Below are 72089 nucleotides of genomic sequence, written 5' to 3'. Positions count from 1 at the left end.
ATTTGACTTAGTTATTTCTGATATTGATATTCACATTACAATAGTTTCTTGATAGGTGCATCACCTCTGAAGTACAGTCATGTATCACTTAACAACAGGGATATGTTCTGAGAAATGCAATGTGTGTGATTTTTGTCATTGTGCAAATATCATAGTGTACTTACACAAGCCTAGATGGGATAACCTACTACACATCTAGGCTATATGATTTAGCTTATTGCTCTTAGGCTACAAACCTGTACGGCATGTTAGTATACTGAACACTACAGGCAATTGTAACACAATGATTGTATATTTGTGTATCTAAACATATCTAAATATAGAAAAGATACAGTCAAAAGACAGTATCATAATCTTATAGGACCACCATCATATATGTGGTTCATCACTGACCAAAACATGATTATGTAACACATGACTGTACTTGCTTAAGCAAAGGAAACCAAACCTAATCTATCTCAAAAGAGAAGCTGTATGTTGGATCAAAGTTGGCACAATCTGGTGTAATCTGGATTACCACATAGCATGCCAATATCAGGAAAGGTAAAATTAACACGATATAATGTTATAAAATAAAGTCTGCTTTTGAAGTTAATGCCTGAAAGCGCTATTTCTGAAGTTCAAAGGAGAAGCTCTGCAGGTGGTCATTGCAAATAGTTTAATCCTCTGGCTGCAGCTATATGCGTCTCTTCTCATCAATCCTCCTTCGGGATCTTTTTGGATTTAAAATATTATTTGGATGAAATTATGTCCTAAACGCTGATTGACCCTCAGTAACTGCATAAGCTAGAAGGGCTGTCATGAAGAGATTGCCTCTCCTGGTGGGCCGGGCTGACCCTGCAGTCGCTGGAACCACCATCAGTCTGGGTTTGATATTGGCTGAGGAAGGCTGACATTATCTTGTGGTTTTGATTCAAGCAAATGTCCTTGGTAGAGTCTAAACACTGTCTGAGAGTGTTATTTGAGAAGATATGAATACTACCACCTCAGGAATTAGCAAACAAATAGAATCACAGTTTTTAGAACTTAACCAGTCCTCAAGGAATAATGTGGTGATGTCCTGACCACAGATTCATTCATTCTTTCCGTCAGTTATCCAATTGTTATGAATCACCTACTCAGTGTTTAGGCACTGTGCTAGTCCAATCGAGTGGAGAGAAAATGACTGCCATAAAAACAATATAATCAGTTTAAGAGAGGCATACAATCTTATAAAGATGCCAAGAGAGAGATTCTTTTTGATTGAAGAATTATGAAAAGTCTTCATAGAGATGGACACTGAATGAGGAGAGAGTGTGAGAAGTCTATGCTAGCATGTCCAATAAGGAAGAATGTATGGTGTTTGTCCAAGGATTAGCAAACACATCTATTGGACTGATGTATATAACACAAATTGGAAGAGGAAATATGGCTATAAATTTAGGTTGGAATATAATACAGAATGTCATATTGAAGATTTTGGGGAAATACACAGTATTTGTGAAAAGGGGAGTAATTGCAACCAAAGGATACCCAGGTTCTTACATCAAAGAGCACCTAAAAATGGGGTTAAAATTGATGGTAGCATGGAGAGTAAGTGCATAAAATGGACATAACTTTTTTTAATAAATAGTATTCTTTTTTATTGCCTTCTCACTGGATCGCTCAGTCTGTCCACTGATGTGAACATCACATGTGGAACCTACTGACCATTGCTTTCACAAAACTTCCTTTAAAGCAGGGTTTCTCAACATTTTAAAATGCATACAAATCACCTGACATTCTTGCTAAATTTGAGATTCTGACTCAGTAGTCTGGGGTGGGGCCTTAGATTCTACATTTCTGAAAAGCTTTGAGGTGCTGCTGCTGCTGTTCCATGGGAGGGCATTTTGGTTAGCCAGACTTTAAAGTCTTAAGCTTTCACAACCATTTCATCAAAAGACACAGCTTTTGGAGACTGTGCTCCTGGGGCACATAACCATTTCTACTGTACCCACAACTGCTTCCTGTCCCCACTCCTAGCCCAGGATCACCATTATTTAAGGCCCATATCAGGGAAATGAATTGGGTTTTGATAGAGTAGGGAGAGCCTGACATTGGGGGCTGCAGTCTAGGTGAGATGGCAAAGGCCTCTTGATGAAGAGAAACATATATAATGTGGGGTGCTTGGAAGAAGTCAGATTCTCCTGACTTATGGTATGATCCATCTGAGATTTATAACAATTTTTAAAATTAGATTAGCAAGCCCACACGAACTGCTAAGCTAATGAGCCCTCACCACCTGCCTGTTCCACCTCTGGTTGCAGGTAGCCTGTGAACAGGCTTGGATCAATTAGTCAATATAATTGAAGCCAAATGTAATTAATTATATAATTTCTGGCTGTCCAAGTTTAATTCACTAAATCACATTATGAAACTAGGGCATTATGAAGGATTAGTGAGAAAAAGGAAACAGGCTTGAGTAAAGCTCTCACAGGAGCTATAATGCATGTATTATTTCTTGACCTGCTATCCTTAGGAGTGAAGCAGAGACTCTAAACTCCCACTGTTATTGATAAAAAATCCATGTGTCTTGTACACTCATGAGTTTGTGATCCAGTGTCACTAGTGTAAAAGCATAAAAAGTCTGTTATACCTGATGGGAGGGGTCACTGGGTAGGAGAAAGTTCAGGAGAAAGAGTCAGAAAGGCTGCTCACATTTTGATATTTACAAAGAAAGCACTAACAGAAACATAGAAGGGAGGCAAAGAAGTTGATGTGGGAGTGAAGAGCATAAACCACGTTTTCTTAATTGCTTTCTTTACGTAATTACACACTGTCCCTCCCATATACTGAAGTCCTCATTCCCAGAACCTGTGAGTTCGATCATACTTGGAAATAGGATCTTTGCAGATGATCGAGTTAAGATGAGGTTATTGTGATGGGTGCCAGTCCAGTATAACTGTGTCCTTATAGAAATGGGAAGTTTGGATACAGAGACAGACACACAACAAGGGAAGAGGACGGGAAGATACCAGGAGAACACCATGTACAAGCAAATGATTCCTATGGCTGCTTGCAGCTAAGAGAGAGGCATGGAATGGAGTGTCTCTTATAGTCCCAAGAAGGAACCAACCCTGACAACACCCTGATTTCAGATTTCTAGCCTTCGAAAATGTGAGGCAATAAATTTCTGTTGCTTAAGCCACACAGTTTGTGGTACTTTCTTACAGCAGCCCCAGGAAACTCATACAAAAAATATATGATTGTTATTTAAAAATCCAATACTAGAGAAGTATAAAGTACAGAAATAAAGGGGGAAATTTTGTCCTTATCTGATAGCATTAGGGGGTTGATATGTTTCTTTCCAGGTCTTTTATCTATTAATATGTATATAAAGAATGTAGGCTGGGTGCGGTGGCTCACACCTGTAATCCTGGCATTTTGGGAGGCTGAGGTGGGCAGATCACTTGAGGTCAGGAGTTCCAGACTAGCCTGATCAACATGGCTAAACGCCCTCTCCACCAAAAATACAAGAATTAGCTGGGCATGATGGTGTGCACCTGTAATCCCACTTACTCGGGAGGCTAAGGCAGGAGAATCAGTTGAACCCAGGAGGTAGAGATTGCAGTGTGTGGAGATCATGCCACTGAACTCCAGCCTGGGCAGCAGAGCAAGACTCTGTCTCAAAAAACATTTTTGTTATAAAAATGTGATTACACCATAGATATTACTAGGTAACATTACTATAGTAATATTGTTACAATGGATACCACTCTGAAGCTTGCTTTTTTTCATTTAATAAATATATTGTGGACATACTCCCATATCAGTCCATACGGATCTATTCTTTCATTAAAATGGCTACATAGATTTTATTTTATAGATTTATCAGATGATTCATGATATATATTTGGGGAAAGAAAAATTACTATTACAAGCAATGTTGTCACAAACATATTTATTCAAATTTCCTTATGCTTTTCTGAGAGTGTTGCTCTAAGATTATAGAAGTGGAATTACTAAGTCAAGTGTACTTGTGCTTGACGTCTTGAAAAAAATTGTCAAATTGTTCTTTAAAATGTAGCAATTACCTATTTATTTATTTATTTGTTGCAAGAAATAGAGTCTTGCTATGTTGCCCAGGATAACCTTGAACTTCTGGGTTAAGCGATCCTCCCATCTTAGGCTCCCGAGTAGCTATGACTACAGGCACATGCTACCACACCCAGTTGCAACTATCTTTTCAACATCATACTGGAAGTTCTAGATAATGCAACGAGACAAGAAAAGGAAATAAAAGATATACAGATGGGAAAGAAAAAATAAAACTGTCTTTATTCACAGACGACATGATTGTCTCTGTAGAAAATCCTAAGTAATGACCAAAAAAAACTCCATAATAAGTGATTATAGCAAAGTTGTAGGATGTGAGGTTAATATACAAAAGTCAGTCACTTTCCTATATACCAGCAATGAACAAGTAAAATTTGAAATTAGAAACACGATACCATTTATGTTAGCACCTCCAAAAATGGAGCTCTTAGGTATAAATCTAACAAAATATATACAAGATTTATATGAGAAAAACTACAAAACTCTGATGAAGGAAATAAAAAAGATTGTCTAAATAAATGAAGAGATATACCATGTTCATAGGTAGGAAAACTCAATTATTGTCAAGATATCAGTTTTTCTCACCTGATCCATACCTTCAATATAATCTCAATCAAAATCACAGCAAGTTATTTTGTGGATGTTGACAAACTGTAAAATTTATATGGAAACGCAAAAAGACCCAGGATACACAACACTTTATTGAAGGAGAGCAAATATTACCAACCTCAAGACATATTATCAAGCTGAAGTAATCAAGACACTATGGTATTGGTGAAAGAGTATGAAGAGATCAATGGAACAGAACAGAGAGCCCAGAAAGAGCCCCACATAAATATAATCAACTGATATTTGGCAAAGGAGTAATGTCAATACAATGGAGAAAATACAGTCTTTCAACAAATGGTGCCAGAACTGGATATACACATGCAAAACGGATATCCACATGGGCAAAGGATATGAACAGACACTTCTCAAAAGAAGACATTTATGCAGCCAATAGACATATGAAAAAAAGGTCATCATCACTGGTCATCAGAGAAATGCAAATCAAAACCACAATGAGATACCATGTCATGCCAATTAGAATGACAATCATTAAAAAGTCAGGAAACAACAGATGCTGGAGGGGATGTGGAGAAATAGGAACGCTTTTACATGGTTGGTGGGAGTGTAAATTAGTTCAACCATTGTGGAAGACAGTGTGGCGATTCCTCAAGGATCTAGAACTAGAAATACCATTTGACCCAGCGATCCCATTACTGGGTATATACCCAAAGGATTATAAATCATGCTACTATAAAGACACATGCACACATATGTTTATTGTGGCACTATTCACAATAGCAAAGACTTGGAACCAACCCAAATGTCCATCAATGACAGATTGGATTAAGAAAATGTGGCACATATACACCATGGAATACTATGCAGCCATAAAGAATGAGTTCCTGTCCTTTACAGGGACATGGATGCAGCTGGAAACCATCATTCTCAGCAAGCTATCACAAGGACAGAAAACCAAACACTGCACGTTCTCACTCATAAGTGGGAGCTGAACAATGAGAACATAGGGACACAGGGAGGGGAACATCACACACTGGGGCCTGTTGCGGGGTCAGGGACTGGGGGAGGGATAGCATTAGGACAAATACCTAATGTAAATGACAAGTTGATGGGTGCAGCAAACCAGCATGGCACACGTATACCTATGTAACAAAACTGCACGTTGTGCACACATACCCTAGAACTTAAAGTACAATAATACAAAAATCTTTTTTTTAAAAACAAACAAAAAAAGAAACTAAAGACCTTATATACGTCACAAAATTTCCTCAAAATGGATTTATACACCTAAGTGTAAAGTGCAAAAGTATAAAACTCCTAGAAGGTACCATAGGAAAAAAATCTAGATAACCAATGATTTTAGAGATATGACACCAAAAACGTGATCCAACAAAGAAATAATTGATAAGTTGAACTTCATCCAAACTAAAAATTTCTCCTCTGCAAGACAGTCTCACAGATGAAACGACAAGCCACAGGCCACGAGAAAATATGTTTTCAAGAGCTATATCTCATAAAAGAGTGTTATCAAAAATAGACAAATAATTCTTAAACCCATTAGTAGGAAAACAACCTAATTAAAAAAAATGGGCCAGAGACCTAAACAGACACCTCAGTAAAGAGGATATTCAGATAGCAGATAAGCATATGAACAGATTCTCCACCTCATATATTACCAGGGAAGTGTAAATTAAAACAGCAGTAGGACACTACTACACACCTATTAGAATGACTAAAATCCAGAACACTGACAACAGCAGATGCTGGTGAGAGTGTGGAGAATCAGGAACTCTCATTCATTGATGATGGAACTATAAAATGATACAGCCACTTTGGAAGACAGTTTAATGCTTTCTTACAAAACTAAATATACTCTTACCATAGGATCCAGTAATCACACTCTGGTATTTATCTAAAGGAGTCGAAAACTTATATCTACGCAAGAACATGTACATACATGTTTATAGCAGCTTTATTCATAATTGCCAAAATGTGGAAGGAACCAAGATGTCCTTCAGTAAGTGAATGAATAAGTAAACTGTGTTATGTAAAGACAATGGAATATTATTCAGTACTAAAAAGAAATGAGATATCCAGCCATGAAAAGATGTGGAAGAAACATAAATGCATATTTCCAGTGAAAGAAGCCAATCTGAAAAGCCTACATATTGTATAACTCCAACTATATATGACATTCTTGAAAAGGTAAAACCATGGAGACAATAAAAAGATCAGTGGTTTGTAGGGGCTCTGGGAGGAAGAGATAAACAGGTGGAGCAAGAAGAACTTTTAGGGCAGCGAAAATACTCTTCCATGATGCTGTAATGGTGGATGTATATCATAATACATTTGTCCAAAAGCATAGAATGTTCACCCAGAGTGAACCTTAATGTAAACTATGGACTTTGAGTGATAAAGTGTCAGAGTAGGTTCATCAATTGTAACAAATGTACCACTCTGATGGGAGGATATTGATAAAAGGAGATGCTATGCCTGTTGGAGGACAGAGGGTAAATGACAAATCTCTGTACCTTCCTCTTAATTTTGATGCAAAGGTAAAACTGCTCTAAAAGAAAACTTTAAAAAATGTTGCTATTATACTCTAGACATGGAGTTTGAGATTGTCCCTTTCTCTACATTCTTTTCAACATATGTATAGTTGAACTCTTAAAAGTAATGAAATTATTTTTAAGGTTAGATATGTGTTAAAAATTTTAGCACATATGTCTATAATCACTAGCGAGATGGGGAAACTTTTCATAGTTCTGGACATTTGAAATTCTTATTTTGAGACTTGCCTATTTACATACTGTGCTGTTCCCTGATAGCTGTTTTTTTTTAAATTAACGTAAACATTTGTATGCTTGGGATAGTAACAAGTAGTCATGGTGAATATTTCCTCCCATATGTGTTAAGTTTGGTCTGTTAAATATGTGGCAAATACATTCTCCAAATACGTTATATGTTTAGTTAACGTTTATTATGTTAAGATAATAAGACTACTGTTTTTCAGTCTCTAGTATATTTGACAGTAGTCAAATCTGCTAGTCTTTTCATTTGTGATGCTTCCCTTTCATGTCTCACTTAGGTTATGCACAGGTATATATGTAGATGCAGAGGCATACTTGCATTCATTTTAAAACATGTAAGAATTTTTACTGTACTTAAGAGACAGAAGGCATTAGGCCAGATGGTACAAGGACAATTATTATATAGGATGGCATTAGAAATTAGAGAACATGCAGTATAGGCTAGTGCCAGAATGGTGAATTCTGTGGTTGAGGCAAATCACGGTTTACCTAATCTATATAGATCATAGTAGTAATCCATTCTCTAATGCCATTGGCAATGGCATTGGATGCATGTATTGAAGATACAGTGTTGGGGGAAAGTCACCCCATATTATTCTTACTCAAATTGGGGGCTGGAGTGGAAAGGGTCTGCCATTATTGCCACTAAGCAACAGACATAAAATATAATCAGCCTACACAATAAACTGAAAACTTATAAACTGAAATTTTAATATGTAAAGTCCATGCACATGTTAAAATAAGAATGAGTGAAAGATTGATGAGTATAACAAAAGCATAATGTTATCATTAAGTCAAGAACAAGAGTTAAGGCTGACAGCCTCTGCCACTGTGTCTGTGGCATGTGTAGGCTGAGGGTACTATGACCACTGATGCGACCATTTGGTCCACTGTCCATATCTCTAATTACTGGAGTTGGGATATCACTGCTGCCAGTTAGTCACTACCAATTTCCTTTTCTCTGAATTTATATTCATCATGCAACCCTTCAGTTCATAATTTAGTTTCCCAAGCAGACTGCGTTACCGAGAAGGCAATGCTTAAGTGAACCAGTGTCATTATTCTGATTAGCATGGCAGGTATGTATCTCTTTGTGAATTATTTAGTTCTTTAGTAAATGAGATGATGTTTTATATCATCCCCCCACTCCATCATTCCCCTAACAACTGGTTCATATGGTAGGGGAAAGTTTACAAACTAATACTGTACATGCAATGGCCTGCATGGCCTAGTATGTGCTGCCATTATCCAAATACCTCCATCACAAATGATTCTGTCCTTATGCTCGCAAACATTGAATAACTTTTCTTTTCCTTACTTTTACCTAGTGATATCTACTGACCTATATACAACATTCCATGTAACACACATGTGCTGGCAATTATTGTGACAGAAAGTAGAGAGCAGGGAGAAGGGTCACAAAGGATGGAGGGGGTGAAGCATTTCACATTTTTGTCAAGATATGAAAACTGGCACCTAGATTTTTATGCACTGGAAATAATTATTGGTCTCATGTAACTGGGTGTGAAGAAACTAGAGATTGGCAGAGAGGAATGGGAACAATCTTTTTTTTTTTTTTTTTTTAATTTATTTATTATTATTAAACTTCAAGTTGTAGGGTACATGTGCACAACGTGCAGGTTTGCTACATATGTATACTTGTGCCATGTTGGTGTGCTGCACCCATCAACTCGTCATTTACATCAGGTATAACTCCCAATGCAATCCCTCCCCCCTCCCCCCTCCCCATGATAGGCCCCGGTGTGTGATGTTCGGAATGGGAACAATCTTGAAGGCTGAAGAAGGGAGGTAATATTTACAGAGGACAGAAATTTCAATGATTCAACAAAACTGTTTTTATTTTGAGCACTTTCTATCTGCCAGTCATTGCTTTAGGCATTTAGGATACATCAGTGAACAATAAAAACCCAATTTCCTCTACTCTTAGGACTTAATTCTAGAAAGAAGAGTCAGACCAATAAAACAGCAGACAGACCAGATGAGTAAATTACCAGTATTTTAGGAGGGGATACATGCTATGGAATAAGAAAGGGTAGATCAAGGTAAGTGGGACTGGGGATGTGAAGTGGGAGTGGATGGGTTGAGATTTTTTAAATATGTTGGTGATGGGGAAGAGGGATCACTGAGGAATGAAGTTGGAGTGAAGACTCGAAGGAGGTGAGGGAACAAGCCACGTTAGTATCTGGAGACAGAACACTCCAGGCAGAGGGAGCCATCAGGATGAGGCCCTCCACGTAGCTGAGATTTTGAAAGTTTCCTGTGTTTAAGACAAAATGAAAAGAAACAAAAACCAGTGTTCTGAAAAGATCTCAAAGCCTTCCTGTGCTAGCCAAAAAGCTAAAGGTGTGTATAGGTACACACTTATCCACCCAGGTAAGGGTGTTATTCCGAGAGTTTTAGATCACATGCAGAGACCAGAAAGAGCAAACTTATTTGGTGACGGAGTGAGAAGGACCACCTAACTGTCATGTACTTGCAAGAAAAGAAGACGAGGGGAAAGAAAGGGCCTCTTGATAGACTTCTTCATTAGCAATTCAGCTCCTATCTCATGGAAAGTGAAACCCACTTTAGTCCAAAATGGTCCACCAAGAAGATCCTGCTGGAAAATATTTTGATGGATTGCAAGGGGGGAAGCTTGAGGCAGCCACAAGAAAGATGTTATAATCATCCCAGTTGAGATGACCGCAGCTGAACTAGGATCATACATACATACATACAGACGAAGGCATAATGTCAGAGTATGCCAAGGGTCACTCATCATACTGTGTTATTTTGCAATAAGATAAGACTTTGGCAGGAAACTGTGTAGAATGACAAAATTCCTAGACCACGCTTGCTCTGCCACGTATTTCTGTGATTTGTGGCTACAAAATCAGCTGGGGACTCAGTTTTTTCATCTGTAGAATTGGAGAATAACACCTGCTTGACCTAGTTCGTAGAACTTTTGTGAGAATCAAATGACAAAACAGCAGAAACTGTTGGGTAGGTAATTAAATGCTATACAAACAGGAAACATTGTCAAAGTTTTTACTCTCACCAAATAGCTGATATAACACTTGACTTCTTTCAGTTCACACCTGAAAATAATCTGCATTTTCAAGACCAAAGCAACTTCAATCCTGGTGGGTTACTCTCTAGTCTCTTCCTCCTCCTCCTTGGTCCTCCACTAAGGCTGGAATGGCCAACAGGTAGGGAGAAGTTTCAGAAGAAAATCTAGCACCATGGTATAGGTTAAGAGGCAGCATAGGAAGAATATCCATCTTCTACCTCTTTTTCTTTTGGAACAGAAATAAAAGGGTGTGGCATCTATGTTCCAGCATCTACTCTCAGGTTTTGATTTTTCTGTGACTCAGGAGAAGACAGAGGCTAGTAGGCTGGCCCCCGTGTTGCCCAGGCTCTCTCCTTCTGGGTTCTTATCAGATGAGAGTTTGGCCGGCTGATCCCAGCCACAGACTTGCTTTTCTCCTCCATGGCTGATTGTCCTTAGAGCCCCGTAATTCTCAAGGTCAGACCTTCCCATGCAATGCCGGAGCTGACAAATCTAATCTCTCAGGCAAACAGGTTATTTCACTGCAAAACCTCACAAAAAAAGGGAGGGACATTCCCCTTGGCTTGAAATTTTAAGCTACTTTGAGTCCAAGCTCACAAAGCATTTCTATGATTTTCTTCGAGGGGGCCTGAGGGCAAAAAAGGAGGGCTTGCTGTCTCTTATTGAATATCCCCATTTCCAGCCTCAGCCAGACCACTCAGAACACACTCCCTCCAGCTTTTATCAGCTTAAACCCGGAGCAGACATGTGGCGTGTGAAAGGATGTAGGTTATTATTCAGTGCCTCTGGCATATCGTGTTAAGATGAAAAACACAAGTTTGCTACTTAAAGGGGAACTGTCAGTCCAAGGTCATCATTCCTCAGCAGGCCATGGTACAAGCCACACCACAAATACCCATTCTGGGTGTGGGACAAGAGTCTGGTTAGTTTCTCCATTTGAGAGAAGCACAGAGAACAGCATTTCCTCCAAATACCAGATCAATCATTTAGGGGCAATTCATCTTTTACTAAAATGATCTCAAGTTCACGACTAATAAGACCACAGCTGCCTTTTTTATGGCTGAGTTACCCACACACAACTCGGCACCGTATTTTCGGTCAGGTCACAACTGCGTAATGGGGCCTCAAACTTGGCAGTTTCATGTTCTTCTGTCTTTTCCTTGCCCAACCCACACTGAATTACACGCTGACCAAAGCTCCCCTGGAGTCACATGGAATGAGAATTTGGCTCCAAATATCCAAATTTGCAGCCCAAAATGGAGGCCTCCCTGGGCCGACTAAGTTTTTCCATTTCACTGCCTGGGGTTTGCCATTCTCTGTGCAGAATTCAGGCTGCATTTTCCTGTTGATGGTCCAGGTTACACAAATGTAGATAGGAGAGTCACAACAAATGTGTCCAGATGGCCCCTACACTATAGAGTTACCCCAAATTCAAGAACAAAATGAGACACAATTATTTACAGAATGAACTTGAACTGTAAGGAGTACAGAGGGAAACAGATCTTAGAGAAAGAGAAGAAAAAAGTAAATACAATATTTTCTTTGTTTCCCCTCTTTTCAAAATCAATTTTGCCAAATTGTTAATTACCCTTGAAAGGATATTAAGGGCAGTCAGGAGGAAGTCAATGTTAGTATTTTGGATATCCTGGCAAACGTTACTTGTAGTCCCTGGGACATCCAAGATGACACAGACTGACATGTTGCTCCAGGCACATGCTCTATGTTACCATTATATTTGGGTAACTGATCCATTTCTGGCATATAAAGCCCTGACCTCTGGGTGCTGAGGGATTAAAATATCAGTCACGGGGCTCAAACTGTTGTCCTTATGTAGATGAATGTTAGCTTCTCCTATTTGGCTGCTTGTGTCCTAAACTTTTAGTTTGCTGTAACAATGATTGCCCAAGTCAACTAGTAGGCACTGTTCTGAGGACCAGGTCATTGAGATTTACTGCTTTGCATTTTTGCCTTCATAGTTCTACACTGCATGATTAGCATTCTACCATGGGACTATTGCCACAGCCAGGTCCACATGCAGAGCTCAGCACAGTGCTTTGTGCAAAAACAAAGATGTTGTTGGGGTCAGACGTGGTGGCTCACGCCTGTAATCCCAGCACTTTGGGAGGCCAAGGCGGGCAGATCACCTGAGGTTGGGAGTTCGAGACCAGTCTGACCAACATGGAGAAACCCCTTCTCTACTAAAAATACGAAAAAAAAAAAAAAAAAAAAAAAAATAGCCGGATATGGTGGCGCATGCTTGTAAACCAATCTACTCCAGAAACTGAGGTGGGAGAATTGCTTGAACCCGGGAGGCGGAGGTTGCAGTGAGCCGAGATCACACCATTGCACTCCAGCCTGGGCAACAAGAGCGAGACTTCATCTCAGAAAAAAAAAGATGTTGTTGAAATGATACTGAGGTGCTGATACCATTCTTCTTGGGTCCCATTTTATCATGCATCCATCCTGCATGCTGCCACTAGGCTGCTTCTGCTTAACACTCTGGGAAGATGAACTGTGGCTCAGTTTTGTGTTATTTGCCTAAGGATGTCTTCATTCAAATCTTTGACAAAATGATGAACAAGAAGACACAGCGGGCAGAGCTATGTGATGTTTCACTACAGATGTTCTTCTAATTTTCACCTAAACTTATAGAACCAGCCTCTCTATATACATTTTTGCTTACAAGAATCTCAGTCAAACTTAGTTTGACATAAACTTATTGAGATCTAGAAACTGGAATAATGAGGAAAGCATTGTTCCAATTTTCAAAGGACTTCCAGTCTGACCAGAGTATATATGGTGTATCAGATGGAAGCAGTGGCTGGGGATCAGGGAAATTGGTAGGGAAGATGAATAAGAGGCAGGGCTTAGATGACTGTATAAATAATCACAGTACAAAGCATAAAAAGTTTTACCTGAGGAGTGCCAACTGCCCCAGGGTTCAAAATAGGGAAATATTACATTTTACTAAGGAAGTTCAGGGCAATGTTGTAAATCAGCATATTTCTTGCTTCCCCACATCACTCTGATCATCGTTCTCCTCTCTTTACAGCTTTTGTTGGGGTTCAGACCATTAGCTTATTCAACATTTCCCTTTTCTGACCACAGCCACCCACTAACTCCTGGATACTCTTCCACCTTCAGCACCTGCCCAGTCTTCTCCCTATCGTTTCTACCAGCTATCATCCTCAAAAACTGTAACTATCATGTTGTTGACATTCGAATATGCTGGATCCTTCATTATCAACTCCAAACTCAGCTACCCTCTGATGTAGTCAAAACTTAGCCTCCATCATCCCTTGAAATGGTTCCACCCCCCATGACACAAACTTAACAATTTCTCCTATTATTTCTCTTATCAGATGATGCATCTCACCCCTCTTTCATTTCTCACTTACATTTAACAAACTTAGTTTTGTTTGTTGTTTTCATTGTGGTCTTCATTTTTTTCCTTGGACCTTCACAGTATGCTTCACCTCCATCCCCTTTTGGGTTTGTTGTCCTCTTCTTCCCTAACCTGGAGTTTCTGGTTAGCCTATTAAGCAGGGCACTTCTTATGTAGACTTTTTGGACATGCTGCCATGCTGTCTCTCTCTCAACCTCCAACTGCCTCACTTTTGCAAGGGCTTTATAGCTACACTTCCAATCCGTCTACTCATCTCTTGTAGATGCCCTGAAGCATTTCTGCATCCACCATTTCATACCTTTATTTCTCTCCTCCAAATTCTCAACATCACCCTTAGGACAGGACCTCTTCTCTTAATTCATTGAAAAGATATAGACCAAAGCTCCTCAATAGAACTCCTGTGATGATGTCAGTGTTTTATATTTGCATTATCCAATATGGTAGCCAGTAGGCATGCACAGCTATTGCATACTTAAAATGTAGCTAGTAAGACTGAGGTACTGGATGTTTTATTTTATTTTATGTAACTTAAATTTAAATAGCAACATATAGCTAATGGCTACTCTATTCCATGCCACAGGTATAAATCAGTGCTGTCCAATAAAAATATAATTATTTCATATGTCATTTTAAATTTTCTAGTAAGTACATTGAAAAAGTAAAAATGAACAGGAATTATTTTATATGATTAATAACATTACTTTTATTTAATTAATATATTTAACCTCTTATATTAAAAATTATTATTTCATCATGTAGTCAACATAAAAATTATTGATGAGATGTTTTACATTCTTATTTCATGCTAGGTTTTCAACATCTTGAATATATTTTATGCTTCTAGAACATCTATCTCAATTCAGATGCTAGATTTTCATGGGAATTATTTGATCTGTATTTAAATATCATAAAAGTTGCAGCTGAAAACACAGATTTATACCAAGTTGTTCAAAGCATACTTAAAATTTTTCATTAACTGAATAAAATATCAGTTTTCCCATACCCATTTCAATTAATTAAACTTAATTAAATTAAAAATATATGTCCTCAATCAGATTAGCCACATTTCAGTTGCTCAACAGTCACATACTGGTGGCTGATTCTTCTCCAGCCTCAGGTCTCTCAGTGTCTTGATGCCGGCCCTTCCTTTGCAAGTTTGTCTAAGGAAGACACATCTTCAGGAAGACACATCTTCCTTAACCATCCTCATCCCCACTGCTCCTTTAAACCTTCTCTGCCTGCCAATCTCAGGCTCTTATATAAACAATTATCCCTCCCTTTTCTTATTCTCATCATTGATTCATTGATCTTGTCTAGTCCTGACTACTTTTTTTTTTTTTTTTTGGTTAGAAATGTAATTCTGGGCCCTGCAGCAGACCTAAAGAATCGGAAACTCTGTGGGTGGGACCCAGCTGTCTGTGTTTTAACAAACCCTCTAGGTGATCCTGAGGCATTTGTGAGTGCACGTGCAGATTCACAAAAACTAATAAAAGTGGTTACTTCTGTAAAGAATGGAGGCCAGGTACAACTCAGATGGAGAGAAGACTGGAAGTGAGTTATTTTACATTGTTGTGATTTTTAACCATCTGAATGTTCAACTCAGATTTTTAAGAAGGAGGATATTTAGCATATATTGATGGCCTCTTCTCACCTCTTTTTCATTTGATCTTTGGTAGGGCTTGGAACTCAGTAAAATTAGAAAGGTCTCCAAGTGATCCTATAAAGCAGGGGTCTCCACCCCTGGGCCACAGGCTGGAATTGGGCTGCATAGCAGGAGGTGAGCAGCAGGCAAGCCAGAATTACTGCCTGAGCTCTACCTCCTGTCAGATCAGAGGGGCGTTAGCTTCTCATAGGAGCACCAACCCTGTTGTGAACTGCACATGCAAGGGATCTAGGTTGTGCGCTCCTATGAGAATCTAACTAATGCCTGATGATCCGAGGTGGAACAGTTTCATCCCGAAACCATCCCCCAGTCCATGGAAACATGGTGTTCCACAAAACTGGTCCCTGGTGCCAAAAATGTTGGGGACCACTGCTGTAAAGTGCATAATTCGATGTATTCTAGTATATTCACAGGGTTGCACAACCGTGACCTCAATTTATTTTAAAATCTGTTTGTCACCCCCAAAGAAACCTCCTACCCATTAGCAGTTATTCCCATGACCTCAAATCAACCGCTGTCAACCTTTATTGTTTTTTAAACGGTATTTCTTGACTAGCAATGCAGAAAATAATATCACCCACCTTTATTGTTTTTTAAACGGTATTTCTTGACTAGCAATGCAGAAAATAATATCACCCACCATTATATACTTAGGTGAAGTTTATTTTTCAGACATTGATATGACTTTTGACAGTGATAAAACAGTTCTCTGGGCACAGGTACCTCCTTAGGCCTAAAACATTTATTGTTATTATTTTAATTTTCAAAACCATAGAGCATGCAAAGTTTCTGCAAACAATAGACAAAGTTGCTTTGGACTTGGAGGTGAAATGAATCCTCAATATAAAGAGAAAAGGGCCTCTTCTTATTCCCAGTGACCAGTAAAAGATTCTCAATTTACATGGGGAGGGGGAGGCATGGAAACAAGTCAGGAAGCACTCAATGAAGACCACCACCACCCAAACTAAACCAGAAAGAAAAAGAAGGTTCCTGGAAGTTTCCTTTGACTCAGACCAGGCTGAGTATCCTAGGAAAAGGCAGGGAAAGCCACCAGGACAAACAAAAGACTTCCTTGGAGGCAGCTTTCCAAACAGTGCCTTCCTTGATCTCTTGGGGCCAGAGGATGAGAAAATGGTTTGTGGGCTCTGGCTGGTGCCACAGTGATGAGAAGCTGCACATGACTCCCCCAGGCCCTCCCCTCTCCTTTCTCCTTTCAGAGGGTGGCTTTGTTCTTCCCAGCCCCTGGGGCTTGTGTTCTGTGGGAGGTTAGGACAGTTTGTTATCGAGTAGACATATTAGTTTCAATGACAGTCATCCTCCTCCTCCTTAAAAAAAAAAAAAAAAAGTTATTGCCCATGATTTGTCCCTTGCTCTAAAAATGTAAGCTTTAAAAGGAAAGGAAGAAGACGTGGGTGAAAGAAAGATAAGAATATACCAACAGGGAAGTAAAATGATGACCCATGAACCATCCCTCAACCAGCACCACAGAGTTCTCTTCCAAAACTCTGTGAACATAAAGAAATTTATTTCCTCTTAGTGTGCACCAAGAAAGTTAACTCAGGTTGGTATATAAAGAGCCCTGAGATGAAAGACATATAATGCCTATCTGGAACGGGAAGAGAGGGAAGGGAAACATGCAATGAAGTGAAATGAGAAAGGAGGATGGTGGAGGGAAAGGGAAAAAAATCCCTAGCTAATAACGTGTTCTTGCTTTCCTTCCTAACACAATGACACGTGACTTAATGAAGCCAGTGAGTTCCGAGACTGATGTAAAAGTTCCAGAAAAAATATTCTGTGGCAAAGGCCCCTGGGTAAACGGTGTCACTTCTAATTTCTCTGGTTCCCATGATTTAGAGCAGACCCAGGATCTGAAATTCACACCAGCTTTTTGTGTACCAGGGTGCGGGTAACGAGGGCCCAGGCTTGGGGAGCAGGGACGCGGGCTTCCTATGTGATTTTACCACTGCAGCCCTGCTTTGTCTCACATTTAAAATAATTTGCCAGGTAAAAATAAACTTCTCAGAATCACAGAGTGAAAAATGTACTTAACAATTCAATCCCTGTAAGTTTGGGATTGACAGAGAAAGTGCAGCCAAGGCTAATTAAATTACCCAATGTATATTTGAATGGTGGTTTCACTAGCAAGTTTATTAATTCACATCGTTATCATTGTTATTATTGCCACAACTGGTAAATTATGCTTTTCATGAGATAACAAAATGTGCAGACGGTTAGCTCTCGGTTATACCCTGCTTAGCTGTTGGTTTCTCTCCTGAGTGTCATTCTTAGAACGCAAACCTCATTTGTTCTAAATTCCATATCCCCAGATGGCATGTTCTGAGTTCTTTTTTGTTGTTGTTGTTACTCTTTGGAAATAACTAAAATCTACAAGGGGTTTTCGTTTACCTTCCGCTTTTGCCAGTAATTCTCGCAATAGGAATATGTATGGTGCATGATATCAGCTCCTTGCAGGATGATGTTTCTGTATTTTGCTGATTTGCAAAACTCATACTCCTGGGTTCAAATCCAGTGGAATCAGAACTGCCTTTTAATCTCTTAGGGACAATTTATGGTATATGTGTAGGAGTTTTGTGCAGTCAGATTGGCTCATGTTATTAAACCTCAATTGCCAATTGTAGGTATGTTCATTTGCCCAATAAGTTTGTGGGGTTGTTTTGTTTTGAGACAGGGTCTCACTCTGTCACCCAGGCTGGAGTACAGTGGCATGATCTCAGCTCACTTCAACCTTTGCCTCCAAGGCTCAAGCGATCCTCCTACATCAGCTTCCCAAGTATCTGGGACTACAGGCATGCCACCACACCTGACTGATTTTTGTAATTTTACTAGAGACTGGGTTTCACCATGTTGCCCAGGCTGGCCTTGAATTCCTGGAGTCAAGCAATCTGCCCGCCTCAGCCTCTGAAAGTGCTGGGATTACAGGCATTAGCCACCATGTCCGACCCTGCTCAATAATTCTGGACAAATTTGAGAAGACTGAAATGAGCAAAACTTAGTTGTAAGATACGTCAGACAGGCGTGACATCTTGATTCAAAAACAACCTACAAAATTTGTGCAAGACACTTTCTAAATCTGGGATAAAACAATTTTGACATCTAGGCTTGCTACTTTAGGTGTGGTCCCTAGACTAGCAGCATTCATATCACCTGGGAGCTTGTGAGAAACGCAGAATTTCAGACCCATCCCAGACCTACTGAGTCCAAATCTGTAGTCATCAAGATCTCCATGTGATGCACACACACATTAAAGTAGCTAGAGTATGGAGGAGAGAGATGTCTTCTCATCCTATACCTGCCAGCAGCATCCTACCACCATGGCTTTCTGCACTAAACATCGAAATATATACCATTTGATAACCTTAGATGTTGTATTCTAAAATATATTCCCATACTGAATAAATTTAACGCAATTTACCCAAAATATATTTCAAAAACTTAAGCAACACAAATGAAACATCTATTGCCAATGCGGTCTATCCTACAACTCATTTTGGTTTGGAAGAAAGAATGAAATGTATTGGATGGTGATTAGGTAACTGACCTCATCCCTTATGATACAAAATCACCTTTTTACTCCATGTCCCAGAGTTTGGCTAACGTTGCATAATGAGAAAAGTTTTTAGGATATAGCAGCTTATAGACATTCCTTCCCTCCTCCCAATCATTTTAGAAGACAAAAGAAAAAATAAAGGGTAAAAGATTGTATAACCTAATTTTTTAAGTTAAAAATGTTAATTTGTAAAGTAAACAAAATGCCAATTTGAAATCCACTTTTTTCCCTACCATGAAGGCTTCATTGAATTTCATACCATATCAAAAGTAGCTTATTTAGGAACTACTTCCACTATTAACACCATTGTGTATTTATTTGCTGGATCACAATTACAAAGTACATTTGCATATTGTAATAACATTTCTCTTAATTTTCATCTCAAACTAAAAATCAGTTATCTCTTCCTCATAAAAATATTCATGTAAAATAATTTGGTATTTCAATTATAAGTATGGCAAAAATTTTTGCATTAGGAATAAAATGTATATGACTCATACTACTGCAGCTCTTGATTAAAAAAAAAAGAGAGATTGTAGTTCTTGAAGATGGGTTCTCACTTAGAATTATTTGGAGTACAGAAAAGTCGCATTTCTAAAAAGGACCATCACTTTACAGAAATAGTTTTCCAAGTGTTTTACACTCACTTCAGCAATCTTTGGGGAGAAACAAATAAAATGTTTTTCATGTATAGTAACTGTGATCCTCTTCTAAAAACAAATACACACTTTGGGTTTAAAAATTCTTTTGGTGATATATAAAGGAAGAGCTTTCACTGTGGTACTAATGCATTCTGAATTACAGTAGAGGAGCTCTGGGAATCCCTGGGTCCTAGCATAAAAATAGTTGTACAGCTTCCTTCCTGAAACACTGTGCAGAAGATGCTACTTAACTAGTGGAAAAACTCTCAACCAGCATTCATGGATATCTGAGAATGGCACAATTTGATTTGTTTTAGACTTGATTCTAGGTGGTGGTTGTTAGTGGCTCAAGCTGGTGTTACCAGTGTAACATGACAATGAGGAAAGGCTGAGATTTCTAGCCCCTGGTGCCGAGGAAAGGCAAGATTGCTAGGAAAGGTGATAGCTTATCTGGACTGGGTGGGTGAGAGTTGGCAGCTGGTGGTGGCAGGCAAGCAGTAGAGAGGGAATCAGCAGGAACTTAAGGGGATATGGTGAAAGAGTAGCTGCTGGTGGTGGAGGTCAAGGTGTGCTACAGCATAAAACAATGCCTGGAAGTAGCAGAGCTTGGCCACATCCACCACAGGTGAGGGCCCCATGGAGGTCTCATCTAGGAAACCTGGGAAATGAAACCAGGTCCAGGAAAGCAGAGTGAGTGCTATGATCCCAGGAGGTGGTTGTAAGAGGTCTGCCAGAGAACATGAGAAGCATGTTCCTAGTTTGGGACCTGGTGGGAACAAAAAGAAGCATAAGCTGCAGGAATTTGCCCGGAAGTCATAGTAAACATCCCTCAGGTATCAGGGGCATCAGGGTCCTCATGAGGGATAAAATGTCCCAGCGATGCCTCATTCCCAGTGATTTCTTTTCTCTAGTGGCCAAAGACCAGAAAACAATTCAGTGTAGCATTCCTAAGCAGGATTCCACCAGAATTTCTGATGGAGCTGAAAAAATATTGATCCATTATAGTGCCTATAAGTTGCCTAGGAGTGGATTCAAAACATCTGAGTACGATAGGGAGTAGGCAAAGCATACATGAGAAGAGCTGACACTGCGTAAAATTAAGAAAACAATCCATGTGGGTTGGGGTGGGGGAAAAGGGATTCTTCGTTCTGCTAAGTTGAGCTGGGTCTTAAAGAACATGATCATCATGAGAGGAAGAGAAAAGGAACATTTATTTAACACACAGTTGGTCAGGGGTCATGCCCAAAACAATCAAAACTGTTGCCATAATCTGGATCTGGATCACAGAATTTAGCTATAGGGGAAGGGAGAAAGACTTTCTTCTAGAGATTTTAGTTCCTAAGAGCCAAAAGACATGTTGTTGGAGATATTATGGATGAAGTAAGTCATAAGGGATAGAAAGATGACCATATAAACATGAAGGCACTCTGAAAATTATAAATATGGGATGCACATATGAAAATTTATGCTTAATAGGAAAAATATAAATGAAGATTCTTTGAGTGAGATCTAGGCTAATGGCTTTACTTTGAAAATGCACAACAGGCTAGGTACAGTGGCTCACGCCTGTAATCCCAGCATTTTTGGAAGTTGAGGCAGGAGGATGGCTTAAGACCAGGAGTTTAAGACCAGCCTGGGCAACATGGTGAGATATTGTCTCTACAAAAAATTTAAAAAAAAAAAAAAAAAAAAAAAAAAACTAGTCAGGCAGGGTGGTGTGCACTTGTAGTCCCTCCCAGCTACTCAGAAGGCTGATGTGGGAGGAGTGCTTGGTCCCAGGAGGTCCAGACTGCAGTGAATCATCATGGTGCCACTGCACTCCAGCCTGGGTGACAGTGAGACTGTGTGGGGGGGGGGGGGGGAAAGGAAATGCACAATAATTATTCATATGTCTATCAATCTTTGAAAGAAAACTTCCTAAGAGTTAAAATAAGAATACATGACAAGGATCAGAACATGTAGATGCTCAGTGTTAAAGAAATTTTAACATTTACCCTATTATTACTGGTAGTTAATATGGCAAGAATCTAGACATTTCAGAATTTCTATGTGCATTTCTAGAAAATATTATGAATGGCAATACTAAACATCTTCTCTATAAGAATCAAGGTACTATTTAGTTCCCAATATTTTTATCACTTTCATTTTTATCCCTATTAAGTATTTGTACAGATCTAATTGAAATGTCTTTGTCTGCTCTGTGAAGACTTCCTCAATTCTTCTAGAAAGTTAGTCTTCCTTTTCTTGGGATCCTGTGACCTCTGCTCAGTCCTCCCTGGGATATTGGAAGTGATCTACCCTCTGTTTGCCTCACCCATTAGGTTCTGAGCCCCTTGATACAGGGGCTATATTAATACATCTTTAAGGTCTGGCAGTATGTGGCAGAATACAGGCTTTCATTTTCCTAAATCCAAACAAGCTAAAACATGTTTTTTAAAAAAATCATTAGTATTAAAAAAATCTTTTCTGGGATGAGCCCAAAGTTCTGTTTTCACTCACTTTTCCCAAATTAATTTTTTACATTGCCAAGGCAATATAAAAAGACACAGAAAAGTTTGAAAAAAATAAAACCCCTCTGATTCCACCTCATAGTCACTGATAATATTTTGGTAAGAGTATGAAGCATTCAGTGTTGTCTTGGATACCAAATGACACTTGAGGTTGTCTTCATAGAGCATTACAAAATAAACAATATTTACTATGAGAATTTGAGTGCTGCTGCTCAGCTTTTCTTTCATAATCCCTCAGATATATTTTTTAACCTTCTTCATTGGGGAACATTTAAAAATGGTGCATGTTCATTGTTGCCAACATTCCTGACTGGTAAATTGATAAATAGATCTTCCTGTTGTAGTTCTTGCACCTGCACGAGGCTGTCTTCCATAACATGCTTAGCCAGGGTGTAGTGGATGCATCTGCTTTATGAGTTAACTGACAGAATTTGTTTATAAACCCACTGAAGAGCTAAATGAAGAAAAATGCATTATCGTACTTGCTAATTACATTTCATTTCAGCTGAAAGCTTATTACAGATACAGTCTGAAAACCCGACTTTTAAATTTTGTTTACAGCCACTTCTGCTTTGACTTCAAACCCTAGAAGATGTTTTTCTCCATAAAATTCAGGAGGATCAAAGCTGGCTGGAGGACTCTGTGGTATCGGTTAATATCTCCTGAACTGCACTTGCTAATAAGAAAAGACTTTTACTTCCGCTACAGATTGGTATTACTACTTGTTCTATTGGACTCCTTAAACATCCAGAAATGCACAATATTTTCACTTGCCTTTAACTCACCACTTTCTGGGAGGAAGTTTCATCTCTTATACACCCAGCAATACGACGGTGAGCACAAAACAAGCTGACCCCCAACGCCACACATATCTGAACTAGCCACATTCTTAACAATGTCACGACAGCTCAGATCTGCTCTCCTCCTTTTTCATCAAAATGAAACCGTCCCCAGAATGTCATTAACCACTAGCATTGTGTGTATTCAGGAATGGCAAAACCCGTGCTGACCTTCCATTGCTAGTTGACCCTTCCCAGATTCCCCCTAAAAAGCAATTTCCCCTCCCACTGTCTCCATCAATCTAGAGTAGTCAAAGATGATCATTACCTGCTACTACCTTCTAGAAAAGTCACCTGCAAAATCGCTGTTCTGTATACTGACCCTGAATCTCTAGGCTGTTTAATTTATTTCACTTCTTTATAATTAAATTAGGCCATCCTATACTTGTGTATTATGGTTACTTATTCCTTAACTTCTCCCTCTACCACGGCTGCAGATGCTACCTCAGAAATCCATCATACGCTTGTGAAGGTAGCAGAAGCAGCAGGCACTGAATTATCTGGATGTTGCTGACAGACTTTGTTATTCCCTTCTTTTTTGTCCCTACAGGGAAATTTTCAAAGTCCCTGGAGTCCTCTGGGGGTCCCTAAGATACTTCAAAGGGGCCATGGGTTCAAAAGTATTTTCATAAAAATACTAAGGTATTATCTGCCTTTTTCATTGCATCATCATTTGAACTGATGGTTCAAAAGCAGTTATAGCTACAAGTGCCAGTACCTTAGTTTGAATCAAGGCAATGGCACCAAACTGTGTAGTAGTCCTATTTATCATCACTGTGTACTCACAGGAAAAAAAAAATCCAGTATAACTTAATAATGTCCTGGTGAAGCAGTAAAAAATATTAATTGTATTAAATCCTGAGCCTTGAGTGCAACAAAATGAGAGGTATACATAAAGCACTTTGCTGCTTACTCAAGTACAATATACATCTATGCAGATATCTGAGTTGAGAACTGAACTAGCTGGGGTTTTCTTTTCATAGAACACCATTTTACATGAAAGAATGACTGACAAACTATGGTTATTCATACTTAGGTGTTTGGCAGACATTTTGTCAAAAATGAACAAAGTGAACTTGTCACTTCAAGGGAAACAACTGACAGTATTTGTTGCCAACAAAAAAAGGTGAGCTTTGAAACAAAAATTGGAATTTTGGAAAATTTGTAACTGCCACTGTGAGCTTGACAGCTTCCCCCATACTTTAAGGCTTTTCTGATAAGACTGGTGTGATAGTAATGAATGTGATCTGTTGATACTGCCTTGTGAAACGTGTCAACATTTGGAAAGTCTATGTAACTTAGTGAAGCACATTTTCCAAATGACCAATGCATTATGTTACAAAATCAGACATGGGTAAAAGGTCCATTCAAAGTACAAAACAGACCAGTTGATTTTAAGATAATGGTATGACGAACAGGAAAATTTCACTGATAATAGTTTCAGATTCTGCACTGCAATTATCATTTAAGAAACTGCTACTTGTGGAGTTTTGGTATAGTATTACAGAATAATAACAATTATCCATGAAGGTTACTAAATACTCTTTCTTACTGTGAGAGGCTGGATCTTCTTCATATACTTCAGTCAAAACAATGTATCACAACAGATTGAATGCAGAAGCAGATGTGAGAATCTATTTACCTTGTATTAAGCCAGACATTGAAGAGATTTACAAAAATAAAATATCGCTCTTCTCACTAAGTGCTTGTTTTTGAAAATATAGTTACTTTTTGTTAAAATATGTTAACATGTATACTTACTGCTTTTTAAGAAGAAATTCTTTTTAACATTTCTGTTTTAATTTCTAATATAATAGATACCAATAGATATAACCTATATAAATGGGAGTTCTTTGGAGTTACCAATAATTTGTAAGAGCGCAAAGGAGTCCTAAGACCAAAAAGGTTGAGGCCTTCTGTTCTATTTCATGTCATGGTTTGCATAGCAAAATTATCTGTTGTCTAACTCATAAGTTAGACATTACTTCAAGGTAACCATCTGCACACAAATGTTTTGTGTTTGCATGTATGGCAAAAAACAGACTAAATTTCTAAAATTTTGTGTACCTTAATAAGCAAGCTCTGTAAAGTTAAATTTGTGAAATTTTGCATTAAATAAACTAGGAACACCTGTTTTACAATGGTCTAGTGTCCTGGACCACTAAATTTTTCAGCATGTTGAATATAATCATTCTTACAAACAAAAATCCTTAAGGAAAAGACATATGGTTAACTGTGTTTTTTTTCTTTTCGAATATATGTATTTAATGCTATAAAATATCCTGTAAGCACTGTTTTTACTGCATCCTACAAATTTTGATGTTATATTTTAATTTTCTTTTTTTATTAAATAGTTTAACTTTCATTTTAGGTTCAGGGATACATGTACAGGTTTGTTATATAGGCAAACTCATAACTTGGGAATTTTGTGTACAGATTATTTCATCACCCAGGCACTAAGCATAGTGCCCAACAGTTTTTTTTTTTTCTCTGAATCTCTCTCTCCTCTCCCCTTCCTCCCTCCCCAGTATCTGCTGTTCGCCTCTTTCTGTCCATGTGTCCTCATTATTTAGCTCCCTCTCATAAGGGATAACATGCGATATTTGGTTTTCTGTTCCTGTGTTAATTCACTTAGGATAATGGCTTCCAACTACATCCGTGTTACTGTAAAGGACATGATTTTGTACTTTGTTATGGCTGTCTAGTATTCCATGGTATACATGTACCACATTTTCTTTATTGTCTACCACTGATGGGCATTTAGGTTGATTCCATTTCATTGCTACTGTGAATAGTGCTGCAATGAACCTACAAGCACATGTGTCTTTATGGTAGAATAATTTATATTCCTTTGGGTACATACCCAGGAGTGGGATTTCTGGGTCAAATGGTAGCTCTGTTTTTAGTTCTTTGAAGAATCACCACACTGCTTTCCACAATGGTTGAACTAATTTACACTCCCACTAACAGTGTACAAGCATTCCCTTTTCTCTGCAACCTCACCAGCATCTGTTATTTTATATTCATTTAATTCAAAATGTTTTAAAATTTCTCAAGACTTCCTTGACCCATGTATTATTTAGAAGTCTGTGATTTAACTTGGTTCCATTTTCCCCCTCACTTTCAGGCACACAAATCAGACATAGATTTGGTCTTTTCACATAATCCCATATTTCTTGGAGGCTTTGTTCATTTCTTTTTCCTCTTTTTTCTCTAGACTTCTCGTTTCATTTCATTCATCTGATCTTCAATCATTGATACACTTTCTTCCAGTTGATTGAGTTGGTTACTGAAGCTTGTGCATTTGTCATGTAATTCTCGTGTCATGGTTTTTATCTCTATCAGTTCTTTTATGGCCTTCTCTGCATTGATTATTCTAGTTATCCATTATTCCATTCTTTTTTCAAGATTTTTAGTTTCTTTGCACTGGGTACGTAGTTCTTCCTTTAGCTCTGAGAAGTTTGATCGACCAAAGCCGCCTTCTCTCAACTCGTCAAAGTCATTCTCCGTCCAGCTTTGATCCGTTGCTGTCAATGAGCTGTGTTCCTTTGGAGGGGAAGATGCACTCTGATTTTTTGAATTTCCAGCTTTTCTGTCCTGCTTTTTCCCCATCTTTGTTGTTTTATCTGCCTTTGGTCTTTGACAATGGTGACGTACTGATGGGGTTTTGGTGTGGGTATCCTTTCTGTTTGTTAGTTTTCCTTCTAACAGTCAAGACCCTCAGCTGCAGGTCTGTTGGAGTTTGCTTGAGGTCCACTACAGACCCTGTTTGCCTGGGTATCAGCAACTGAGGCTGCAGAAGATAGAATATTGCTGAACAGCAAGTGTTGCTGTCTGATTCTTGCTCTGGAAGCTTCATCTCAGGGGTGTACCCCACTGTGTGAGGTGTCAGTCTGCACCTAGTGGGGGATGTCTCCCAGTTAGGCTACTCAGGGGTCAGGGATCTGCTTGAGCAGGCAGTCTGTCCGTTCTCAGATCTCAACCTCCATGCTGGGAGACCCACTGCTCTCTTCAAAGCTGTCAGACAGGGTCATTTACATCTGCAGAGGTTTCTGCTGCTTTGTGTTTAGCTATGCCCTGTCCCCAGAGGTGGAGTCTACAGAGGCAGGCAGGCCTCCTTGAGCTGCGGTGAGCTCCACCCAGTTCGAGCTTCCAGGTGGCTCTGTTTACCTACTTAAGCCTCAGCAATGGCAGACTCTTCAGGATATCATTCAGGAGAACTTCCCCAACCTAGTAAGGCAGGCCAACATTCAAATTCAGGAAATACAGAGAACACCACAAAGATACTCCTCGAGAAGAGCAACTCCAAGACACATAATTGCCAGATTCACCAAAGTTGAAATGAAGGTAAAAATGTTAAGGGCACCCAGAGAGAAAGGTCAGTTTACTCACAAAGGGAGGCCCATCAGACTAACAGCAGATCTCTCAGCAGAAACTCTCCAAGCCAGAAGAGAGTGGGGGCCAATATTCAACTTTCTTAAAGAAAAGAATTTTTAACCCAGAATTTCACATCCAGCCAAACTAAGTTTCATAAGTGAAGGAGAAATAAAATCCTTTACAGACAAGCAAATGCTTAGTGATTTTGTCACCACCAGGCCTGCCCTACAAGAGACCTTGAAGGAAGCACTAAACATGGAAAGAAACAACTGGTACCAGCCATTGCAAAAACATGTCAAAATGTAAAGACCATCGATGCTAGGAAGAAACTGCATCAACTAGTGAGCAAAATAACCAGATAATATCATAATGACAGGATCAAGTTCACACATAACAATATTAACCTTAAATGTAAATGGACTAAATGGACCAATTAAAAGACACAGACTGTCAAACTGGATAAAGAGTCAAGACCCGTCAGTTTGCTGTATTCAGGAGACCCATCTCACATGCAGAGACACACATAGGCTCAAAATAAAGGGATGGAGGAAGATCTACCAAGCAAATGGAAAACAAAAAAAAAGGAGGGGTTGCAATCCTAGTCTCTGATAAAACAGACTTTAAACCATCAAAGATTAAAAGAGACAAAGAAGGCCATTACATAATGGTAAAGGGATCAATTCATCAGGAAGAGCTAACTATCCTAAATGTATATGCACCCAATACAGGAGCACCCAGATTCATAAAGCAAGTCCTTAGAGACTTACAAAGAGACCCAGACTCCCATACAATAATAATGGGAGACTTTAACACCCCACTGTCAACATTAGACAGATCAACGAGACAGCAAGTTAACAAGGATATCCAGGAATTGAACTCAACTCTGCACCAAGCGGACCTAATAGTCATCTACAGAACTCTCCACCCCAAATCAAAAGAATTTACATTCTTCTCAGCACCATATCACACTTATTCCAAAATTGACCACATACTTGTAAGTAAAGCACTCCTCAGCAAATGTATAAGAACAGACATTATAACAAACTGTCTCTCAGACCACAGTGCAATCAAACTAGAACTCAGGACTAAGAAACTCAATCAAAACCGCTCAACTACATGGAAACTGAACAACCTGCTCCTGAATGACTACTGGGTATATAACGAAATGAAGGCAGAAATAAAGATGTTCTTTGAAACCAATGAGAACAAAGATACAACATACCAGAATCTCTGGGACACATTTAAAGCAGTGTGTAGAGGGAAATTTATAGCACTAAATGCCCACAAGAGAAAGCTGGAAAGATCTAAAATTGATGCCCTAACATCACAATTAAAAGAACTAGAGAAGCAAGAGCAAACACATTCAAAGCTAGCAGAAGGCAAGAAATAACTAAGATCAGAGCAGAACTGAAGGAGATAGAGACACAAAAAACCTTTCAAAAAAATCAATGAATCCAGGAGCTGGTTTTTTTAAAAGATCAACAAAATTGATAGACCACTAGCAAGATTAATAAAGAAGAAAAGAGAGAAGAATCAAATAGATGCAATAAAAAATGATAAAGGGGATATCACCACTGACCCCACAGAAATACAAACTACCATCAGAGAATACTATAAATACCTCTATGCAAATGAACTAGAAAACCTAGAAGAAGTGGATAATTTCCTGGACACTTACACTCTCCCAAGACTAAACCCGGAAGAAGTTGAATTCCTGAATACACCAATAGCAGGCTCTGAAATTGAGGCAATAATTAGTAGCCTACCAACCAAAAAAAGTCCAGGACCAGATGGATTCACAGCTGAATTCTACCAGAGGTACAAGGAGGAGCTGGTACCATTCCTTCTGAAACTATTCCAACCAATAGAAAAAGAGGGACTCCTCCCTAACTCATTTTATGAGGCCAACATCATCCTGATACCAAAGCCTGGCAGAGACAACAAAAAAAGAGAATTCTAGACCAATATCCCTGATGAACATCGATGCAAAAATCCTCATTAAAATACTGGCAAACTGAATCCAGCAGCACATCCAAAAGCTTATCCACCATGATCGAGTGGGCTTCATCCCTGGGATGCAAGGCTGGTTCAACATATGCAAATCAATAAACATAATACAGCATATAACAGAATCAAAGACAAAAACTACATGATTATCTCACTAGATGCAGAAAAGGCCATTGACAAAATTCAACAGCCCTTCATGCTAAAAACGCTCAATAAATTCGGTATTGATTGAATGTATCTCTAAATAATAAGAGCTGTTTATGACAAACCCACAGCCAATATCATACTGAATGGGCAAAAACTGGAAGCATTCCCTTTGAAAACTGGCACAAGATAGGGATGCCCTCTCTCACCACTCCTATTCAACACAGTGTTGGAAGTTCTGGCCAGGGCAATCAGGCAAGAGAAAGAAATAAAGGTATTCAGTTAGGAAAAGAAGAAGTCAAATTGTCCCTTTTTGCAGATGACATGATTGTATATTTAGAAAACCACATCGTCTCAGCCCAAAATCTCCTTAAGCTGATAAGCAACTTCAGCAAAGTCTCAGGATACAAAATCAATGTGCAAAAATCACAAGCATTCTTATACACCAGTAACAGGCAAACAGAGAGCCAAATCATGAATGAACTCCCATTCACAATAGCTTCAAAGAGAATAAAATACCTAGAAATCCAACTTACAAGGGATGTAAGGGACCTCTTCAAGGAGAACTACAAACCACTGCTCAGTGAAATCAAAGAGGACACAAACAAATGGAAGAACATACCATGCTCATGGATAGGAAGAATCAATATTGCAAAAATGGCCATACTGCCCAAGTAATTTATAGATTCAATGCCATCCCCATCAAGCTACCAATGACTTTCTTCACAGAATTGGAAAAAAAACTGCTTAAAATTCATATGGAACCAAAAAAGAGCCTGCATTGCCAAGACAATCCCAAGTCAAAAGAACAAAGCTGGAGGCATCACGCTACCTGACTTCAAACTATACTACAAGGCTACAGTAATCAAAACAGCATGGTACTGGTACCAAAACATAGATATAGACCAATGGAACAGAACAGAGTCCTCAGAAATAATACCACACATCTACAGCCATCTGATCTTTGACAAACCTGAGAAAAACAAGAAATGGGGAAAGGATTCCCTATTTAATAAATAGTGCTGGGAAAATTGGCTAGCCATAAGTAGAAAGCTGAAACTGGATCCTTTCCTTACTCCTTATACGAAAATTAATTCAAGATGGATTAGAGACTTAAATGTTAGACCTAATACCATAAAACCCTAGAAGAAAACCTAAGTAATACCATTCAGGACATAGGCATGGGCAAGGAATTCATGTCTAAAACACCAAAAGCAATGGCAGCAAAAGCCAAAATTGACAAATAGATCTAATTAAACTAAAGAGCTTCTGCACAGCAAAGGAAACTACCATCAGAGTAAACAGGAAACCTACAGAATGGGAGAAAATATTTGCAATCTACTTATCTGACAAAGGGCTAATATCCAGAACCTACAAAGCACTCAAACAAATGTACAAGACAAAAACAAACAACCCCATCAAAAAGTGGACAAAGGATATGAACAGACATTTCTCAAAAGAAAACATTCATACAGCCAACAGACACATGAAAAAATGCTCATCATCACTGGCCATCAGAGAAATGCAAATCAAAACCACAGTGAGATACCATCTCACACCAGTTAGAATGGTAATCATTAAAAAGTCAGGAAACAATGGGTGCTGGAGAGGATGTGGAGAAATAGGAAAACTTTTACACTGTTGGTGGGACTGTAAACTAGTTCAACCATTGTGGAAAACAGTATGGCAATTCCTCAAGGATCTAGAAGTAGAAATACCATATGACCCAGCCATCCCATTACTGGGTATGTACCCAAAGGATTATAAATCATGCTGCTATAAAGACACATGCACACGTATGTTTATTGCGGCACTATTCACAATAGCAAAGACCTGGAATCAACCCAAATGTCCATCAGTGACAGATTGGATTAAGAAAATGTGGCACATATACACCATGGAATACTATGCAGCCATAAAAAAGAATGAGTTCATGTCCTTTGTAGGGACATAGATGCAGCTGGAAACCATCATTCTCGCAAACTATCACAAGAACAGAAAACCAAACACTGCATGTTCTCACTCATAGGTGAGAATTGAACAATGAGATCACTTGGACACAGGAAGGGGAACATCACACACCAGGGCCTATTGTGGGGAGGTGGGAGGGGGGAGGAATGGTATTGGGAGTTATACCTGATATAAATGATGAGTTGACGGGTGCTGACGCGTTGATGGATGCAGCACACCAACATGGCACAGGTATACATATGTAACAAACCTGCACTTTGTGCACATGTACTCTAGAACTTAAACTATAATTTAAAAAAAAAAAAGGAAGTGTGTGATTTAATTTCCAAATAATTTGGGAATTTTTCCAGCTATCTCTCTGTTACTGGTTTCTAGTTTTATTCTATTGTGATTTGAGAACATACTTTTTATGATTTCTATACTTTTAAGTTCTCTGTGGCCCAAAATGTGGTATTTATTGGTGAATGTTCCTTGTGATCTTGAGAAGAATGTGTATTCTGCTGTTATTGGTCGGAGTATTCTATAGATATCAATGAAATCAAGTTGATGCATCATGCTGGTCAAGTCACATGATCAAGACTGATTTTCTTCCTGTTTGACCTGTCAATTACTAACAGAGGAATGGTGAGGTCTCCAAATACAATAGTGGATTTATCTATTTCTCCTTGCACTTCTATTAGTTTTGCCTCATGTACTTTGATTTTTTTTGTTAGGCACATACACATCAAGGATTGTTATATCTTCTTAAAGAACTGAATACTTTTTCATGATGTAATGCTCTTCCTTGTCCCTCGTGATCTTCTTTGTTCTGAAGTCAGCTTTGTCTGAAATTAATATAACTACTTCAGCTTTCTTTTGATTAGTTAAATGTGGCATATCTTTCTCCGTCTCTATATTTTAACCTATTATTTCCTTTATATTTAAAGTGTATTTCTCATAGACAACATAGCTGAGTCCTATTTTTCAAACACTCTTAACAGTCTCTGTTTTACTAAGTATATTTAAACCAGTCACATTTAAAGTAACTATTGGTACTGTTGGATTAATATCTACTACACTAGACACTTTCCTATTTATTTCATTTCCTTTGGTTTATTTCCCTTCTTTTACTGCCTTCCTTGGTTTTAACTTAGAATTTTATGTAATGCCATTTTGTTTCATATATTATTGCATCAACTTTACTTTAAAAATGTTAGTAGTTGCCCTAGAATTTACAATATACATTTTTAACTAATATAAGCCTTTCAAATCACACCACCACTAATTATTAGTATAGGTGTCTCATTACAGACTATTCTCAATTTCTCTCTATGGCCCCTTGTGACATTGTTGTCATTCACTTCTCTTATCCATGTGTTATAATCACCAAATGCATTGTTAGCATTGTTGTTTTGAACACTTTTTTTAGATCAATTACAAGTAAGAGAAGTAAAAGATTTTACTTCCATTTATTTTTACTTTGACATTTCTGTTTTCTGAATATAGAGCCAACTTTCTAACTTCTTTCTTCCTGAAGAAGTCACAACATTTTTTTCAGGGTATGTCTACGGGTGATTAATTTTCTCAGTTTTTGTTTACCTGAGAAAGGATTTCTCCTTCACTTTTAAAAGATAATTTTGCTGGATATGGAATTCTAGTTGGTGTTTTCTTTTTCTTTCAGTACTTTAAATATTTACTTCCACTCTGTTTTTACTTGCATGATTTTCAATGGGAAGCATGCAGTAATTCTTGCCCTTATTCCTCTATAGTGATGTGTCTTCCTTGCCCTACTTTGGCTTCTTTCAAGGTTTTTTCTTTGTCCTTGATTTGACGTTGGTTGATTATGATATGCCTAGATTTTTTGTTTGTTTTTCTGGTTTTTTTTTTGGTTTTGTGTATTTATCCTGGTTGGTGTTCTCTGAGCTTCCTGGATCTGTGGTTTCGTGTCTCATTAATTTTGGAAAATTCTCAGCCATTATTACTTCAGATAATTTTTCTGCCCGGTCCTCAATTTCTTCTCCTTCTGGTATTCCAATTATGAGGATATTATACCTTTTGAAAATTTCTCACATTTATTTGAGGTTCTATTCTGTTTGTTTTTTCTTTTTTAACTTTAATTATTTTTTCTTTTTGTACTTCAGTTTAGAATGTTTCTGTTCACTTATATTCTTCAGGCTCACTGATTCTTTGTTTTGAGTGTACTTATAAGCCCATCAAATACACTTATAATTTCTTTAATAGTGTTTTTTATTTCTTTAGATTCTTTATTAGACTTTCTGTCTCTCTGCTTACATTACTCAAATATTCTTGAGTGTTGCTTACTTTTTCTGTTAGGGTCTTTAACATATTAATCATAGCTATTTTCAATTCTGCCTGAATTTAAATTCCCAACCCTAATTCCAAAAGCTATGCCATATCTGAGCCTAAATCTGATGGTTGTTTTGTCTCTTCAGACTATGTTTGCCTTTTATATGCTTTGTAAATTTTTACTGAAAACCAGACATATTGTGTTGGGTAATTGGAGGCAAATGAGGCCTTCAGTGTGAGGATTTATGCTAATCTGGCTAAAAGTTGGATTGTGTTTAAAATTTTCTATAGGTATAGGTGCAAAAGGACTCACCTTCCTCTAATGTCCTTTTTTTTTCCCCATTTGACTTTGGGCTTCCCTAAGTTGTACTTCTCAAAGAGCATCTATGTCTTGCAGCTCTTTCAGCTATAATCTACTATTATAGTGGAGTCCTGTTAATTGGTGGTGAAGTATGAAGGAGGGGAAGCATTGTAACATCTTATACTCCCATTGTTTAGGCATATGTCTCTGAGTTGTGAACTCCACAAAAACATAGCTCCACCCTCTGCTCTCAATTCCCCCTTTTGGTGAGACAGAAAGGTTAGAGGAGACTGGAGTGGGAGAAATGCCCTTTCCTTAGCTGAGATAAAGCTCTGGTAATGTCTTCACCCCTGGACAGTAGTTCTTTGCTAAGAAGCTGGTCATATTTCACAATGATTACTCCTCTTCTCTAGTCAGAACCATGAAGGATCTTTCTCAGATTTTCAATGTGAGAACTTGCTATGGTTGCTATAAATAAAATCCATGATCCCCTTAACATTGCTACATAAGATTGTGGTTTCCTTCATGTTAGCAGACACTCCCTTTTGTTTTCTTTGGTGAAACAAGCTAGCATATTCAAGGTTCCAAACTGGCAAGATATCGAGAATGACCTCTAGCCAACAGCCCTCAAAGAACTGAATCCTGCCAACAACTGTATAGGTAAGCTTGCAAGTGGATGCTTCCCCAGTTGAACCTTCAGTTAAGACCACAGACTCTGGGCCAACACCTTGATTACAGATTTTTGAAAGAGCATGAAGCAGAGAATCTGTCTAAGCGATGGCCAATTCCTGAACCACAAAAACTGTGAAATAATACTTACATGTTGTTTTAAGCTGCTATTGGGAGTAATTTGGTATGTAGCAATAGATAACTAATATAATATATACCAGAAATAACAAGTTGAACAAAAAAATTCCATTCACATGTTTAATGAAAGTATAAATTTCTCCACTCAACAAGATTTTGTTTTTGTGTTGCTCCTACAATATGCCAGATCACTGAGTGAGCCACTTAAAATATAATGGTAAGCTAAAAGCAAACACAGCAGAAAATTCTAGAAGAATTGGAAATTCTATTTCTAATTGGAAATGATGGGATCCATATGCATAAAGTTATCACACTGAAAAAAAAGCCTTACTAAAATATATAAAATATGATTTAAAATAATGTGTTGAAAAGGATGCAATACCCTTGGATAAGCCAGAAATAAGCCTCCTGGGGCAAAAACTTTGGATTCATTGCTGCAACCTCAGCACTCAGACCAGGGCCTGTTTCATATGTGCTCAATAAATACTTGTTGAATAAATGAAATGTTAAGACAGTTCTCCCAAATGAATTCATGGGCTTAATGTAATCTTGATACATTAAGATTTTATAAAAATAATTGTATAATATTAGTCTGGTACAAAAGTAATTATTGTTTTTGCCATATAAAAGTAATAGCAAAACCTGCAATTACTTTTGCATCAACCTAATAAACTATAATATATAAATAATTTATAAAGATAAGATTTTATAAAAATAATTTATAAAAACAATTCAAAAATCTTCACGAAGGGTAAATTTACAACTTATATAAAAAATTGTAAAAGAATTCTTAACATTGTAAAACTAATAATACAAACAGTAGCACTAGTACAGAAAATCAATTGGCAGATCAACTGAATGAAACTCAAAACTCTGAAAACAACCTAATATTTATTTTTTAAAACTTTATGACAAAGAAAACATCACCAATTAATAAAATTAGGCTGCATTTGAGTGTCGAGAAAATTGGATATTTAGGGAAAAGAAATCAAGACAATGTTGGGTTCACACAATACACAAAAATAAATTTCATATGATTTAAATGATTAAGTATTTTAAAATCAAACAAATTAAAAATAAATATTCAACTCATCTCAGTATATAAAATGGCATTCTAATAATAAAATTAATAGAGAAAATATTATATCTGTAAAAATGAAACATTCTTGAACCTGAAATATGATCAAAAAGCAAACTTCAAATTTACACGAATATTTATAGCCAAGGTGACAGATAATGATAGCTAAACTTCACCTATAAAGATATCTTTGTAAATCAATAAGAAAACACTGTTACCTTCTAAAAATAATTTCAACTTTTATTAAAGATTCAGGCGGAACATCTGCAAGTTTGTTACATGGGCATATTGTGTGATGCTGAGGTTTGAGGTACGGATGATCCTGTCACACAGGTAGTGAGCATAGTAGGTTTTCAACCCCCTAGTAGTTCCCAGTGTCTATTATTGCCGTCTTTATTCCATGAGTACCCAGTGTTTAGCTTCCACTTATAAGTGAGAAAACACGGTATTTGGTTTTCTGTTCCTGTGTTAATTTGCTTAAGATAATGGCCTCCAGCTGCATCCTGGCTGCTGCAAAGGATAAGATTTCATTCTTTCTTATAGCTGTGTAGTATTCCATGGCATATATGGACAACATTTTCTTTAATCCACCATTGATGGGCCCCTAGATTGATTCCATATATCTGCTATTATCTGTGAATAGTGCTGTGATGAGTATGTGAGTGCAGAGGTCTTTTTGGTAGAATGTTTTATTTTCTTTTGGGTACATATTCAGTAATGGGATTGCTGGGTTGAATGGTAGTTCTGCTTTACATTCTTTGAAAAAGAAGTCTCCAAACGGTTTCCACAGTGGCTGAACTAATTTCCATTTCCACCAACAGTATATAAACGTTTCATTTTCTCTGCAGCCTCACCAGCATCTGTTGTTTTTGGACTTTTTAATAATTGCCATTCTGACTGGTGTGCAGGGATGTCTCGTTGTGGTTTTTATTTACATTCCTCTGATGGTTAGTGATGCTGAACATTTTTCACATGCTTGTTTGCTCCTTGTATGTCTCCTTTTGAGAAGTGTCTGATCATGTCTTTTGCCCACTTTTTAATGGGGTTATATGTTTGTTTGTTTTTTTGCTGAATTATTTAAGTTCCTTATAGATTCTGAATATTAGACCTTTGTTGGATGTATTATTTGCACATATTTTCTTCCATTCTCTAGGTTGTCTGTTTACTCTGTTGATAGTTTCTCTTGTTGTGCAGAAGCTCTTTAGTTTAATTAGGTACCACTTACCAATTTTGTTTTGTTGCAATTGTTTTGAGGTCTTAGACATTTCTTTCCCAAGGCCCATGTCCAGAATGGTGTTTCCTAGGTTTTCGTCTGGAATTCTTATCATCTGAAGTTTTATATTTAAATCTGCAATCCATCTTGAGCTAATTTTTTTATATGGTGAAAGGTAGGGGTTGTTTCATTCTTAAGCCAGCTATCTCAGCTCCATTTATTGAATAGTGAGTCCTTTCCCCATTCCCCATTGCTTATTTTTGCCAACTTTGTTGAAAATCAGATGGCTGTAGGTGTGTGGCTTTATTTCTGGGTTCTCTATTCTGTTTCATTGGCCTATGTGTCTTTTTTTTTTTTTTTTTTCCCAGTACCATGCTGTTTGGGTTGCTGTAGCCTTATAGTGTAGCTTGAAGTTGAGTAATGTGATGCCTCTGGTTTTTTTATTTTTGCTCAGGATTGCTTTAGCCATTTGGGCTCTCTCTTTTTTTTTTTTTTTTTGTTCCATATGAAATGTAGAATAGTTTTTTCTAATTCTGTGAAAAATTACATCAATAGTTTGATAAAAATAGCATTGAACCTATGGATTGATTTGGGCAGTATGGCCATTTTAACAATACTGATCCTTCCAGTCTATGAGCATGGAATATTTTTCCATTTGTTTGTGTCATCTATGATTTCATTCAGCAGTGTTTTGTAGTTCTCCTTGTAGAGATATAGCACCTTATTGGTTAAATATATTCTTAGGTATTTTGTTTGTGTGGCTATTGTAAACGGTATTGTATTCTTGATTTGGGTCTTGGCTTGAATATTACTGGTGTATAGAAATGCTGCTGGCTTTTGTACATTGGTTTTATATCCTGAAACTTTACTGAAGTCTTTTATCAGCTCTTGCAGGCTTTTGGCAGAGTCTTTAGGGTGAAAGCCCTATTATCTTGATTTTAAAATAGGAAAAAGGACATGAACTGATGATTCATAATAGAAAACATGCAAATGGAAAATAAAAAATGACATAATTTAATCTCAGTACTAATAAAAAGCTTTGTTAAATAAGTAGATAGTATTATTTTTATCTTCGAAACTGGCAAAATTAAAGAAAACACACATGGTAATATTTAACGATAATGAGGGTGTAGGAACTGGACATTCATATATGGTTTGTGAGAGTTTAAATTGCTACAAATTTTGGGGGGAAAATTACTAATATATATCAGGATCTTCACAAACTCAAATACCCTTTGTTTAAGTTAAGTCAATTCATATGGACAAAGATCTGTATGCCACTGTTATGAGAGCAAAATAAATAAAACAATGGCAAAATTACCCTACAATGTAAATTTTCAAGAATATGAAAAGGATTGAATTTTTATGAATTTTTATTTAATTTTTATATTGAGATGTTATATAGCTTTTGAAAATTATGTTTTCAATGATGACATAAAAATGCTTACAATACAATGTTAAGATGAGGTGGAGAGGTGGGAGTGGAGGATGGGAAATGAATTTTTTTGTGTGTGTACAGTTACCCCTCCACATCTGTGGGTTCCACATGTGTATATTCAAGCAACCTCAGATCAAAAATATTTGAAAAAACAAATTCTGGACATGTACAGACTTTTTTTGTGTCATATTCCCTAAACAATACAGTATAACATCTATTTACATTTATATTTTATTGGAAGTATAAGTAACCTAAAGATGATTTAACATATACAAGAGGATATGTATAGGTTATATGCAAATACTACACTGTTTGATATAAGGCACTTGTGTATCATTGAATTTTGTTATTTGCAGGGGTTCCTAGAACCAATCCCCCATGTATACTGAGAGACAACTATATATTCACAAAAACATACTAACAGATAAATAAATATATATATATGAAACTCTTTACTGTTTAGTCCAATGTTTAAAATGTCTATAAAATAAATATATATTTTTAACAATAAATCTTTAAATGCAAGTTACATTGTTTCTTGTTTTCTTTCAATGTGAATTTGAAAATTTTCTTAATTTTCTATTGTCACTTTTTTCTAAATATAGTGGTTTATGCATCATAGCATTAACCTGAGGAAATAACTTACTCTGAGCTCCCATATTCTGGATTCATCAGGTTTCTGTTCTGTTTTTTAGAATTTCTTAGTAAACTTGTTGCACTGACTGCCAAATACATGCAGACTCATGACTGGAAACAGAATATAATCAATGAATCAGAGAATCCACATGCTTGGTGGTAGCAGTAACATTTCATTATTTTATATTTGCATTTGTGATCATAACCCTTCACTTAGCTAAGAAGCTACCAGGGCCAGCCGGCACAACCTGTGCATTCACACTGGGACCCATGCTTGACTGAGTGCTCTATGGTGACCATCTTGAAATTCTTAATTTTTAAGCAGGAGTGTCCCACAAATTATATAGCCAGTCCTAGTTTTACAAATTAGTTTAAATTCTGGAAGGGGCCAATGGAGAGCCAATCCCTAGCTAAGGTGGCTTCATCAGCCCATCAGTGTTAAACCATCACAGATAAATGAAACTCTCTTAATGTTTTTAAAGACCGCTAGGAAAACACAATTCCACAAACACTTTTGCTAGCCTGTCCTTTATTTCATAATTTTTGGTACTATAAATTTTGTATATGTTTAACATAAACATCTCAGTTCCAAATTTAATTTTTTAAAGTTTTCATCTCCAATAACAGAGAATTATGATGCATCAGTTGCAGCACTAAGCACCTCCTATGTTTCTATCTCTGTAAAATTTGTTAATATATACCCTGCTTTTTAAAATAGGATTTTTATAAGGATCAGATGAACATAATATAAATACAAAGTGCTATAGAGAAATAAACTATTGCTTAAATAACATATCTTTGTTTTCTCATTATAGATGTTTAATACATTTTTAAAAAATAGTATTGAGTATTCTCTTACTTATAAACTATCTTTAATGTTTAATGTTAGTGAATAATAGCATACAATTGACACTTAAACAACGTGGAGGTTAGGAGCACTGACCTGGCTTGCAGTTGAAAATCCACACATAACTTTTGACCCTTCCAAACCTTAACTACTAACAGCCTATTACTGATCAGAAACCTTATCAATAACATAAACACTTGATTAACACAAATTTTATATATGTATAATATACCATATTCTTACAATAAACTAAGCTAGAGAAAAAATGATATTAAGAAAATCACAAAGAAGAGAAAATATATTTACTATTCATTAAGCGGGAGTGAATCATCACAAAGGTCTTCATTCTCATTGTCTTCACGTTGCGTAGGCTGAAGAGGAAGAGGAGACCTTGGTCTTGCTGTCTCAGGGGTTGAAGAAGCAGAATAAAATTAAAATTTAAGTAAACTCATGCAGTTCAAAACTCATGTTATTCAAGGGTCAGCTGTCTTTTAAAGGTTTATTTATGATCCCTTACTCATAACCACTTCTTCATAACCTACCATTCGTTCATTCTCTTGTAAAGCCTTCCCTGACCCCACTGAAACCTCTGGATTTGAGGAGAATCAGGAAGTAGATGCACCCCTCTTTAGGTTCTTCCACTCTCGGTATTTGCGGCTTTCCTTATGATCCCAAAGAAAATCTGACTCCCAGGTCCTGGGGTTGTGGAGTTGTACGGGTGCTATTCTTTCTTTGAACTAATATTTCAAAAATTTTGTCCCATGTATTCTAACTTTCTTACTAATTTTATTTGAAGAGCAGTAATGGTTCATAGTTTTTGAGGGGACACAGAAAGATTAAATGAAGGAAATCACGAGCTGCTCAGAACTCCAAAGGATTTGAGAGAAGCAGTTCCTAAAGCTGAAGTAGTAAAACTCAACAACTTGCTAAAACATTCCATATGAGGGGAAAAAAAATTTAGGACCAAGGAATTAGTGTGCTGCCAGCATAGAGACTATTTGTTAGTACTTGGCTAGCACTAAGTTTTATGTATTGCCAACAAGATGCTGATAACATGGTTTCTGAAAGATTTTCAATGCTTGGCAAATACATTTATTCCTTAGTGTTTTATACTCAACATTTTCAGAAAAATCTAGGTTTCTTAAACATGTATCCCAGTTATTTTAGCATTATGCATAAAGCCCTGAATTTTCACTATTTAATACACATTCCAAAGGCTATGCATATTTGGCCCATACAGATAAATGCAAACAATAGGATGGATGTTTCTATCCTGTGTTGTAAATCCTCCAGCTTAACATTTTGAATCTGGACAATAGATATAATTGAAAAAAAGATTTGGATCCAGATTGTCTGGCTTACATTTCCACAGTTGATATAGCAATGCTGAGGAGTTTGAAGAGCCTAAAAGATTCTCTTCCTCCCTCCTTCAGAAATGGTGCTGAAGAATGAGACCTGAGAACCTAATTTGCTTGCATATTTGTACCTCATCCTTTGAATCAGCCTGTAAGCTAAGCAGCTGCTCTGCAGGCTTCTCTGTTTCTCTCAGAAGAACTTTGCTCTGATTTCTTGGGGAGGGGACTGCTTCTTAGCCAAACCTGACAATCATGTTGAATCCTGAAGCAATCCATGAGGCAAATTCAGATAAAGAGAACCCAACAACTGCCAAGACTGATCAAACACCTACTGCTAAATGTCGGAGATTCAAAGATGAATAAGATGGTTCCTGTCTTTAAGGAACTCACCATCTGAGGGGAAGCAAATATGTAAAGAATTACAGTAAAATTTTAAAATGCTACACACAGTTCCTCATCTCGAACTGAATACACACTCCTTATACTCTCAAACCAATTGTCACACACCTTCTTTTGCTTACACAAGCATTTCTAGAACTTGCGAAGTAATACAATCTTTGAAAAATATTTACATAATCCTCCACATCTTTCACCTGAAGAAAATGCTGATCATTTTCAGTACCTACCTCTTATGTGTTGACAAAAACCAGCAGAGTTCTCACAAGTATTTCTGGATTTATGTTTAGGTTTAACTAATTAATTGAGCAGGAGAAAGAAGGATTAGTCACTATATAGTTTTACAATTCGTCAGCAATTTCAGGTCTCCATTAGCCAAAGCTGGAACATTCCACAGGCATGATCTTCATGAGGATATTGAACAGGTTTTATTCTGTGATTTGTTTTGGAATGAAATTCTACTCACCCTTCTTTGTGAATGAATGATGTTCAACACAATTTAAATATTTAAATACAGCATCGAGAGTGTGAGCTGTTGTTTAAGGATAAACTGTCATGCTTCAGCCTAAAGCACATTTTCCCAGTGGTCATTATTCTACACCTAGTTGGTTAGAAGCCAAGGAGTTTGTCATCACTTGTAGCCACCTACCCATCATGAGGAAAAAAAAATCACCCTTTGGGTTGTAGCTGGCATGAGGTTATATATGTATCACATGGGGAACCTGCAAATTCTCTAATACAGATTGCAGCTGAGAATGCAGAAATGTGAGCTTAGGCTACAAGAACAGATGAAGTCTTCTCTGAACACCTGTTTGTTATTGAGACAGCAATTACTGTATAGCTGAGAGGGAAACCAGGGAAGACACCCCAACCCACTGCAGCTTGAATTTTTAAGCTGAGCCTATATAAGCATATGCATTTTAGAATTGATGTTTCTTGTATCTCCAGTGTTGATGTTTCCTTGATTGATGGTCTAGAGGACATTTAGGAATCTCTGTCAGCAGAACAGATCCTTTAAAATTTCTTAGGCTAAAGATAGTCTCTTAAGTATGAATAGGGGGTTGTAAGCTTTGATTATGCTTTGCTTTATCTGCAAAGAATCCTGGGAATGAATAAGTATTGTGGTCAGTGTAGTCCCATGCCATTCATGGTCCAAAGGCAAAAATGTAGTGTTGTCACATTTGAAAAGTGGCATATGTTTTCCTGGTAATTACATCTTATATGTTTACTATTCAAAAAATGCAGGTGTGGGTTTTTGAACAGTGTCCAATGACAATGTGCCTGACTGGCAGCAGTTCCTAAGTGAGTCATGTTTCACTGTCTGTCAGTTTGTATAACTGTTTTCACCACTAATTTGGTTCTGTGATGCAGTGTGCAATTAGTTCTATTATGAAAGCAGCTGTCTTCAGTTTTACAATGGCACTTTCCCCTTTGGCTTGCACAGAGCTTGTTGTGGTTCTGCTGATGTGATGATAGGAGTTGAAAAGTGGTACCTAGATGAGCCACACTGGGCCCGGATCTTCCCAGTACGCAGGATTCTTGCTTACTCACTGCTACTCTTCTGCTGTTTCTCATAGCTCAGTTAAAAAGAGGGTCACAAAGGAAATTGCCCCTTGCAAGACGTGTCCTGTAAAGATTGGTGACCAGGCCATTTGTACCACTGGAATTCTGTAGTTTATAAAAATTCTGTTTGTAAATGATGTATTAGGTCAAGGTTGAGATGGGGAGGTACGCTGTCAGAAAAAAAAAGTATTGCTGTATTTGGTTCACTTTCAAACATGAGGTATGATATTTACGATTCCAAATGAAGCCTGAATGCAGCAAATGCCAGTGTACGAACAATAAAAAAAAAATTGAACATAATGTTTGTAGTTAATTGGGGTGTTAAAATATGCTTTGGATTTTCCTGCTGTCTGAAAGAACATCCTATTCTCTCAGGAGTTTCCATGATTTTTGATTCTTAATCCCAAGTCTCTTCTGACATCCAGAATTCTCCAGGAGATCTACAGCAATGACCATTCTGAGCCCATCTTTCCTAAGAGGAGCCAATAGTTTGAGCTTTCCCTTACAAGCATAATTCCCTGTTAATGTCTTTAGAACATTACTACTCAAAGTACGGTCCTCAGACATGCAGTAACACATCATCTGCAAGCCTGTTAGAAAACAGAATCTATGGCCCCACCCCAGGCCTACTGAATTAGAATCTGTATTTTAACAAAATCCCCAGGAACTCTATACGTATACTAAAGTCTGAGAAACTCTACTTTAAAACTGTATTATTTGCTTCCAAAGCCACAGCTATGTCTGAGAACCTGATTGCTACTTATTAGTGATTGTTAATGAAAATCACTGAATTTTACTGAATTTAGAGAACTTACGATCAACCGAACTATCTAGTTCTTCTATTTTATTTTTCAGTTATCCAGTTCTCCCTTTTTAAAATATAAGCTCTTTGAGCACAGGTACTTTCCCCGTTTTGCCCATTAAAGTATCTGTAGCAAGTAGAAGAGTGCCTACTACATATTTAGCAATCAACAAATATTTGTTGAGCTACACAAATGAACAAATGATCCATTATAAATAAAATATGTGCTCAGCAACCAGAAGGAGATCAAATTCCATAATCCCATGGGGCTTACTCAGAACCTTAGCACATCAGTGCCTGGGGCAAGAGGTGAGGCAGAAATTGAGACAGGGAGTGCAGGAGTTCAGAGCTCTTACTGTACTGATAGTCACAGAGGACACCTGGGCTGTCTAGGGAAGTGGCAGCTCTGAAATTTTTCCCCTGATATTTGGCAAGTGGCAGGGTTATTAGTCTTGCTGCAAGATGTAATCCACTCCAGTTGAATCAAAATCTTCCTTGAGAATACTATCCCACATATACTGCTGGAAAAGCAGTAAGAGGGGTCCAGGAACATGAGGGTTGGTAGAGGGATCAACTCTTTCTAGTTCGCCTGACACTGTCTGAATTTTAGGACTGGTAGTCTCACATCTCAAGAAGCCCCTCAGTCCCAAGCAAACTGAAGTGGTTTCCCTACTTGAGTGTTTGCCAGAGCACCATGTCTGCTGAGAGCCCCTGCCAAAAAGGTGGAGGACTTGGGGTCTTTGACAGACATTTAGATTTTTAGGGCACTTTCGTGATCCAATCAAGAATGTCCAATAACAGAAACTTACCATGAGGCAGATCTCTTATGTTCATCCAGTGGCTTAAATCCCACTAATTTCATAAAAGCATTTTTAAATTTTTGTCTTTAGATTAATATGAGCAGGGACAGACTTTTTCCACACAAGATGGTGACTCACTTAAAAGCACCATCTTACAAATCTTAGTTTTGTACTCTAAAGTTGCTAATATTTGAATTGTCTTGGAGGTACACTGCTCTAGGACCTGAGCCATACCTTGCCAGACATTAAAGTCACATGAGTTATTGCCTTAAGTATTTTCAGATATAATTTGACTGCCATTTCCAAATGTCCTTATTTAGTTCTTTTTTCTTCCTAAAAACAAATAAAAAGATGGACAGGGTGGGGTGGGATTGTGGCATTATAAAAGCAGATCCAGATTGTTACATTGTAAAGTGCTTTAGTTTGATGAGAATGCTTTTACCTATGCACAGTAGTATTTCAGCTATGTAACTAAATGGCATTACTTAATGGTTTAATCTATAAATGGCGAGTTTCACACTTTTGCCATGAAGTTATTGTCATGGTGGTCAGTGGTCACTATTTAAAGAACACGGGATTGTTGGAAGCTGGATTTCCTTGAATTAAAAATTAGGTTTCTATTAATAAAAATGTCTAGGGTTTAAAGATTTTAATTTATTCATTAAAATAAGTTCAGCAAGGTAGTATAGAAAGTTTGAGAAATAGTGAGGGAAAGTCATTTAGTACAACTGTTCTATTACAACTGTTGTAATACAATTCTTTAAAATACTATTGTCTCACAGAGTTAATACAGAAAACACTGAACACGATACATGGTTCCATAATTGAAAAAGGCTAAACAAAGCTATTCCCCAGACTCATGTTTAATTGTTTAACATACCTGAGTGACTTTAGAATAGCTAAGTACTATATTACTGAGCACTTGATAATGGCAAATGCAATTACCAACTGAAGTGCATTAATATTTTCTGAACTGCATTTATTATTTTGATTGTAAAATCGCTTATGATTCCATTCATAAAGCATGATTTTATTATTTGCACTCATCTGTTGGACACTCTTATAGGCTGTGTTTTCTTATATTTACAGCAATATTCTTAACTGTGATATTGCAACATACTGCAACATACTGCACAATATCACATACATGCAATGTATGTCAGAATCAATTATGAAGTATGTTGAAAGAAGTTATAACTAGCAATAAGAAAATAGTCCAAAATTTACAAATTACTTGCTTTTAAAAGTAAATTAGAGTAGCTCCAGATTATCCAAGTCTTTTTATTATGCTGTGCTTCCTTGAGTGAGAGGCAAAAGGAAGGGGTTTGAGCTAGTAGGGCGGGATCAGCTATGCCCTGCCTTCTCTGCTTTTGTACATCAGTCTGAGGAGTGTGACACATGGGAAAGTAGAAAAATATTAAGAATGACTAACGAGTTGATGGGTGCTGACGAGTTGATGGGTGCAGTACACCAACATGGCACAAGTATACATATGTAACAAACCTGCATGTTATGCACATGTACCCTAGAACTTAAAGTATAATAATAAAAATAAATAAATAAATAAATAAATAAATAAATAAATAAATAAAAAAGAATGACTGGTCTATGTGATCAAAAAGGAAGAACCAGGATGCAGGAAAATTGGGAAATTGTCTACAAAATTCAGTTTATTCCTGTTTTGAAGTGTGTAATGGAAAGAAGAAACCCTTGCATTAATGTTCATTCAGAAACAGGTATTAAGCATTCAACAGATACTATGTGCATCGGTTCAGGTCCTCTGAGAAACACTCAACAAGAAGAGCTAGACATGCAAGAGATTTATTTGAGGAAATACCTATGAAGAATAAAAGGAAAGAAACTACAGGAGAGCACTTAAGACAATGCAGGTCTGACCCATGTGAAAGGAGAGAGGGAAGCGCGATAGGAAAGACTCTGATGACAGTACAGTTTTGAGGAAGTTTTGGTCATGTTTAGCAAAATTCCCTGAGCATAATAGGTTGAATGGTGCCTCCCTCCCCAACCCATTCCCCTAAAGATATGTTTCACCCGAGACCTGTGAATGTGACCTTATTTGGAAAAGGGCTTTGCACATATAATTAAGGATCTCAAGACAAGATAATTCTGTATTATCCAGGTGGGCCCTAAATCAAATGATAAGTGTCTTTATAAGAAGACACTTTATAAGAGGCCAGGTGCAGTGGCTCATACTTGTAATCCCAGCACTTTGGGAAGCCAAGGCGGGTGGATCACTTGAGGTCGGGAGTTCAAGACCAGCCTGGCCAATGTGGTGAAACCCTATCTCTACTAAAAAATACAAAAATTAGTCAGACATGTGTGCACCTGGAGTCCCAGTCATTCGGGAGGCTGAGGCATGAGAATTGCTTGAACCTGGGAGGCGGAGGTTGCAGTGAGCCAAGATAGTGCCACTGCACTCTAGCCTGAGCAACAGAGTGAAACTCTGTCTCAAAAAAAAAAAAAAAAAAAAAAAAAAATACAGACACACTGAGAAGGTCGTGAAGACAGAGGTAGATGTTACAGTTATAAACTAAGGATCAACAAGGATTGCTGGCAGCCACCAGAAACTAGGAAAGAAGCATGAGATGGATTCTCCCCCAGAGCCTCTGGAAGGAACCAGCCCTGCCAACACCATTATTTCAGACTTCTGGTCCCAAAGTTGTGATAGACTATATTTCTGTTGTTTTACGCCACTTAATATGCAGTAATTTGTTATAGCAGTCACAGAAAGCTAGTTAGTACACAGAGTTGAGGTTGCCCCTCGCAGGAGTCCTACATCCCACAGGAATGGTCCAGCACCAGCACTCTGTCATGTTCATCATTAGTGGGGAGCAGCCCAGGGGAAGCGTGGCCTCACCATGAAGGTCATAGTACATTCAGAGGGGTGGGAGCTGGGGCTACCACTTGACTACACTTCCTACAGGAGTTTCTCTTGAAGGAGACCAGCTGATGCATGTCCATGGCTGCCACATTATGAAACAGAAAAGAAGTAAAGGTCAGAGAATACAGTCTTTGCCTTCCAGAAGTTTAGTTGGGTAAATCAATGGGTGTTATACATGTGGGAATACAAGCATGCATGTGATGGTGCCGGATTACGATATGCAAAGATTCTGAGGGAGTCCAAAACCATCAAAAGGTCAATCTGGGATGAGTTTAATCAGCTGAGCAAAGTAGTAAACTTAGATCAGTGCACAGAAGGTAGAACAAATGGAAGGGGTACAGGCACACAAGGGAGGAGCTACAGTAAAGTTAAAGAAGAGAATGAAGAGCATGGCCTAGTTGTTTCTCGAAGAGTGGTCTACGAAGAGGTTGAAAGGAAGAAAGGAGAGGGAATTCACAAGGCAGAGAATAATATGAAGTGAAAAGTGGGTAGAAACATAAAAGAGGCAGAAGGTCTTCCTAAACCGCACATTTGTTAATTTTGTTTAAAAAAGACATCTGAGTAATTTCAGACTCAGACCGTGATCTGCATGGCAAGAATCCAGGAAGCCTTAGTCTGCTGGAATGAAAAACATTTCATCAGGATCCAATAAATTATTGCATTTAGTAAAGAATGAAAAAGGAGCATGGTATTTTGAGTTGGTAGACCCTTGCAGCCCTACTTATGGACTAATATTGGGTAAGTCACTTAAATTCTGAGTTAGATTTTCATATGTTAAATGGATATAATAAAATCTTTATGTCAGAGTTATTAAGAGGATTAAACGAGCCAGAATAGTTAATAAGCAGTGTAAATTCTAATGTGATCCACAGAGCTAGCTACTATACTTTAGGGATGTGATCCACAGTGCTAGTTACTATGCTTTAGGGATACACATGTTAACATCTAAATTTGAGTTAAACAGACTTAGGTATCCATAATCCCATCACTCAAAAACAATTACTATAACTTTTTAGTATATAAATTCTTCCATATTTTTTCCATTTCTATCTAGAGATATATATTTGCGTATTTTTCCTGTCTGTGCTTTTACTCCCACCCCCTAAACAAATCAATTATTTTTCGAGACAAGGCCTCACTTGTGGCCCAGGCTGGAGTGCAGTGGCACAATCTCGGCTATTCCGACCTCAATCTCCCAGGCTCAGGTGATCCTCCCACCTCAGCCTCCCAGGTAGCTGGGACTACAGGCATGCACCACCACACCTGGCTAATTTTTTTGTATTTTTAGTAGAGATGGGTTTTCATCATGTTGCCCAGGCTGGTCTTGAAATCCAGAGATCAAACGACCCACCCACCCAAAGTGCTGGAATTATAAGTGTCAGTCACTGCACCTGTCCCAAATGAATTATTAAAACATGTTTTGTTTTTCTGTCTACATGGTATATTTTGAACAATCTTTTGTATTAGTAAACAAAGATCTAGAGCACTTTTAAAGGCTACATGTGGTAGAGAGTACTAGAGCTCACCCATATCTTGTTCTCTTCTTCCTGGGCACAGAGAAGGATATACATCCTAGTTCCCTTAAGTTAGGCAGAGCCAAATAACTAGCTCTGACCAATTAGCTCTAAATGAAAACGATGCATGTCACTTATAAGTGGAGGCAGTGACAAGCCTTTGCAAGTCCTGCCACAGTGGCATTATACAGAAATGCTGGAGCTATGGGATAGAAATAGCTTGAAGAAGGTGCTGCCCTGAGGAGGTCACCAGACACTCAATAGAAAAACCCAAAAAACTTGTAGATGTAAAACCTCCATGACTTCAGAATCTGTTTGTTACAGCAGCGTAATCTAGCTTATTCCGAATAATACACTGGACAATAATCCACGTGTGGCACATAGGTTACTTCAGATTCCTATTATAAATAGTTCTGCAATGAACATCTTTATTTTTTTCAAATATGTCTGATTATTTATTTCCTCCAAATAAGTTCCTGGAAATAGAATATTTGGGTCAAAAGGTATGCACACTTTAACTTCTGATACATATTGATTAATCGCTCCTCCTCAGAATTTGCACTCAAGTTGTAAAGTCACCCAGAGTATATTAGAGTACCATTTATTATATGTGTTTGACAAAATGATACATTCTTATCAACCAAATTTTTTAAAATAAATATGCCTTAAATGCTAATGAGTTTAGCTTTTTTCATAAATTTATTGGCCATTTAAATTTCTTTAGTAAACTACAATTAATGTCTTTTAGTATATTTTTCTGTTTGGCATTTTGTTTTACAGTACTAACAGTACTGGATAGGATAAGAATATCAACCCTTTGTTGGCCTATATATTCCAAATATGTTTTTTACATGTTGTCTTTCAATCTCACCTTTAATTTTTTTGTCATATGGTAAGCACTTTTATATAGTTAAAAGTAAGAGTTTCTTTTATGCTTTCTGGTTTTGGTGTTCACCTCAGCTTTCTAATATTTTCTGTCTCAAATTTTTTTAAAAAATTGTATTTTAATCATGTGCTTATAGGATTTTGCTTTTTATATTTAAATTATTAACCCCTATGGCAATTATGTGATAGGGTTCCTATATCAAATATGTTGAATAATTTATAATTTTCCACTTGATTGTAAATAACACTCTATCATATAATAAATTCCCATATATATATTATTTGTGCACTCCTTTTTCAGTTGATCTAGCTGCTGTTCCTAAGCCAGTACATACTGTTTAATTTAATTTTATTTTTTTTAGAGACAGGGTCTTGCTATATTGCCAAGGATAGCCTCAAACTTCTGGGCTCAAGCCACCCTTCTACCTCAGTCTCCCCAGTAGCTGAGACTTCACGTGTGTGCCACTGTGCCTGGCTCTGCAGGTTTATTTACTGTAGGTGTTGAGTTTATTAAACTTACTGCAGACCCCTCTTACCATTACTCTTTCTGTAAGAAAATTAGAACATTCATAGCTATATTTTTATATCAATTCAAGATAATTAGAATAATTTTGCAAAGTTCCACATGACAAAATGTTGATTGTTTCAAATGAAATCTGCAGAACTGCTGCAATTGAAGCAATGGAGAAGGGGGTGAGGGTGGAATCTCACCCACTTCTCCACCAATTGGATCTCTGGGACCACTTGTCAGGAACAATTCAGGGAACTGCTGCTCCAGAAATTCCTCCTGCTCTAAAGGACATCCTGTCCCATCAGCAAAGAAACAGAGGCTTATGGTCATTTTTCTAGACTGATGCCCTGGCCCCCTCACAAAATGGCAGAGGCTCCCAAACCTTCGACACCTATAACCTGCTGCTGCTTCTCGCTGTAGTCACTTTGGCTGCAGGTGCTGAGCATCATGAATTGATCGCCCCTACCCTTGTATCTACTTTTCAGCTGCCCTAAATAATATCTTCATTGCCTCAGTACTTGAACATGTTACATATTTAAATATTTTTACTTAACAGTAGCCTTGGAATGATTTAAATAACTAATCATTTCTATACTCAGCTGAAGGGAATATAAAATGTGACCCATTAAAGATGTGTTACAGATGAAGAGGTTACAAATATGTAGAGACTTACTTTCCCTGGGTAAAAGGGGAAAGTTCTGTGGTGGCTCCAATATCTCAAGTTACTTTTTGTCCTCAACACCTAGGTGGAAAAGTCAGGAATCCACCCTTCTAACTATTATTATATATCTAGAATATTTGTATTATTATTATTATTATTATGATGCACTAAAAAGAATAGAACACTTACCTCTGGTTTCTTTTTACAACTATAGCACAGAATAAGGAAGGCCTGGTTATTCACTGTTTAGTGAACACATATTCTAGTTGTGGTAATGATCAAATGTGGATCTAATAATTCCACTAATTATAATTCCAATGACCGCATGTGATTCATTTTGTCGAATTAAAGTTTAGACAGCGTTAAATGGAAAGTCATCTTTCTCTTGCCACAGTGACTTTAAAATACATACAGCGTACATTAAAAAATCATATTAATTTGTTTAAACAAGGCAATGGAACATATGTCTTAATGAGAAGGTTGACTTACCTTTATAGGACTTTGTTAGAAGTACAGTAGAAGGCGGCCGGGCGCAGTGGCTCACACCTGTAATCCCAGCACTTTGGGAGACCGAGGCGGACGGATCACGAGGTCAGAAGATTGAGACCATCCTGACTTACACGGTGAAACCCTGTCTCTACTAAAAGTACAAAAAATTAGCCGGGCGAGGTGGCAGGCGCCGGTAGTCCCAGCTACTCCGGAAGCTGAGGCAGGAGAATAGCGTGAACCCGGGAGGCGGAGCTTGCAGCGAGCCGAGATCGCACCACTTCACTCCAACCTGGGCGACAAAGCAAGACTTTCAAAAAGAAAAAAAAAAAAAAAAAAAGAAGGCTTCCCATTTAGTCATTCATTCAACATTTGTTCATTCATTAATATTTAGTGAATGTCTAATATAAAGTACTGTTCTATGTATGAAGGATACAGTGCTATGGATTTATAGCAGAGGAAAACTTATGCTATAATGGAGTAAAAGTTTAGCAGGAAAAGATAAACATTGACAAATAATATGTAAAAACGATATCACCCACTGTATGATAAGTGCTATACTAAAAATTAAAAAATAATGAGATATGATGGAGATTTCCTCCTTTGGATTGGACGGTCAATGGAAACTTCTCTCTGAACTTGGCCTTGAGCCAATATATGAATTTCCATATTCAAGGGAGACACTCATATGAATATCATCGAAAGAACCTTACAAGTGGATAGAAAAACTGGAATAAAGCCATAAGGGTGGGGAGAAGTTTGGTAAGTTTCAGGAGACCGCTGTGCCATAATATAGTGAACAGAGGGAATGTGGTGCAAGATGAATTTCAATAGAAAGGTAGGAGCCAGACCAGGTGAGTGCCACCATGTGTGGCTCTGCTGTTTTATTTACTATAGATTCAGATTTTTTTCTAAACTTAGTGCAAATCATCCTCCAATAGCTTTCCTTTGTACTTGGGATAACATCCAAACTAGAGGACTTTGCAAGCTAGGTTAAGGAGTTTGAATGCTATCCCAAGTATCAAGGAAAGCCATCGGAAGATGATGAGGTGTAAGTAAAATGTTCTGATTTAATAGACAGCATGCTGATTGCTAAACAGAGAATTGATTAAGAGAGTCAAGATTGAAATGATGCAGTCATGGGTGGGGGAAATTATGATGCTAGGGGAGAGAAAATTTGTTGGAGAAATGTTCATGAGTAGACAAGAGGTGATGTGCAAAAGCATGGCCTTAGAACAAACTACTCATTCATGACAGGAAGAAAAACAGGTCAATCTAGATACAAGGAGGTGGGTAGAGTGGCATTAGGAGAGTTGGGAAGGTATATTCTGATTGCTTCTATTTTTTCAGTGAAATAGGAAGCAAGTCATTATTGAGAGTGAGGATGAGGATGAGGAAGGATGTGCTGGAGGTTTGGAGAAAAAAAGGAGAAAACATAAAATAGTAACCTAGGAAAATGGTCATATCATATGACTGCCAGGCAGCACAAACAACATTCTTAAAGCTAACAATCATAAATATAAAATGAGACCAGTCAGTATGACTATATTTTTCTCCAGCCAAATTCAACTATACAGAGGTATATGGGGAATACAGAAAATATTGGGATTTATCAGGGTCAATGTTTGTTAAAACCAGAGAGGGACAAGAGGGTTCAGGATTTATGCTAGTCGGTGATTTTAATGATGGACCATGGAATATTGCGCGAGGATAGGAGACAGGACTCATTAACATTAAGGTTTGTTAGGCATCTGTGTTAGAACAGCACATGTAACCATTAAATGAATAGATACAGAATGGTTAACTCCCAAAACAATGGAGAAGAAAAAATGGAAAGAGAAAAAACTTCAAAAATTCAAATTGTTAAAACTCACCTTCTCGTATATAAAGAGAAATCCACCCAAATTAGCCTATAAATTCAGTAAAAATTTCATTTTTTTCTGACATTTTATAAGCTTCAGTTAGATTCATAACTGCCTTCCAAATCTGATTTTACTTTGTTATGCTCTTTCACAAGTTCTGGCATAGAGGTTTTATTAGCCTCATACGGTGAGTGGAATGACAGTCCTCTTTTTCTGGTGTCTGAGACAGTGTATATAAAATAGATATCATTTAAAATCAGAGAGTTTACCTGTTTGGGCTGAATGTCTTTTCTTGAACATAGGAAAGTTGGTGATAAATAGACAATGAAAAATTAAACTTATTAGAATTTATTATATTCTATTTCATTTTGAGTCCATTTGGATGATTTACATTTTTCTAAAAATTTTTCTCATTATTTCTAAGTACATTAGAAATAATTTTATCTTAAGGCTGATCTTCATCTTACGATTTTATAAATCAAGGTAGAACAAAGAGAAAATCTCAAAAATATACCTCCCATGTTAACAGTAGTATGAGAATGTGCACCACTAATAGAAGCAATGGGATTTAGCAAGCAGAAAACATAAGATGGGATTTTTAGTTGGCGATGCCATCCAAAAAAAAAAAATATTATTTCCCAGCTCTCATTGCAAAAGAATGTGTAGTCATGTGATCATGTTCTGGAGATTAGCAAGTAAATGGAAGTGGTATGTTTACTTGTTAAAAGGAAGAGCCGTGTTCTTTTGTCCCTTTCCTTGACCCTGCTGGCTAGAAAGTGAATGTGATGGCTAGGGTTTCCTTCTTGGATCATTAAGTGAGAATTGATCATGCATAGAGGAACCAAAAGGTGGAAGGGACCCAATTTCCTAAGTACTTTATGTAACAGATCCACTATCTGGTCTTGGACTCCCTATGTCTGGATTTTAACATGAGAGAAAAATCTTATACCCTTTCGATGGCTCTGCTATTGGGAGTTTTTAAAGTACTTAGGTGCTTATATATGTTATACAGAAAATATTGATAGAAAAACATGAAAATTCATATGGTGAGTCTATTTTTCATCCTTATTGTGTTTGTATTTTCCAAATTTTACAAAAAGTTGTATTTAAACTTTAAATATAATATGTTTGTTGACTTAAACTTTAGAAAATACAAGCAGAAGAAAAAAATTAGTGATATTCTCACTACTTAATTACTTAAATTTTGATGTACATTTTCACAAAGAAAGATAGATTACACCAAACAAAACCCAGTCCTCCAGTCCTCTCCCTAGAAACTCAGAACAATCCAGGAATCCTCAACAGAGCAGGAAGTCCTATTTGGTGGCCTTTAGGGTTTCAGTCAAACCATTATCCTAGAATATTATACCTTTTTAAAATCCCCTTTTCTACTCAAAGATAAATTTGGTTTTTAAAAAATGTCACTTCATATACTAAAAGTCCCTAAAGTAGGCTAATGGTTTTGGATTTTGGCAGAGAAAGTGAATGTACAAGCAAAGAGTTAGGTACTTTGTGCTCTAAAACTTTATAACCTTTACTTGTAGGTTGGAAGATTAGAAGGTATTGCCCTGTAAGTTGTAATGGCCCAGAGGAAGCTATTATAGTATAAAGGTCAATGCTCTGTGAGGCACAATTTTAGTAAGTGGATTCTGTTATTTGAAAAAAGAAGAAGAAAGGAGAAAAAGAAGAAAAAAGTAAATTCTCTGTAAATTCTCAGCTTCAACAGAGGTGCTTTTTATGTTCCACAGGTAAATTCCTTGAGTCCCTTAGTTCACTGCAACCAAATAGAACAAGATATGCTTTTACTCTCAATTTAGGTTTTGTAATTTAATAGTCTGAAGCTTGAGTAATGATTACACACACTTATTCACACACAGAACACTAATTTTACCGATGAAAAAAGGCTTTAAAGAGCTTTAAAAAGAAGACTGTTTAAAACCCTGGATCTGTCAGAGATGCTTGTTAAAAACGAAGGTGTCACAAGTTGCTTCCTATCTCTATTAGTAAAATTCAAAAATAGAAAACAGTGCAGAGAATAAAAATATCAACCTCTCAACAAGTGTTCCCACAGATCCTCTTCACAAGATAGCTCATATACACATTATCCTTGTCATGTTGGATTCTCTGACAAAAGCTTAGAAATAATAATGCAAATTAATGTCAATGATACGCCTTTTGTCCAAATCATATAGCACTTTAGTTCAAATCATATAGTCCTGGGCTTTAATGAAACATCCGCAGTTTGTTGTGTGACATTAATTAATCTATATAATTTTACTGGCTTCAATTTATATTTTAAAATACTATTTTATTCTATAAAAGTGATACACACATAGTTTAAAAAGTTAAACGTACAATATACTATGCTGTAAAAAGTACATGCTCATCTTACCCTTGTTCCCTGGTTACCTTACAGAGAGACAAATACTGTTAACATCTGAGATGATTCACCCTGGAGAGATAATATGCAAATACAATCATACATGCATGCATGTTTTAGTATATCAATCTGATAGGTTAAAATTATATATTATTGTTATTTTAATAAACATTTCTTTAATGGTTGACAAGGCTGAAAACATCTTCATTTCATTTTACTCAACTTTAATTCATTAAAAGTTGTTTGAACTTATTTTTCTATAAACTGCCTGCTCATGTCATCCTCCCATTTTCCTACTGTTTTTAAAATATTTTTTCTAATTGATTCATAAGAACTCTTAATATAATAAGAAAGATAGCCCTTTATTATATATAGCATATTACAAATATTATTCCTGCTTTGTCAATGCCATTGAATTTGTAGTATTCTATTACTATGCAGAAAATGTTTACTTTTTATGTAGACAAATTTATCACCTTTTATGGCTTCTAAGCTTTGTACCATGCTCAGAAAGGCTTCTCTCATTACAAACTCAATTTTTAAATTCTCACATAATTTCTTTCAGTACTTTTAGAATTTCTTCTAGTAATGATTAAATCTCTGATCCTATTTGATTTCATCTTGGTATAAATCCATCTGGAGTAAGAATTAATTCATTATTTTTCCAGAAGACTGGGCAATTGTTCATGACTAGTTATTAAGTAAATTTGTTTGGGCATGGATTTGAAATACTTATTTTATAACAAGCCACATTACCATGAAGATTTTGGTATACATCTCAGCTCTTCATTTGGTCTATTGTGTTTCATTTCTATGTGCCAGTAAAAGTGTGTTTTAATTAATATAGCATGTAGTACCTTGTAGAATTAATGTCACGTCAGAAATTTATGTGCTTCTAAATTGCTGCCTACTCTAAAAATTATTTGTGAAGTAATTTCATTGGGATAAAATTAATGTAGAGGTAAATACAGGGAGACTTGTTGCCTTCAAAATATTGAGTCTTCTTATCCAGTAACAAGGTATATCATTATATTTCTTCAATTCTTGTTTTATCCCTCATTCTTTTAAAGTCCCTTTATATATGTCTTGAACATTTCTTAAATTTACTCCTATTGCATTTTATCATTTTGTTCCTATGACAAATACTACCTTTATTCCTTTATATTTTAACTTTCACTTATACATAGGAAAATAACTGGTTTGTGTGCATTAATGTTATTTTATTGTTTGTGGTGTTTTCCAGTTGTACAATTTAATTGTATACGTAAATAACGATAATTCTATGTCTCTCTGCAAACCTTTGCATTTAATTATTTTTCTTTTCCAATTCCACATTTATGACCGCTAAAGCAACAATAAGTAATCATTGTAATGGTGGATATCATTGTCTTTCTCCTGTTGAAAATATTTTGAGTAGTTTCACCACTTAGCACAATGCAGGTTTTGGCTGTCAATTAGATGGATATTAAAAGTATCTATTTATTATTGTTTTATCAAGAGTCTTTTAAAATCAACAATGGATTTTGAACTTAAATACCTTCATACCCTTTCTGGGCATAATAATATAAATTTTCTCTTCTGATATAATAGAAACATAAATTATATTAGTAATTTTTCTAATAATCTTAATTTTTTATCTTGGTTATGATGTATTCTTTTAAAGCAATGTTAGATTCTGTTGGCTAATTTATTATTTTGGATCAGTATTCACAAAATGACTGATACACACACACACACACATACTTACACACACACACACACACATTAAGTATCCTGTCAGGTTTTGATATAATTATTTTGATGGGTACATACAAAAAAAAAATGTTTTTCTTCTATCTCTGCTAGAATCATTTCAACAGCATTGAAATTTTCTGAACATTGCATTGACATTTTGGGTAGGCTTCAGGTATAATATAATCTGGGCCAGATGCCTGCAACTTTTGAACTACTTTTATAATTTCTCTGAAATACTCTAGATTTTCTATCCCTTTTGAAGTCACTTTTGGTGATTTAAGTTTCCTAGAAATGTCAACCATTTTTAAAAGATTTTTATAATCCATATGCATGAAGTTAAGCAAAGACACATTTTAAATTTTAGTTCCCCCTCAATATCTGCACTAAGGTTCTCAACTTAATTTCTCATTTTAAATATTTTTGCTTTCTCCATCTCTCGCCATTTAAAAACTTATGTTAATGGTTTACCTATCTAATTAACCTTTTAAAAATGACAATTTTTAAAATTTATTCATTTCACTCTTTTTTGTAGCTATTCAGAAATTTCCCACTTCATTTACTAGTTTCTTAATTCTGATTTCCTCAAGTTTCTTTTATTGATGATGACAATTTCTTATTTTGAATATTTAATTTGTTCTTATTCCTTCTTATTTGACAGTTTTTCTTTGAAATTTGATTTTTACTCTGATCACCTTTTTTGCCTCCTACAGGTTTCAGTATGTATTGTTTGTAGCATTTTGTTTAGATTTCTTCTCTCATTTGAGAGTGTTGTAAAAGAGATTAAAATTTTTATTCAGCTCCTAACATTTTAAAATTTTTATAATATAGGTATTTATTACTAGTTTTATTTTACCGTGGATAAAATAAATAAAACAAAACTTGTGTTTTGAAGTGTATTATGATTTTTATGGCCTAATAAATGTTCATTCCTTAAAAAGTTCTATGTGTATTCATTTTATTCTGATCAGAATTTTTAGCAAGATGTCAAACTTTTGTTTTTTGAAACTAGTTTGTCATGACATATTGTAATAATTACAGTATTTATTTTCTAGGACTATTGTGAATGTGCAGACTTAATTTACTGCTAAGGAGACTATTTTTATAAAATAATATTAAATCCTGTATTAGCTGTCTATTTCAGACACTGAATACTTGCAGAGATCTAGTTTTTTTAAGATGCAACCTCATTGTTGAAAGTAAGTGTATGCTTTGGATGTCAATATTAGCATCCCAATAAGGATGTGACAATATTAAGGTGGTGGTAGTGGGAAGTCAATCTTGATTCCTTTGGAAATTTTAGATTTTTATAAGTTTATTGGAAAAATATACTGTTTCTTCTTGGTAAACAGATCTTTTGAAACGAAAACACATGAAGGAGAAATTGAGATGTGATTACATTTCCTCAAATAACCAGTATTGTATTTGTGAACACTGTGTACTTTGCAGTGAACGGTGTGGAAGCTGTTCATTTTTCATTCTGAAGTAAAATACTTCCCTCTAAAAAGTCTATGTGTGTTTAAAAAGAAGGCATAATCCCTGTATGATGTATAATTTGTATCAATAATATCTACTCTATTAATTTTTAAATATTTTATATTTTCACTTTTCTTTTTTAAAATGCACTTTTATTCTTATAGATAAAGGGGGTACAAGTGCAGATTTCTTCCATGTATGTATTGCCTAATGGTGAAGTCTGCTTTTAGCATACTCATTACCTGAATAGTGAACCAATAGGTAACTTTTCAACCTTCACCTTCGCCATCTTTTTTAGTCTCCAGTGCCCATTATTCCACTCTAGATATCCATGTTTATCCTTTGTTTAACTTCCACTTACAAGTGAGAACATGACGTTTTGACTTTGTTTCTGAGTTATTTCGCTTAAGATAATGGACTGTAGTTCCATTCATGTTGCTGCAAAAGACATGATTCTTTTTTATGGCTCAGTAGTATTTCATGGTGTATATATGCCACATTTCCTTCATCCAATTACCGTTGATGGAAACTTAGGTTGATTCTTTGCTATTGTAAACAGTGCTGTGCTAGAAATACGAGTGCAGATACCTTTTTGATACAATGATTTACTTCCTTTTGGGTATATACCCAGTAGTGGGATTGCTGAATTGAGTAATAGTTCTATTTTTAGTTCTTTGAAAATCTTCGTACTATTTTCCATAAAGAGTGTACTAATCTGCATTCCCACCAAGAGAGTATAAGTGTTTCATTTTCTCTGCATACGTGCCAGCATGTGCAATTTTTGACTTTTTTTTTAATACTTTAAGTTCTGGAATACATGTGTAGAACGTGCAGGTTTGTTACATAGGTATACATGTGCCTTGGTGGTTGATGCACCCATCAACCCGTCCTCTACATTAGGTGTTGCTCCTAATGCTATCTCTCCCCTAGCCCCCAACCCCCTGATAGGCCCTGGTATGTGATGTTCCCCTCCCTGTGTCCATGTGTTCTCATTGTTCAACTCCCACTTATGAGTGAGAACACGTGGTGTTTGGTTTTCTGTTCCTTGTTAGTTTGCTGAGAATGATGGTTTCTAGCTTCATCCATATTCCTGCAAAGGAAATAAACTCATCCTTTTTATGGCTACATAGTATTCCATGGTGTATGTATGCCACATTTTCTTTATCCAGTCTATCGTTGATGGGAATTTTGGTTGGTTCCTAGTCTTTGCTATTGTGAACAGTGCTGCAATAAACATATGTGTGCATGTGTCTTTATAGTAGAATGATTTATAATCCTTTGGGTAGATACCCAGTAATGGGATTGCTGGGTCGAATGGTATTTCTGGTTCTAGATCCTTGAGGAATCACCACACTGTCTTCCAAAATGGGTGAACTAATTTACACTCCCACCACCAGTGTAAAAGTGTTCCTATTTCTCCACATCCTCCCTGGCACCTGTTGTTTCTTGACTTTTTAATGATCATCATTCTAACTGGCATGAGACGGTATCTCACTGTGGTTTTGATTTGCATTCCTCTAATGACCAATGATGATAAGCTGTTTTTTTATGTTTGTTTGCTGTATAAATGTCTTCTGAGAAGTGTCTGTTCATATTGTTTGCCCACTTTTTGATGGGGTTGTTTTTTCTTGTAAATTCGTTTAAGTTCCTTGTAGATTCTGGATATTAGCCCTTTGTCAGATGGATAGATTGCAGCAATATTCCCCCAGTCTGTAGGCTGCCTGTTCAATATATGATAGTTTATTTTGCTGTGAAGAAACTCTTTAGTTTAATTGGATCCCATTTGTCAATTTTGGCTTCTGTTGCCATTGCTTTTGTTGTTTTAGTCATGAAGTATTTGCCCATGCCTATGTCCTGAATGTTATTGCCTAGGTTTTCTTCTAGGGTTTTTATAGTTTTAGGTCATACATTTAAGTCTTTAATCCATCTTGAGTTAATTTTTGTATAAGGTGTAAGGAAGGGTTCCAGTTTCAGTTTTCTGCAGATGGCTAGCCAGTTTTCATAACACCATTTATTAAATAGGGAATCATTTCCTCACTGTTTGTTTTTGTCAAGTTTGGCAAAGATCAGATGGTTGTTGATGTGTGGCATTATTTCTGAGGCCTCTGTTCTGTGTGTGTGTGTGTATATATATTTTGGTATGAGTACAAGTACCATGCCATTTTAGTTACTGTAGCCTTGTAGTATAGTTTGAAGTCAGGTAGTGTGATGCCTCCAGATTTGTTCTTTTTGCTTAGGATTGTCTTGGATATGTGGGCTCTTTTTTGGTTCCATATGAAATTTAAAGTAGTTTTATTCTAATTCTGCGAAGAAAGTCAGTGGTAGCTTGATGGGAATAGCATTGAATCTATAAATTACTTTAGGCAGTATGGCCATTTTCACGATATTGATTCTTCATATTCACGAGCATGGAATGCTTTTCTATTTGTTTGTGTCCTCTCTTATTTCCTTGAGCAATGGTTTGTAGTTCTTCTTGGAAAGGTCCTTCACATCCCTTGTAAGTTGTATTCCTAGGCATTTCATTCTCTTTGTAGCAATTGTGAATGGGAATTTACTTATGATTTGGCTCTCTGTTTGCCTATTATTGGTGTATAGGAAAGCTTGTGATTTTTGCACATTGATTTTGTATCCTGAGACCTTGCTGAAGTTGCTTATCAGCTTAAGGAGGCTTTAGGTTGAGATGACGGGGTTTTCTAAATATACAATCATGTCATCTGCAAACAGAGACAATTTGACTTCCTCTCTTCCTATTTGAATACCCTTTATTTATTTCTCTTGCCTGATTTCCCTGGCCAGAACCTCCAATATTATGTTGAATATGAGTGGTGAGAGAGGGCATCCTTGTCTTGTGCTGGTTTTCAAAGGGAATGCTTGCAGCTTTTGCCCATTCAGCATGATATTGGCTGTGGGTTTGTCATAAATAGCTCCTATTATTTAGAGATATGTTCCATCAATACCTAGTTTGTTGAGAGTTTTTGGCATGAAGGGGTGTTAGATTTTATCGAAGGCCTTTCTGCATCTATTGAAATAATCATGTGGTTTTTGTCACTGGTTCTGTTTATGTTATAAATTATGTTTATTGATTTGCATATATTGAACCAGCCTTGCATCTCAGGGATGAAGCTGACCTGATCATGGTGGATAAGCTTTTTGATGTGCTACTGGATTCGGTTTGCCAATATTTTATTGAGGTTTTTCACATCCATGTTCATTAGGGATATTGACCTGAAATTTTTGTTGTTGTTGTTGTGTCTTTGCCAGGTTTTGGTATCAGGATGATGCTGGCCTCATAAAATGAGTTAGGGAGGAGTCCCTCTTTTTCTATTGTTTGGAATAGTTTCAGAAGGAATGGTACCAGCTTCTCTTTGTACCTCTGGTAGAATTGGGCTGTGAATCCGTCTGGTCCTGGGCTTTTTTTGGTTGGTAGGCTATTAATTAGTGCCTCAATTTCAGAACTTGTTATTGGTCTATTGAGGGATTCGAGTTCTTCCTGGCTTAGTCTTGGGAGGGTGTATGTGTACAGGAATTTATCCATTTCTTCTATATTTTCTAGTATATTTGCTTAGAGGTGTTTATAGTATTCTCTGATGTTAGTTTGTATTTCTGTGGGATCAGTGGTGATATCCCCTTTATCATTTTTTATCGTGTCTATTTAATTCTTCTCTCTTTTCTTCTTTATTAATCTGGTTAACCATCTATCTATTTTGTTAATCTTTTCAAAAAACCAGCTTCTGGATTCATTGATTTTTTGAAGGGCTTTTCATGTCTCTATCTCCTTCAGTTCTGCTCTTATCTTAGCTTTTTCTTGTCTTCTGCTAGCTTTTGAATTTGTTTGCTCTCGCTTCTCTAGTTCCTTTAATTGTGATGTTAGGATGTCAGTTTTTAGATCTTTCCTGCTTTCTCCTATTGGCATTTAGTGCTACAAATTTCCCTCTAAACACGGCTTTAGCTGTGTCCCAGAGATTCTGGTATGTTGTGCCTTTGTTCTCATTGGTTTCAAATAACTTATTTATTTCTGCCTTCATTTCATTATTTACCCAGTGGTCATTCAGGAGCAGGTTGTTCAGTTTTCATGTAGTTGTGCAGTTTTGAGTGAGTTTCTTAATCTGAGTTCAAATTTGATTGTACTGTGGTCTGAAAGACTGTTTGTTACGGTTTCCATTATTTTGCATTTACTGAGGAGTGTTTTACTTCCAATTACACGGTCAATTTTAGAATAAGTGAGATGTGGTGCTGAGAAGAATGTATATTCTGTTGATTTGGGTTGGAGAGTTCTGTCATTGTCTATTAGGTCCACTTGGTCCAGAGCTGAGTTCAAGTCCCGAATATCCTTGTTAATTTTCTGTCTCACTGATCTGTCTAATATTGACAGTGGGGTGTTAAAGTCTCCCACCATTATTTTGTAAGAGTCTAAGTCTCTTTGTAGGTCTCTAAGAACATCCTTTATGAAACTGGGTGCTCCCGTATTGGGTGCATATATATTTAGGATAGTTAGCTCTTTTTGTTGCATTGATCCCTAAACCATTATGCAATGCCTACCTTTGTCTTTTTTGATCTTTGTTGGTTTAAAGTCTGTTTTATCAGAAGCTAGAATTACAACCCCTGTTTTTGTTTTTTGTTTTTTCTTTCCATTTGCTTGGTAAATATTCCTCTATCCCTTTATTTTGAGCCTATATGTGACTTTGCACATGAGATGGGTCTCCTGAATACAGCACACTGATGGGTCTCAACTCTTTATCCCATTTGCCAGTCTGTGTCTTTTAATTGGGGCATTTAGCCCATTTACATTTAAGGTTAATATTGTTAAGTGTGAATTTGATCCTGTCATTATGGTGCTAGCTGGTTATTTAGCCCATTAGTTGATACAGTTTCTTCATAGTGGTGATGGTCTTTAAAATTTGGTATGTTTTTGCAGTGGCTGGTACCAGTTTTTCCTTCCATATTTAGCGCTTCCTTCAGGAGCTCTTGAAAGGCAGGCCTAGTGGTGACAAAATCTCTCAGCATTTGCTTGTCTGTAAAGGATTTTATTTCTTCTTCGCATATGAAGCTTAGTTTGGCTGGATATGAGATTCTGGGTTGAAAAATTCTTTTCTTTAAGAATGTTGAATATTGGCCCCCACTCTCTTCTAGCTTTTAGGGTTTCTGTGGAGAGATCTGCTGTTAGTCTGATTGACTTCCCTTTGTGAGTAACCTGACCTTTCTCTCTGGTTGCCCTTAACATCTTTTCCTTCATTTCAACCGTGGTGAATTTGATGATTATGTGTCTTGGGGTTGCTCTTCTCGAGAAGTATCTTTGTGGTATTCTCTGTATTTCCTGAATTTGAATGTTGGCCTGTCTTGCTAAATTCTCTTGGATAATATCCTGAAGAGTGTTTTCCAACTTGGTTCCATTCTCCCCGTCACTTTCAGGTACACCAATCAAACATAGGTTTGGTCTTTTCACATGGTCCCATATTTCTTGGAGGCTTTATTCATTCCTTTTCATTCTTTTTTCTCTAATCTTGTCTTCACGCTTTATTTCATTGAGTTGATCTTCAATCTCTGATATCCTTTGTTCCTCTTGATTGATTCAGCTATTGATATTTGTGTATGCTTCATGAAGTTCTTGTGCTTTGTTTTTCAGTTCTATCAGGTCATTTACAGTCTTCTCTAAACTGGTTATTCTAGTTAGCAATTTCTCTAACCTTTTTTTCAGGTTCTTAGCTTCTTTGCATTGGGTTAGAATGTGCTCCTTTAGCTTGGAGGAGTTTGTCATTACATACTTTCTGAAGCCTACTTCTGTCAATTTGGCAAACTCATTCTCCCTCCAGTTTTGTTCCCTTGTTGGCAAGGAGTTGTGATCCTTTGGAGGAGAAGAAACATTCTGGTTTTTGGAATTTTCAGCCTTTTTGCGCTGGTTTTTCCTCATCTTTGTGGATTTATCTACCTTTTGTCTTTGATGTTGGTGACCTTCAAGTGGGGTTTCCATGTGGATGTCCTTTTTGTTGATGTTGATGCTATTGCTTTCTGTTTGTTAGTTTTCCTTCTAATAGTAAGGCCCCTCTGCTTCAGGTCTGCTGGATTTTGCTGGAGGTCCACTCCAGACCCTGTTTGCCTGGGTATCACCAGTGGAGGCTGGAGAACAGTAAAGATTGCTCCCTGTTACTTCTTCTGGAGGCTTTGTCTGGAGGGTCACCTGCCAGATGCCAGCCGGAGCTCTCCCGTATGAGGTGTCTGTTGATCCCTGCTGGGAGGTGTCTCCCAGTAAGGAGGCATGGGGGTCAGGGACCCACTTGAGGAGGCAGTCTGTTCCTTAGCAGAGCTCAAGCACTGTGCTGGGAGATCCACTGCTCTGTTCATAGTCAGTAGGCAGGAACATTTAAGTCTGCTGAAGCTATGCCCACAGCCACCCCTTCCCCCAGGTGCTCTGTCCCAGGGAGATGGGAGTTTGATCTACAAGCCCCTGACTGGGTGTGTTGCCTTTCTTTCAGAGATGCTCTGCCCAGAGAGAAGGAATTTAGAAAGGCAGTCTGGCTACAGCGGCTTTGTAGCACTGTGGTGGGCTCTGCCCACTTTGACTTTTTAATAATAGCCATTCTGTAATAGTCGACAGAGTAATCAGACAACCTATAGACTGAGAAAAAAATATTTGCAAACTATGCATCTGACAGATGGTTAATATCCAGAATCTATAAGGAACTCAAATAACTCACCAAAAAAGGAAATACCCCTTTTTTCTTATTTTGATCTACTTGAAGAAGATGACACATGTACATCTATTATTATATTCTGTGTATCCATTTATCTTTGTATATGTTAAAGTTTTACCCTAGGAATCTTTATTCTATGCTATTTAGTAGATAAGTATTTATGATTATTGCACCTTCCTGTGAATAATAGCATTTGTCATACAATGCCTTCTTAGTTTTATGTAATGTTTCTTTGCTGTGAATTCAATCTTGTCTGATATTACAGACCCTACGTAATTTTGTGTTTTCATAGGCATGCTACAGTGTATTTATCTTTTTCCTTTCAATCATCTGAGACACTTTGTTTTAGAAGCATTTCTTCAGTTCAGAAGAAAGTTGAATTTTTATTTGTGACTTATTCTGAAAGTATTTTCATAGGTGAGTCTATAAGATTTATCTTTACTGTGTATTTTAGTTCTGCCATCACATCTTAATTCTGACATTTAGTTACCTTTTACCTTTATGTTTTATTACATTGTCTGGTTTGCTGTGCTTTGTTTATTTGCAAGTATTTTCTTAAACGTATGTATTCTTTTGCCTTTTAGGTGCTGTCTGTTCACTTTACTTTGCTTTTGTGCATGCATTTTCCTCCTAATAATTTGAAAGCTTTATTATCTTTTTTATGGTTTACAGTGCTTATCTTTATAATTTCACATATGTTTAATTCCATTTTAAATACATATCATCTTGCTTTCTACTATGAACAATAAATACATATACTTGCTTCTACCTCTCTTTCCTCAATTCTACCATTCAATTTACTTGGCTATTTTATTGTCCTTATTTCCTGAGGTAGTTTTCTTTCTATGTTTAAATGCAATTCCAAATTCTGTTCTAGGTAATATGGCAAAGAAACCATCATAAAAACCTTCCTAATATAGAACAATTAGAAATGATGGATACAGGCTGGGCATGGTCACTCATGCCTGTAGACCCAGCACTTTGGGAGGCCAAAGTGGGTGGATCACCAGAGTTCAGGAGTTCAAGACCAGCCTGACCGACATTGTGAAACCCTGTTTCTACTAAAAATACAAAATTAGCCAGGTATGGTGGCATGTGCCTCTAAGCCCAGCTACTCGGGAGGCTGAGGCAGGAGAATCGATTGAACCCAGGAGTTGGAGGTTGCAGTGAACTGAGATCACACCACTGTACTCCAGCCTGGGCAACAAGAGTGAAACTCTGTCTCAAAAAAAAAAAAAAAAAAAAAAAAAAAAGAAAGAAAGAAAGAAAGAAAGAGAAAGAAAAAAGGAAGAAAGAAATGATGGATGCAATATTTGGTCTTTAAGTAAATAACTGAGCTGGCAAGAAATTGAGCCCTAACCATGAGAAGGTATGGCTGCATAGAGTAAACAAAATACTATCACTGGCAGCTCCTTTGAGAGCATCCAACATCTGCTGGTGTCCTAGAGTCTGGGCCTTAATGGACCATATCTGTTAAGAGGACCAAAGAAGGCTAAGCCTGCTCAAGGAAAAAGGTTTGGATCAGAGATTCCTGTATAAACCCAAAACCTCTCAAAGTGACTCTTTGGGTGAAAAGGTAAAAATGTTACAATTAATTATAAAATTATTTATTATAAAATTATTTATAATTCATAATGTATTGATTAAATAACAAAACATCCAGCAGAGAGAAATATAAAACAGATGTTTGCTGTCTTCAACTTGGATCTTGGTGGATGCGTTTGGGAAAATGTTTCCCTGAGAATTCAAAACCACAAAGAAGCCTTTACATGGGTTTGGGGATGGATTTCAAAGAATTCAATGCCCTTGGAAAACCCAGAATTCAGGATTTAATTTGAATTGGTCTGGTTATGTAGTGCTCCTAGGTGACTGATAGAAGCAAAAATAAATCATATCTAAGGAAAAACACTTTAAACTTGAGCTTCAAAAAGTTTCCACAGCCCAAATTCCAAGGAATGTGAGATCAAAATTTAAACTATCATATTAAGTGAGGAAATAAACCACCATGAGCAAGAGTCAATAGAATGGAAGAGAAAAAAAACACACCACCAATACATGTTAGAGCCAGTAAGACTACAGAAGTAGAAATTACTACATGCAGGATATAAAATAGGTATTTTTAATAAGCTTAAAGAAATAAGAGACTCTTTAAGTATTATTAAGAAATAAAAGACTATGAAAAATGACCAGGCAAAATAAAAAATGAACCAAAGAACTTGTAAAAATAATTAGAAACTCAATGGACTAAACAGTAGATTAGACTTTAACAGCTGATTGGACAGAATAAAATCAGTGAACATGGAGGGTAGGTCTAACAAATCTCTAATCAAATTTCCTGAGGGGGATAATAGAATTGGGGAAAGACACAATTCAAAATGACACTGAGAATTTTGCAGAAAAAATAAAAACACAAACCCTTAGAGTCAATATCCTGCTAGGAAACAAATAAGATAAAGGAAAAAAGAAAAAGATATTTAGATACACAATGAAACTACAGATTGCCAAAGAAAAGAGAGGTTCTTAAAAGGGGATAGAGAGAAAAAAAAAAAAAAAACACCAGATAGCTTAAAATAAATGACAATTTGATTGAGACCATCAGAAGATGGGATAATATCTTCAAAATGCTAAGAGAAAATAACTGTCAACCTAGAGTTGTATAGCCAGTGAAACATCTTCCAGTGTGAAATTAGCACATTTCCAACAAACTAAAAGATCTATTTTCCAAAAAAAAATTCTAAGAGAAGAATGTCAAAGCAAAGAAAAAATGATCCCTAAAAGAACTTGTACGTAAGGGAGAATGCTAAGACAAGACATTGGTAAAGATATGGGAAAATCTGTATTAACAGCAATAATGTCTTGGTTGTAGTATAAAAAACAGAATTATTTTCATAGAAAGCATCTTATGAGACAATCCTATTTTATGAAACACACTCAGCAAAATGCTGCTAATTAATGTTAGGCTGGGTGCCAGAGCCAGACCCTTTGCTAGTATAGTTAGTGAGTACAGATGCCCACCCAGCCTCTCAATTTCAACAAAGCTTTGTTCTCTATTTATTGTGAAGAATTCATTTTATGGATACAATTATTGGTTATAATAGCAGTCACTAGCCTGCAGGTCTAATAAGTTCAACATTTTGTTGAACTATGAATGTCACAATTATGCCTTATAAGAAACTAGGAACTGTAACCACACTAAAACTGTGAGAATTGGTCTCTTAAATCTTGACATATTTGTATTAAAGACCAGAGGAAAACCTGGCAAAGAATACAGTACAGTCATATCATCATTGAATTTTTATTTTTCTAACTACCATGATGAGATTCCAAGTTTCTCTCTTTAAAAAAAAAAATAAATCATTATGATGCCATCATGAAATCATTTCTAATCCAATGGTGCTAGTCATTACTACCATTTGAAATATAGTTATGCCTTTCAGCTGTGGCTTAGTAATGATATTAAGTCTGAATTTTCCTGCAAAAGCAATTTATTCATGTCACCACTTACTGCTGTAAGCTTGTTTATGGCTTTTTAAATGGGATCTGTTTCACCATTTGGTTCTTTCTTCAGCACATTTTGCCTTTTGTAAAACACATACATTTCCTCCAATGCAATCATAAATGATGACAGAGGAGAAGAACTGAATTAGAATGTAAAGCTACTTCCTAAAGTATTTACATATGATGACCAGATTTACAAAGAGGAAAGGAGAAGCACATTGTAGTCATAGAAGAGATGTTCAGAATCCTATAAAAATCCTGAATTATGATGTCAAAACCCTGCCTCCAGTTGTGAAAATTGAAGTATAATTACTAAAACTAATATTCATAGCAATGTGAACTCTTTTTATAAGACTGCCTCTTGAAAAGAGTAAAACAGGTAAAATAAAGTGTTTTGTTTTATATCTTAATTATGGTGGTAAAAGTACACATGCGATTAAATAACCTAGAACTATGTACATGCTTTATACCAATATGATTTTGATATTGAGCTATAGCCACCTAAGGTGTACGCAGTAGGGGAAATTGGTGAGTGGTGCATAGGACCTCTCTATTATCTCTGCAACTTCTTGTGGATCTATAATTGTTACTAAATTCAAAAAAATTTAAACCTATTTCCTCAGCTTTCAATTTTTAAAATTTCGGTTTTAAAAAATTATTTGTAGAGATGAGGTCTCACTATGTTGCCCAGGCTAGTCTTGAACTCCTGGGCTCACGTGATCCTCCCGCCTTGGCCTCCCAAAGTGCTGGGATTACAGGAATGAGCCACCACGTCTGGCCAACTCTCAATTTTAAAAAGGATGAAGATGGGAATTTTTCACTGACTCAAGGAAAAATACAGTGTATGCTTGACTTTCTGGTCTCCATTACAACAGCTTACCACCTCTCTGAGATTTTTCCTTCTTTCCTACAGAATTCTAGCTGTCAGTGGTAAGAAGGATTCTTCCTGCCTGAGCTCACAGACACAAATCCCAGAGCCTGTACATGTCCCAGCAAAGAAGATATTGAAAATGTGTGAAAATGGGTAAGAGACCAAACTCACCCTATTTATATTGCCTGTCAGTTCATTCCCTCCCACAATGAAATAGCCATACCTGCTACTAGCCATTAGACCACAAAGTTCTTCACACATGTAATCTCACAGAATCCTCTCAATCCACCATGGGGCTGGTAAGATCATACTTACATTTGACTGTAGTCCCAGACATCATGTTGCCTTGGTCAGAGATGCAGTATTCATTTAATCTCTATTCTCCAAAAACCACTTTAGTAGCCAGATAAAAACTCTTCCTAGAGAATTCACAGAAGAGGAGATTTGAGTGCTGGATTCTTTAGGTTTTTTGTTTCCCGTGTGCTGGGCCGAATGTTATATGTTTTAAAGGAAATATCTCATCTGACAGCGCCCCAAAACTAATGAAATAGGTCCTGTTATCTTTATTTTTCCCCTCTTTTTGACAGATGAGGAAATAGAGACATAAAGAAGTCAAGGACTTTGGCAAGGCAGGTAGAATACCTGAGATTTGAGCCCGGGGATTACCCAATCCAAAGCTCCTGTTTTTAACCACTTTGCTATTCTGCCCATTACCAGTGCATTATGGATGTCTTCAGGTACCACTGAGGTATTGATATTATCCATATTCAGGTTTCCAAACAACCACTAACCGCAAAACACAAGAGTTCACAGCTTCATCCATTCACACAATTGGGAATGTTACCAGGTGGTCTGAAAAAAACAATACCATAGTCAAATAAGTGTGAGGACACCAATATGAAACATGAATACATCTATTAACAAGATTAAAGATACTTTTTTAAAAATAGGTACTCTCAGAAATTATAATGTTTAGGTATGCATTGTAAATCTCCAAGATGAGAGTATTTGTATTTCTCAAGTATATTTGACCACAGAACCTTCTTTTTCCCATGGTACCTTTCATATTTTAGACACTGATTTCCATAGATCTCGGAAAAATAACATTCTCCCTCTATTCTGAAAAAGGCTTCTGTTCTCTTCCTTGGAGTAGTCTTGATTTTGTGCTATCAGTGCTTCAGACCCATTACCACCCCTGCATTCCACTATCTGCATTGAGCTGTTCTTTCTTTTCATTTCTTGCTCTCTCTTTCCCCCATGTTGGGAATATTTACCCAGTTCTCCACTTCAGACAACCTCAGCAAGCAGTGAGTGTGTGCCTTGCTTCTGGTTGGTGCACAGCCAGGTGACAGATCTGTTCTCACAGAGCATCTTGAACTTTTTTGGCTATTTTTTCCTATTGCTTTATGATTAAGACTTTCTTGTTCCCCCCACCCCCCCCAGGAAAATGGACATTC

Source organism: Chlorocebus sabaeus, chromosome 21 (assembly GCF_047675955.1).
Source record: "Chlorocebus sabaeus isolate Y175 chromosome 21, mChlSab1.0.hap1, whole genome shotgun sequence".
Classification (NCBI taxonomy): Eukaryota; Metazoa; Chordata; class Mammalia; order Primates; family Cercopithecidae; genus Chlorocebus; species Chlorocebus sabaeus.
The sequence above is the reverse complement of the archived record's forward strand: the minus strand, read 5'-3'. Positions refer to the sequence as shown.